Source organism: Falco biarmicus, chromosome 6 (assembly GCF_023638135.1).
Source record: "Falco biarmicus isolate bFalBia1 chromosome 6, bFalBia1.pri, whole genome shotgun sequence".
Classification (NCBI taxonomy): Eukaryota; Metazoa; Chordata; class Aves; order Falconiformes; family Falconidae; genus Falco; species Falco biarmicus.
This window is the reverse complement of record NC_079293.1, coordinates 34926643-34998731: the sequence shown is the minus strand read 5'-3', so window position 1 is coordinate 34998731 and position 72089 is coordinate 34926643. Positions and strand designations below refer to the sequence as shown.

General features: G+C 38.9%; 1 long non-coding RNA gene across 1 annotated transcript; it reads right to left on the bottom strand.

Annotated features, from left to right (window-relative positions):
* Nucleotides 1-22132: 22132 nt before the first annotated feature.
* LOC130151503 (uncharacterized) lies at nt 22133-46449 on the bottom strand. Its single transcript, XR_008822598.1, has 6 exons — nt 46395-46449; nt 39900-40020; nt 34473-34671; nt 28473-29201; nt 28293-28361; nt 22133-24636 (listed from the first exon to the last, which is right to left on the bottom strand). It is a non-coding gene; the product is annotated as an uncharacterized LOC130151503 (long non-coding RNA).
* Between the last annotated feature and the right edge of the window lie 25640 nt (nt 46450-72089).

Genomic DNA, 72089 nt, shown 5'->3' with positions numbered 1-72089 from the left:
CTGTGAGTCACAGATCGTTCCCCATCTCCCTGCAAGAAAGTGTCAGGAGCAGGAAGATTCTACCATTTTAAAAGTTTTTCCCAGTTCATTTGACAGTGATTATTTTTAATATGGCACCAATAAATCCATTCAGATTTGGAGCAATGTTCACATGAATAGACAAGAAAAATTTCAAAAATAACTTTTCTCCTGTAGATGTTCCAATAAACAGGGTCATGTTATGCTCAATAGTAATTATGAGATGACCCTATAAATTATTGTCCAGTGATTCATGTTATTCTATAGACTTTGGGTCATACACATCATTTCAAGCTGAAAGTGCTGCAAGGGATATATTAGGCTCTGGAGGAAACAGAGAAAGAATATAGTGTACACTTCATATTGGTATCATGGGAGACCTGGCTATGAGAAAGCACTTTCCAGCAAAATATACTGAAATTGCTGCAATGAACCTGAGCTGAAGTAGTAACTGGAGTGCATGTTTCCCTACTCACTTGAGAGAGGGAGGTTCTCAGCTTGTCAGCAGAAGCAATGACTAGACTTAAATGCCCATAAGTTCCTTGTCTGCTCAGTGCTAGAGAGAAGATTAAGTGTAATAACATTAACGTGGTTTTGCCTCACAACATGATTTATGATGGTGTGACACTGTACAATAAGAATCAATGTACTCCATTCTCTCATGAAACTTTCTTCAGTTTACCTGAAAACACTTTCTGTAGGAGGCAAATAGAACTTAATTTTAGAGGTGGGAAATAGGCATGAGCAACTAAAAGTTAATTATGTGTCCGATGACCATTTAGAAGCCCAGAAACCCAACTGGGACTATGTGGGTCAAGGCACACACTATGTCCTTTTGATTTCCTGAGACATTTTTGCTATACCAAAACTGTATCTCTTAGAGAAACCAGTGCATACCCATCAGCTCCTGAGGAAACCGGACAACCTCTGTCTGCTCAGTTGACTCTTAAAAAAACAAGTGTACCTCTCAATCAAAGCTGGCAGAAAAAGAAAGGAAACCCTTCACTAAAATGGAAAATCTAGTTTGCCTGTCTTCATTTGTTTGATTGTGGAGTTTGCTGATCCTATGATCTGCCTTTGCTTTTCATTAATAGTAAAGAGAAATGTGTTGTTCCAAGAAAATATGTTTCTGTTACCAAAGATGAACAGGTATCTCCACAGCTGACTCTCCACAAACACTGAGCACAACCAACCCTCCCTTGGCCTCCCAAACTCACAACATTGAAAACGAGCCTTTTTTCCATGTCAGTCCCATCTGGCTGGTCCCATCTGAGGGCTGTCCAGACACTGCTGGGAGGAACTGGCTGCAAATCAGGTCAACGGCTCTGGCAGGATCCTTTCACCCCAGCTGGTATCTTCTTGGCTATCTCACACATTATATCACATCATCAATGTGCTGGTGTCCAATATATGGCAGGGAAAGAGCTGCAACAGCATCTTCTTCTCAGGGCTTTCCCAGACACTGCCAGAGGCTTATACAGCAGGAAGGTGCATGTGCTTTATAGTTCATATGTATGAAGGATTATACATCTCATTTAGGTTGGTTTAAGGGCACGAACTCAGATCAGCTTTACTGCACAGATGTCCACATTGCTCACCGTGTGATGATGGAGGAATGGAAACATAATCTCCAAGTACTTTCAGAGGAGTCAGCCAGCCACCACAACAAGATGCTTGGGCACCAGTGACCTGCAACATAAAAGCACTTCTGCAGTGTCTGGAGGGCTGTACTTTTCCTTCTAGTTCCTTCAACAGCATTTTCTAGCAACCCATCTATCATGCTATCTGAGATTTCTTTCCTGTGCTCATCTCCACTTGTTATGCAGCAAGCAATGAACTGATGACTCTTGCCTGCCTACTGGCAGAGCCCTCAGCAGTCTGCAGGATGCATCGTGGTTAGTGGTTGCCTTCCAGAAACAAGAGCTGCTATGCTACTGTAATATTATTGCTTATATCCCAGTGTTACAGTTTCTGGAACACAAGGTGAGGAGAAACATGAAGTAATAACTTAATCAGAAAGAATGTGATTTGCTGCAATTCAGCAGCTGGGAGAAGTCTCACCATTGCCAGCCCTTGTTATTCAACTTACCAGATGTCCGCTGGAGATACAACACAGCGGAGAGGAAGCAGCCTGGGAGGTTCCTGGAGTGGTGGAAGATGGCAGCTCCCTGACCCAGCTGGTGAGGGAGCCAGCTAGGGAAGGTGCCCGCTGAGCCTGCTGTTTGCCAGCAGGGACGGGCGGGTGGGTGATGTGGTGGCTGGAGGCCGTCCTGGGCACAGCCGTCACGAAATCAAAAAGGTTTTGAGGCTCAGAGCAGTGAGGAGGGGGCTCAGCAGAACGGCTGCCTTGGGCTTCCAGGGGGCCAACGCTGGCCTGTTCAGGGGCCTGGCTGACAGAGCCCCTGGGGAGGCAGCCCTGGAGGGCCCAGGGCTCCAGGCAGGCCGGGCATTCCTCAGGAAGGAATTCTGAACGGCATGGGAGCAGCCCGTCACCATGGGCCAGCAGCAGGGGAGGAGGCCGGCCTGGCTGAGCAGGGAGCTTGGGCTGGAACTCGGGGAAAAGGAGAGTTTCCACCGCTGGAAGAAGGGGCAGGCAGCTCTGGGGGGCCACAAGGGTGTTGTGAGGTTGTGCAGGGAGAAAATTTGAAGGGCCAAGGGCCAACTAGAACTTACTCTAGCTATCACCATCAAAGACAATAAAAATTGTTCTTATAAATATATTAACAACGAATGGAGGGCTATATCCTTTACTGAATGTGGGGAGGAACAATAGTGACAAAGGCTGAGGAGCTTAATGACTTCTTTGCCTCCGTCTTTAATAGTAAGACCTGTCATCCTTGGGGTAGCCAGCCCCTGGAGCTGGAAGACAGGGACGATGAGCAGAATGAAGCCCCCATAATACAAGTGGGGTGGCCAGTGTTCCTCAGGGCTCAGTGTTGGTGCCAGTTGTGTTTAATGTCTTTCTCAATGATCTGAATGTGGGCATTGAGTGCACCCTCACTAAGTTTGCAGATGACATCAAGCTGGGGGGGCGGGGGGAGTGGAGAGCAGTCTTGATCTGCTTGAGGGTAGGAAGGCTCTGCAGTGGGACCTGGAAAGGCTGGACCCATGGGCCAAGGCCAGCTGTATGACATTCAACAGGGCTCAGTACCAGATCCTGCAGTTGGGTCACAACAACCCAACACAACACTACAGGCTGGGGGAAGAGTGGCTGGAAAGCTGCCTGGTGGGAAAGGACCTGGGGGTGCTGATTGATCGCCAGCTGAGCCTGAGCCAGCAGTGTGCCCAGGTGGCCAAGAGGGCCAACAGCTTCCTGGCTTGTGTCCAAAATTGTGGTCAGCAGGACAAGGGCAGTGATCTCCCCCCTCTACTCAGCACTGGTGAGGCCACACCTCGAATCCTGTGTTCAGGTTTGGGCCCCTCACTGCAAGAAAGACATTTTGGTGCTGGAGTGTGTCTAGAGAAGGGCAGCAAAGCTGGTGAAGGGTCTAGAGCACAAGTTTTATGAGGAGTGGCTGAGGGAACTGGGGTTGTTCAGCCTGGAGAGGACAAGGCTCAGGAGAGACCTTATTGCTCTCTACAACTACCTGAAAGGAGGCTGTAGGCAGGTGGGGGTCAGTCTCTCCTCCCAAGTAATAAGCAACAGGACTAGGGGAAATGGCCTCAAGCTGCACCACAGGAGGTTTAGATTTGTTACTAGGAAAAATTTCTTGAACAAGAAGAGTTTCTTCACCTTCTTCCAAAGGTCTTTTCCAACCTATATGATTCTATGGTACATAACTTCCAGAGAGATTTACTTTTTGCTCTTCAGAAGGTCAAGAAGTTTAGGGCACATGTGAGAGCTGCTGCAAAAAACAGGCGAAGGGTTATATAGTGCATCTTTCAGTGGGTGGTCTCACCAAATATTTTCGCACGGACCTTCAAGTTGGCCCAAAAATGGTTCCAAAATAAGGTCAAGCAAATGCATTGGAAACTACTGCTGACATCATTCAAGGAGTAAACAGCATCCAAACATTAAGACTGTGAAGTAAAATGTACCATATGTTACTGCTGTAACTGCACCAAGCTTTACCTCTGCAGCTTTATTAGTCCAAAAGACCCAGGCAACACGTGAAATGCTTTGACCGAAATGCACAGGTCAGTCAGACGATGGCACTACAGACCCAGGTCCACTGGCTGCCTTCTGCCCTCATTAAAACGGCTGCTCGGCGGTTCATTATTCTGTTTTCATTCTCCATCCCGGCTTTCCCCTGGTTACCTGGTTGGAAACTGTACCCCCTGATAATTCATACACTCGCACAGACAGCCCATGGCAAACGTTGCTAAGAGAGGGACTGCCACCTGTTAAGAATCCATGGTTTGGGGATGCAGTGAAGTGTGCTCCTTTCCCACACTAGTATTTTAAAAGGTTATAGATCATGTGTGCATAATAGGCAGAACATTAGGTCACTTGTCTCACTTACAACAATAATCCATTTTGATATGGGTCAGGTTGACACAATGGGTCCACCCATACCAGATCTATTGACGAAACTGATCCCTTTCCCCCAAACTAATGAAATTTTCAACTAATGGGTATTTAAGTTAATAAAGTGTGCCACACATCTGCTAGAAGCCATTTGTAAAATAAAGCACTGGAGTTCAATTTTGAGATCATTGACATAATGTTTGAGTGGCATCCCACAGGGACCCAGCATGGCACCAAATTAAGGAGAGTAACACAATAAACGTGTGAGAAATAACGCTAGTATATAAACAGTAAGTAGGAGCTTCTCTTTCTTTAAAGGAAGCGTAATACTACTTGGGGTTCATACCATCACTAATGAATTGAGCAAGACAAATCCTGATCTCCCCTCACAGCCAATGAGCATTTGGACAATGACTTCAATAGGACCAGGATTTAACCTGGGGAATTATTTTTAAGGAAATTGGCAACAAGCTGGTTCTTACAGCTAAAAAGTATCTTTTCACTGAACTTGTGCATGGCTAAAATTCTCCACTCCACTCTGTCCTTTCTTTTGTGGAGGAAATTGGAGGGAAAAAAACATTTCATCAGAGCCTGAGAGATTTATTTTTTAATTCCTGAAGGTACCTAGCTTGATACAATTCAAGCTAGATGTCTCTTAGCAGTAACAAAATTCTCCTTTTCTACTGCCCCTGGGGATTAGACACAGGCGTCATTCTAGAATATCAGCTGAATTTTAATAGTCCACCCTCCTATGCCATTGACGGCAAACCAAGGAGCAGCATGGAATATCAGTGACTTTTATTGGCTGGTTTATTATCTCCAGTGGCATCGCTTTTTTAAAAAAAGGTACTTTTCAAAATTTACTAATTTATTACAGTCGGCCAACATTTTTGCTTTAAGAACATTTTCAATTTAAAAATTATATTGAAAAATGGAAAACAAGAAAGTTTTGGTAGTATTATTCATAATAAATTTTCTCTTTAAAAAGGTAAACCAAACATCTGAAAAATATTCAACAGATTTTTTTGAAGAAAGAAAAATAACCTTACTTTTAGTAGTACTTCTGTCATATTTTGAAGAGGAAAACTAGAAAAAGTGCTACACTAGTACAACTAAAATTTGAATTCAAAAACAGTGAGAAGGACTTACAGCTCTATTTGCTAGTAACTTTTTCTCAGTTTATATAGAGGAGAGATATGTTGGTTTTATAAGATCGATCTTTAAATCTCCTCATTAACATATTCCTAAGGCAGTTTTTCAGTTAAATGGGCAGATGCCAGGTGATGTGGAAAGGTTGTACTGAAGAATCTGCAGAGTTTACGCCTTGACTTTGCCACAGATGAGTATTTACTGTCCCATTGCAGACAGGACAAAACCTGGTTGTAGACAAGAGCTCCAGGACTGCCTTTACTCTGCAGATCCCACACTACACCCCTTCAAAATGCTGTTAAACTGTGATTGTATTTACAACAAACATTGGAATTTCAATGTATAATTTTCCTAATAAAGCCCCACCATTTTTAACCTGTCTCATTCATACCCCACACAGATTAACATGCTTCTTTCTTCCCAATCAGTTATCCATTGTTTCAGCTTTTAGCTTTGGAAAACAGGAAACAAAAATCTAACCAAGTTCCTGGGCTGAGACTAAATCTGGCCTTAATCTAAATGTGGTGGAACCACACCATAACCACCCCACACCGGCACACGTTCCCTCTCATCCCTTAGCACATACATACGCTGTTCTGAGAATAATGTCTCCACAATATTTCTAAGCTTTCAAGTCCAGTTGTCTTTTACAGTAGATTGGGGGGGGGGGGTGGGGGGGGTGGGGGGGTGGAGGCAGGGAGGGTTGTGTACGGAGGCAGGGAATATTTAGGCAAGTGCAGAGGAAGATCCCACTCTAACATCACTGCTGTGAAGCGTTTTTTTCCAAGCTGGGTCACTCCAGGATACATTCAGACATTAATGCCATTTTCCAAAGCAGACCATTTCTGTATTCATCACCTTATATCATCCCCATATATTGGGAGCTTTCTGAGCGATTGCAGTGAGTTTTGAACCACAGCCTGCTTTTTTCAATAAAAATAATTCAACTTGAGTGGACTCAGGTGTCTGTTGTCTCTGCTGCATGGCTGCCCACAGCTGAGCGTGTGGGAGCGTGGACATGAAGTTTAACTTGGTCAGGGCAACATCCACGCTTTTGGGTCGCTCAGCTGCCAGCCTTACCTGTTGTACCCTGCTCTCAAATATCATCCTGTGGCTTTGCTCTCCAGGCTTGAGTGGTTGTCAGTGCAAAGTGCTGAATACTTGTTTACTGAACGCCTCAGCAACTGAATTTGGCAACTTTGAGCCATCTGGCTCTGTCCTCATGAACACTGCAGGCTCCTAGGGAGGGCCAGATCTGGAAGTCCCATTTAGTCCCATTTCACATTCAGACCTCCACAGACTTTTAACTGATCTATACCATTACAAATCAGAGGAGAAGCCACCCTACAGGTTGTAGTTCTGCACCCTCTACCAAGGTGTGACTTCAGCTGATGTCTTTGGGGATGAAACCGCTGTAACTAAGGATATGGTGAGACTGTCCTTTACCTATCTGGACTGATCCTGGCACCCAAGGCAATGGAAAGTAATCTCCCCTCCCAGGCTGCATAGTCAGCAGGGTAAGTTTTAGCAAAATCTTGAAATTGCCAAGTAGAGCTGATTAAAAAAAGAAATGAAACCTTCTCTATTTCAAATGTTTTCATTTTGAAGTATTTCTCTTTTCCATTTTCTTGATTCCTCCCCATGTTTTTAATTCAAAAAGCATTATGGGAATAGCCACCAACATTTTTCATTTATCAAATACAGGGGTTTTGACACATGATATATTTTAACATAAATTTCCTTATGCTTTCTATAAAAATGTATTTACATAATATTGGGCAGATCACAAATTATTTCCTGGACAAAATTCATGCCAAAAGTCTACTTGCCCATGCTATCTTTTTGGAGGCAAGAAATTGCCATCATATCTATTATCAAGTCTTCCTTTTTAGGGAAACACCTGCATAATCTGCACAGGGAAATCTGGCAGAACTCCACTTCAGCCTCCTAGTGTCTCAGTGTTACTGTTACAGCCTGAGGTTAAATTCTGCTGGCAACACACATTTATGTTCTGGAAGCAATTTTTTGTTAACACCTACGGAAGTTCTTAGCATCAAGTTACTTAACATGACAATTAATAGGAATCACCACAGTGCTGCTCTCTTTTATGCCAAATTCCTACCAAGAAACTGAAAAGGGAATTCGCTACATCAAATGAAGAGAAGAAACACTATCAAAGTATCGTTTGGAATGAGGAAAGAAGTGACAGACTCTATGAATCCTATTATAAATGTATTTGTGCTGTTGATTTTATGTGAGTAATGCCTAGGTGTTACATATGTTGTATATATGTCAGTGCATGTTTTAAAACAGAACGAAAAATCCTCTTTAGTCCCTCCTTTTTCCAAGATGGGGTAAGTTTTTGTGTATCTTCAGCTTTGACATGGTACCTAAACTCTCAATGCAGCTTTTCTTCTGCAAGGTCACATTTTTCCAATCAAAGAATATTTGCTATGAGCTTAGCAGAACCTTAAGTCCCTCCTAACAGAAAACGATGTTTTCAAGTTCAGCTCTCACCTCTCTGGACAAATGAAGTATGGACATCATACACCCAAAAAGCAAGATATTTTTCATTTGCACTTTTTGTCCCCTGCACATCAAATCAAATGCAGTTTCAGTGTGCTAGCTGCACAATACCGATAGCATATACTGCAGACCTCTGGAGCAGCGTTAATTACCGCACTGTAAGCATAAGGTGAAATCCTTCTGCAAACCCTTTCTGTGTCACCTTTGATTAAAAAGCTGCCTGAAATGACTGCACTTCCAAGTATGTGTCCACAATGTACTGCTGCACGGAGGCAAGAGAGGAATCCAGATGAAAGCCTTTTAAGGAAAAAAAATTCAGCCTTGAATTATCAGTCTGTTTATGGGCTAGCAGGCACAAGCAAATTGGAAGTGGGAAAGATGAGTTCAAGGGATCGGTAGCTGGACCTCATGAGGCAGTCATGGTCCTGATCCTCAAATACATCTTGGTACTTACATATCTTTTTTAATTTCCATCTCGGCATCAACGTAAGAAGACCAAATCTGTGCTCCAAAGAGCATTAATTCATAAATTTCCTAATTATACATGTATGTTTCTAAAGAGAACTAGAAATGTGTTTTTCTTAAGAGCAATCACAAATTTCTTAAAGAAGAGCAAAGGGACAGACACAATCTGCCACAGGGAAACTGGAATCAGATCGTGCAAGCAGCATCAGCAAACTCCATCTGTAATTGTTGTCTCCCTGGTGGGCCACACCGTCAAGCATCAACAAGGTTTGTCATGGTCTCTTTGCTCCATGGCGAATAAGGATATTCATCAAAAAGCTCCAGGTTCCCAGTTCTCACACATGGGTGGCTCCACTTGGGAGTGAAAGGATACAACTGTATTGGAAAATATCCACATTATAAATCCAGCAAAGGAAGGGATTTTGTAATAAACAGGGAATATCAGAGACAAATGAGAAATAAAAAAGTAAAGAGCCCCCTCCAGTGTCACCACATATGTGATTAATGAGACTTAAGGAATTTGCCAATAGACTCTCCAAGCAACTGAGTTTTGTTTCAATGGTATGCAGTCAGGTTGTATTTGTATTCAGAAATCCCAGCTGTACTCAATACCCAGGACTATTCCATATATGTGAAAAGAATTACATGCAACTCAGCTAAGAAAAAAAGGAATCACCATTCAAACATAGGATATTTTTAAGGCCAGGATATTGCTATGGGCATTTCTGCTGTCTAACAGTTTCTTCCCTACTTCTTTTAAGTGGCATGCAGGGAAATTAGAAAGAGCTGAAGTTATTAAAAAGTTATAAGTTTACAGTGGTCTTCAGAAAAGCTCAGTTTGGATGTCCAGAATGAAATTAATATTCTTTTTAAAAGAACACAATACAAATAAAATGTGATGGAAAGTGAAGATAATGAGGTTCTGTCTGCCTGACTTTTGTCTTGCTGTCTATCAAGCTCAGATGCTCAGCTTCTCCTTGAACCTGATCTCACTGTCAATGGAAAGAAGACACACTTTCCCCAGGTACTTTATTTTTCAGACTACTGGCTTCAGATCTGAAAAGTCCCCTGTGAATCTTGCATATTGGTCAACTTTCCATGTGTTGGAGGCCACACACTGGGTCTTTGAGTTTGTGACAGTAAGACTGAAGACTAATTGACTTTACATCTGTAGAAAACTTAAGGAGAGAAACCTGAATAAATATTTCAAGGGGTGGATAAAGTAGCATTTATACAATTCTGGTCCATTTCTAATACCCTGAGATCCCTGGCAGTTTCAGTGTGAAGCCAGAAGCAAACCAAAACTAAGCTCCTTTCCCATTCACAGTTGTTCTGTCTCTATTTAAAAACAGTATTTTAAAAAATTTAAACCATATGGTCTCTATAGATAATTTACATTTTTCTGCAATGAAAAATGTATCAATAGTTCCTTATTAACTGATAATATGATATGATGATAATATCTTAATAGTTGGATTAGAATTAATATATAATCTAGGAATAGTACCTAGCCTAAAAATCAAGAATTCACATCTCAGGACAATCCAGAAAGGGCTACGGTGGTTGTACACGGTTTGGATAGAATGTTCTACAAGGAAAGATTATGTTTAGTCTGGCAAAGATTCACTTGAAAAGTGGTTTAATGATAGTATACAAAACACAGACAACAGAAATCTGGACAAAAGAGAGAGGTATTAGAGAACCTAATTTCTTCAAATACTGTAAGATGATTAAAGTAAAAAAAAACAGCCAGATCTTATTCTAACAGACAACTGCTGGTCTTGTGTAGCCCTTTAGCCTTTTAAAAATAACCAGGAGAATTGCAGAACAATTAGTAGAACAAATATTTGTTCTTATGAAAAGCATATTGAATAGATTTGGAACACAGGATGCAAGTAATTATTAGAATCAAAATAGGCTAATGTTCTCCCGATGCTATTTGTAAAGCAATTTGAGTTTCATTATTAGAATGTGTATTTAACATATCATTTTGAATCTCATTACATGCTATTTGGACTAAACTTAATAGGATTATTATTTTTGGCATTCATGGTCATGCAATATCCATAAACAATGTTTCTGAACCCTTTAATACAAGAAACAGACATATGGTGTCAAGAAATGAGCAGAGCTTTCTGCATTTTTAACAGCACACTTATAACATGCTTTTCATTCCTGTATTTCTAAGAATATTTCTGAATGTGTCACTGTTGTCTTCTACAGATCAGAATAACCATAGGTTGATTTAAAACATTATATTATTTATTGCCCCCCATTATGGTTCATTCGGTGTATTTTCCTAGCACATTTCTGGACAATTACTTAATGCTTATAAGGTGATAGAGAAAAAAATGTTACCACTCATTTTTTTCTAAAAGTACAAGAAAAAGAAACAACATAAATCTTATTTCTCAGATACAAGAAGTCACATTGTCTCCTCCCTACATCTAGCACGTTTTCTAATACACACTGCAAAACCCCATGACTGTCAGTGGACTGCACTACAGTGTCTGCACAATGAGGCAACGTCAACAGAGATAACTGAGATCAACCCTGAGTAGCCCAAAGCCAGAACAAGGTGAAAGCTATCCTGGCCTTCAAATATGAAACCACTATGCAGGTAGCAACAAAGCTTAGGGTTCCACCTGTTTATCCACTGGGGAACATATCCATCACTTCTTCCAAGCTGGGGGACAGAAATGAGAGCTAGAGAGCAGGAGCCAGAACCAAGGAACCATTCCCTGTGCTTGCAGCTACCTGTGAGACCAAATGCAGGAGGAAAGCTGTGACAAAACAAACTCATACATGGAAAATGGGCATGGCTTCCATTTTAGGCTGGATGTCCATCAAGTGCTGGTGTTACATATGGTCAGTGAGCTTCAAGATGAGCATTTATGAATGGATATGTAGACATAAAATCATGGAATCACAGAATCACAGCATGGCCTTGTTCAGAAGGGACCTTTAAAGACCGTCTAGTCCAACCCCTCTGTCATGGACAGGTGCATCTTTCACCACACCAGGTAGCTTAAAGCCCCGTCCAGCCTGGCCTTCAACACTATAAGGGATGGGGCATCCACAGCTTCTCTGGGCAACCTGTTCCGGTGCCTCACCACCCTCATAAAAAAAATTTTTCCTTATGTCCAGTCTAAATCTACCCTCTTCCAGTGTAAAACCATTGTCCCTTGTCCTGCCACTACAGGCCTTGGTAAAAAAGTTTCACTCCATCTTTCCTGTAAACCCCTTTTATGTAATGAAAGGTTGCAATAAGGTCTCCCCAGGACTTCTCCAAAAGTTTAAAAGCTTACTTTCTCCATACCCCACCAATCTATGCTTACTCTCCATTGCCCATCCAATAGCAACTCTTTTGAGAAAGGCTGAAAAATCACTTCTATCACTTGCTTCTGCATCATGGCAGGTATCTAGTGCAGCCAGCTGGGAATCTGCCATGTTCCACCGGAGATGCCAAAGAAGAACACAGGACTTGGACAGAATAAAACTTTTGTAATATGCCAGCAAGAAATGTTTAGTGGTTTGATCCCTGTGAAGTCAGTCATGATTGCCCTGATAATTTGTGCTGAAGGGAGGGAATGAATCTTCTGACAGGATGTCAGATGGAGCCCTTTTTATGAGAGGTTGTATTTTTGCTTGTTTTATCCATATTATTTAACTCAGTGTGATGTCTGTGGCATCCACAAACATCTGTCAATGGATTTTGTGAGAGAGAAGGAAAGAAAAAAAAAACTGAATATGCACAAGAATATGGTGATTTTAACCATTAATATGGAGTCAGGAAGAAGGTCAGGAGAGCAACTGAAAACACCTCAGTAAAGAGTTGATGCTGCCTGACATAATGGATACCAACCCCATCCAAGTGATTTGCTTCTGAGGTTTTTTCCTTTAATCTTGCCTTGACTGAGTCTGTGTGCTAAATTACAAGCTCTTTGGGAGAGGGACTGTGCAAATGTTTAAGGAACACCTACTGCAAGAAGGTCACAATTATGACTTGGCAGCACGTAAGAAATAATGAAGAAGAATGAGAATTGGGCTCTTGAAGTGGCATTGTTCAACCTTCAGTATCCCACAAAGATACAATTGAAAGTAACTAAATAGTAGGCTTAGTCCCACAGGTCTGAAAGAATTCCTGAAAGAATTTCCATCCTCTTCAAAACAACAAAGGAAGCTGCCAGTCTGGCATGTAAGCATAGATTGGTGCCTGGTGGAAATAAATTCCTCGTCTGAGGCAAACATTTCAATTACATAGCAGGAAATCCTATAGCAAAGGAGTTTCTGCCACATTCAAGAAGATTATAAAGGCTCAATCTATGCCTTGTGCAGCAGAGAACATTGAGAACATTTCTCTGGCTTCTCTGAGCAAGAAAAAGGGCAATACTGTTCATTTATTGCCTTTCATCCTTAAACAGGTCCTGTGGAACGAGATTGTACTCAGGTATCAATGAAATGTAGTTCATGGTGAAACTACGTGCAAGTAAACAGGAAGCAGTGGGAAGAGATGCCATCACCTCTGAAATGACAGACAAGTCAGCCTGTAATTATACAACCAGAAACTGGCCAAGGATGCAAAGTTTAGTAATCTGTTGTTTCCCCCAGTTTGTTAATACATCCTCCAAGATCAAAGCTTTGCAACAAATGCTGTTTTCATCAGAAAATTTTAATTGCTTTATAACAAAATTTAAGCTTTTGTAATTTGGGGCAAGCTTTCAGTTCATTTCCAAAACTGTGTGTTATTTTAACTTCTTCTTGTATTCCAGCACAGTGAAAAACTGAAATATTAAGAATTACCACAGAACTATGTTGTTCTCAGCTCAAGCTTTTGTCTTACATCTGAGACGTCCCTTTCAGAACTGAATGCTAACTCATTCAGTAACTCATTGGATTAACGGGCTTCCTACTGAATTCTCATGTGATTTTGGTAAGTGCTTCATTATTTGAAAGAGTCCTTTTCCAACAGTTTTGGCATAAATTTGATCAACTAATTGAATATGACAGAAACCAAGGCAAAAAATAGATCATAGTTTCACAAGATTTATGGACAAAAGGAGAATACTGTGATGATCCTGTCTGACTCCCTGCAAATATGGGCTAGCATGGGAAAAAAGGACAAAGACACAACAAATGGGTCAAAGACAACAGTTTGCAGTGGCTTGCTTCTCTTTTTCAATTCAGCACGAAAACAGAAGAGATGTCAAAAAAGGCATCTGATCATTACTTGGGAAAAGCTGTAATCAAGCTTGTTACTAAATATGCATTTTTCCTCTGAATGTGAACAGGATAGTGCTCGTAAAAGGTGTTTCAATATGAAGTGCCTGTTTATGAACAGTTTCATACCACTGTGACTAAATCAATAGAAAATTAAGACCAGCAAAACTGGTGGAGCCCCATAGTGTAAAAGGAGATTTCCTGAGGTGTATATACTGCTGTTTATGCTGCATGGCATTTTAACCAGAGGTTGTTGTCTCTGTCGATTCAGCCAGTGGATGCCATAATGACAATAGGTCCACATGTACCCCAAATACCACTGTGTCCTGGCACTGCTAGTCTCACTAAGAGCTGTAGCACATTCATACCGTGAAGTTGGGAAAAGGTTTGCCACAATGTCAACGTGTCTTCACCTGATTTCTCAAGGCATCTTCTTAAAATTGCAAATGGACAAATGGTATATAGAAGAGAGGGGGACCAGGTTTATTCTGTATCTCTGCAAGTTGAGATTTTTAGCTGTACAGCTCTGTTCACAATCAAACTCTTTTTTCAGCTTTCAAGATGATAGTTTGGAGGAAGGAAGAGAAATGTAAATTTGGGGGAATATATCATGCAGTTAATGTTAATTTGAATGACCTAAGGGGAAGATGACTGAAAATAATAACAGCAGATACAAAGAAAGCATAACTGTTTATTCCAAGTAGAAAGGCTTTGGGATATTTATGAATATGATTTAAAATGGCTTTTATACTGTGCTTAAATACTTAGAACATTTGTTCTTAGAAACTTAAGAAGGCAAAACTTCATTAAAATGGATTTTGAAACAACATTCATATCACACAAAATGTATAAACTTTAATAACCTTTTCATGTCAAACCTATTTTTTAGAAGAAACCACTTAGAGTTATAAGAGTCTTCATGACAAGGGGTATACCTCTGCCTGAGAGAAAGCAATATCATGTCTACAGAACACTCTTGGCCTAAGCCAGTCTGCACTCTCTGCTTGGCCAAACCCTGCCATCGTTAGCACTTGAGAAGCAAGGAGGCATGTAGAGAGTCAAGGGTGTCTGAAGGTGCTGGATGGCTCAAGGCTGGTTCCCAGGGATGGATTGCAATAACAACATTGAACAGTCCCCACCGACAGGGAACACGGCTGAACCCCTTGGGTCAGCTTGGAAGGCAGGTGATGCTGTACTGAAGGTAAACACAGCCTGAACAACTCAGGCTCGCCCTCAGTAAAAAACAGCTAACATGCCCAGGAGCCTCAGTTTTATGTATGTTGGTAATACAGGAGAAAGCAAAAGCAAAAACCCTGAGACTGCCAAAAGGTATAAAATAGAAATCACAGTTTGCTGAGCAGTCAGGACTATTTTCACACTTTACCTTTTGTTACAGCAACCCACTCTTTACCATGTTTCACTAGATCATGAGAGGGTTTTCCCCACCAGGAGTGGGGGTTTTTCAGGCTAGATACTGCTCCAGCCTGGTCCACTGCACCCAAACCATCCTGCTGAACTCATGGGACACTGGACTCAATTGCACGGCCACAACTGGGCACCAAGTTCATATCATCTGGATCAGAAGTGACTATAGCCAGAAATAAAGGTGTACCCCACCAAAACTTTTTCCAGTCTTTACTGTCTTGCATCCGTCCCCAGGTTTATTATTTAATGACTGCTTGTAGCCATGAGCAAATATATTTGCTCATCTTATTCCTCATTTGAAATTCAAACACAAAGAGTATGTTCCCAGAAGACTTCATAAATAACAAGGGAGGTCAAGAAGTGAGTGCATCTGAAGACCTGCCTCCCTCCCCCATGGCGGGAAATGACCCCTTGCTGACTGTAAAGTTTAGAGAAACCTGCTTCTGCTACCCTGGGCTCTGCAGAGGGGTACCCTATTCATAACATAAGCCCAGCTTTTACAAGAACTGGCAAGACACTAGAGAGCCAGGGGGCCTTCAAAGTGGACACACTCTGTGCTTGCAGTTTACGTTGCCATTCAGAGAGAAAGAAACACAAGTCAGTCTTTTTCAAATGAAGCCACCAAATCACAGGGCCTGTGTTTTGTAAGCTTCCACAGACACTCGTGATTCCCCATAGGACTCATTTCTTGGTGGGGCTTTTTGAAAGGCACCCTTTGAGTGTTATATTTCATTTTCTGCTAGTGCAATATATGCTGGTGCTGTTTAATAGGCAGAAAACAGTGAAGTGTAACTTAAAGTTCTGCTTGCCATAGCTGAAATCTTACAAATTACAGAATTCAGTGGGTCACCTCTTCTTGTTTGAAGAGGATAATCTAGGATGTGTGGCAAGTTGCTGTTTTCTGATAATTTTGTGTTTTGGAGCCTTGGGTGGTTTTTTGTTAAACATGTATTATAGTCTATTAGAAGCTAGAACTGGGGAGCCTCTCAGAGCACTATTCTATAGATAAATAAAATATTTTGAAAAGTTTGGTTTGTTTATGTAAAATATTTATTTTGATAGAACGTTTGCTCATGTTTTTAAAAAGACAAAAATATATTTTAGTTCATAGCAAGGATTTGTAGTATTGGTTCAAAGAAGGCAGCTCCAGTTTGGTTGAGCTGGTATAATTCAGTCAAAGAGCTGTTCTAGAGTCTGGCATCAAATATCCAGAATGTCCATTTCACAGACTAGTCATGGAAGAACAGAACCTGTAAATAAGATGTCTCAAAGAGAATTTCTTATAAGCCAGTAAAAATGATCAAACCTATGAAGGAGTTTAGAAATTTTTTTGGAAGACAAGGAGGATAAAAACAAATCAGGGAAAAGTGGGTTTTCTTCACCAAGTGTGCCTCCTTACCTGATTCCTATTACTCAGACTCAGGTTCAAGCCATCTCGTTTCAGGCATTTAGTTCCAGCAACTGAGACAGAGGAGCCTACACAATCTTTATGTTCCTCCTGTGGCCAGTGGATGGAGGGAAGGTTCCAGAGCATGGTGCAGCTTCTGAATTGCTTCTTCTTGGAAGAACCTTTTTTCACTGATTGTTGGGGATCTAAAGGCTCCTAGTTGTTAAATGGCTCTGGACACACAGGATGGATCTAGATTGCAGAATTCAGTGAAGCATTTGAAATGCCAACCTTGTTTCAAAATCAAATAAGTAGAAATTGTTCTTGTAAGTTCTCAAAAACCTGTTAGCCTTTAAGCTCATGCAGACTTCACTAGAAAAGAAAAACAATTGAGAGCTCAAGCCTACACCCAGTAGCTTAACAAGTTATCATACGTGACAGTGTGACTGGTTATGTGTTGTTAATAACATTCCACCTCTCCACCAATGCACTGATGATAATGAGGATATACATGCATCAGGCATGAAAATGAAGGCATTCTTTCTCCTTCACATGACTTTCACCTTCCTTTCAATTTCACACTACAACTATATTCAGCTAGTAGCTACCTTGCAAATAGAGCTTAAACCAAATATTAAATATATCTTAAATATATATTAAATAAATATATATCATCCATCAAACAACTTAAATAAACCGCAGCTAGGTTGCCAGGTGACTACTATTCACATAGAGATGTATATATAATATAAGAAAGTCATGCCAACAATTTTTGATCTCTCAGACTGCATAGTAATGGTGATGAAAGACTATTTTGAATGTACAGTCAGTTCCTGATAGTTCATCAGCGTTCATGGATGGTAACCCTGCTGTATTGCTCGGGGGTTTTCTCTTTTTCCTGGAGTCTGATGGAGTGAGTATCTTATTGACATTTATGAGGCAACTTTTCTTTTACTTACTTAAAAGCTGTCTTCCATGCAGGATTGACCATGCCAAAATACACACCTGATTTATGTGGTGGATTTGTTGTAGTACAATTGCCACTACACATAATCAGAAATTATGCCAGAAACCCATTAATGTATCTAAGTCAGCATTCAGAGCTGTTTATTTAGATGTAGCCAAAGCCATGAGGTGTCTGGATAGATCGCAGCCTGGACAATGAGTTCAGCCATAACTCTGCAAAAGACAGACTCCTTCGTTGCTTCCAGGTGCTTGTCTACCACAGAAATTACTCAACACCTAAGCTGTCATTCAGTGGTGTTATGAAAATGTCCCAGTTTCTGTGGCCCTTGTCTGCAGAGTGTGGATGGCACCAGCCTAGTCCATCAAAGCGATGGAGTGAGATTTTCCACTGTGCTCATTTCACTGGACTGGTGTGTAATTGCATTCAGAGGAAAATAAATCTTGCTAGAATAATCATTTAGCTCAACAAGCTTTAATCCAGCAGAGCATGCTGGCATCACCTACTTATATAATAAATACATGCCTAATAAATAAATGTCTAAAGGATGCTTCATGGCAATAGAATCACATTAACAGGGGTCAGGGTTTTACATTAATGCCTATTAGAGCCTTCTCCAAAGCAGTAGGCTGCTTTTCAGGTCTACTGTGGAGGTTTTGCTTTCTTATACAAGGAAATGTGGCACACCTCAAGGGAAAAGAAAACAGATCACTTGATCATTCACAGTAGGCCTGCACACCACACTACTAATCATGAAGGACGCATGGAAATACACCAGGTAGAAGGCACCACAATGTAACCCAGCAGACCTTGCCCTGGAGTCGGCTCTGGGGACCAGGTCCTTCAGAGAATACTAAAACAGCAAGGGAAAAAAAAAAAGGCAGAAAGATTAATTAAATAAAGGGCATCCTTCCAAAAAAACTGTAACAACTCTGTGAAATGTGTTTTCAACACCACAATACTCCTTCTCTGTTTTGTTTCACAGCAAAACCATTACATGTAAGTGTTGCCTTTGAAACTCCAGAGAAAGACACTGATGAATGTTACACAGCAGACCAGAGGCTGCCAAAACCAACAGATTTCTGTTTAGAGACCCTATGAGTGAAATCCCTGTGAAGTAGCAGAGCTTGAAGAGTAATTAGCCACAACCATAACAAAACAGTGAGCTACTCACCACTCAAATCTCTATGACTTCTCTGTTGTTATGACTGACATTGATCTTATAGGTTGCTGAGAACGGACTGTCCAGGAAAAGACTTGTTTAACATAAAACCAGCCAAATGAATAAGATGCATAAAGCTCATTTGTTATGAGATACAAAAAATTTGTCAGCATTGGTGAGCACCATTTTACCTGTTCCCACCCTTTAAAGATTTAAGGCAAAATTAATCTAAATACAGTTCCACTCATTCTGGTGGAGACACCAGCAGGGGTAATGGTGGCCCAGCAGTAATCATTTCATTACCAAGGATTCACTCAAAAGCTTTTTTTTTTTGCATGCTCATTAACTGGGTAAAAGCAGCTTTCTCACCAATTTTTTTACACCTTGCTTAGGAGAATTTTTGCCAATATACTCCTATTTTTGCCCTGAGAAACAATCAACAGAAGTCCAGTCCAGACTGTCCATACAGTCCATCTGACATTTCACTGGCTGCACTATCTGTAGCTGCTGTATGCGCGATGGTGGAGCGGTAAAATGCCAATAGCTGGTTTACAGTGGTGATCCCACGTTGGCTGTGATCAGAAATGTTACACTTCCAATAAAGCGCACAAGAAAAACCTTATAAAACCTCATAAAACCCAGAACTACCTTTCTGGTTCTTCAAGGACAGAAACAGACAGATGAGAAGAACATGAAAAGAGAGATTTTCATAATATCATCACATACTAATAGTAATTAATCATTAGAAAGTAGGGGTTTCTTATTTCTGTGCTTCTGCCCTGTTTCATTGATTATTTTCTTTATAATGTTGTTTGTAAACTAATAAGCACCTGCTGTTCACTTTCCAAATAACTGATTGATCTAAAATAATACTAAAATAAAAATGTAATAAATCTGAAATTTAAACCCTATAGAAAAGTGAATTGAGTAAAATATGTCCACATTGAATAAAGTAATAGGGATCAAATGTTTTGATATGGCTGATCATCATTTTCCCTAACCTTCAGTAAATGAGAACCTCACAAAAGAACACTTAAATTTTTCAGAAACCCAGTGTGAGATTTCCTAACACCTATATGGAGACTTTACCAAAGGTATCTAAGACAAACACTTTAAGAATCATAAAAATAGCCAGATCTAGTTAAGTTGTCATAGACTTTTTATAGTGATGAAAATATAACAGCAGGGTAGTATTTTATTGAATTTAGTCTACTTTTTATTGTACATATTTCAGCCAATTGCCATTTTGACTATCCTGGCCACCCTTTTGAGAATTCAGTTTTTCTGTAATTTCAACACATCAAGAGAGCAAACTTGGAAAAATGCCTTTCCCACCAAAACTACCCACAAATTGCAGAATCAACACTGAACTATTTTGTAGTGATTATTCCAGTGACAGGATTTGAACTTAACATCCTCTGATCCAGGGGACTAAGATAATTTATTCACTCTTTATGAAAATAAAACCCAGCAATGTCCAAAGGAATTACCCTCTTCTGTAGGCTGAAACAATTATATATAAAATGGTTTCCTTGTCAGCCACAGGAACAGTAGTCTTTTTGACATCACCATTTTTTGTAATGCTGTCAAACATGGGTCTAAATGGAAATATTAGGATTCAGCATTATAGCCTCAGACTTGCTGATTCGGAAGTGTTAGTACTACTGTATGATTCCGTTAAAGCATCATCTTTCTGTCTGAACTGTTATTCTGTTTTATGTATCAGCTATTTGTCTATTGTGACTTCTGCCATAAAATGCATAAAAATCCATGTTTCAGAAAAGTCTGGTTTCAGGTCATTTTGAAGTGGAAAGAGACTTTGTGCACTATCTAAAGAAGTTTGCTACTTGATGTAGTTACATAAGTTTCTGTAATCAGACTGTGATAAATCCTGTCATTTTAGGACTGATCTTGACATTCCAAGGGTTTTCCATCGCAGATACATGTGGGGAGGCCCTTGTTCCCTTAAGCAATGTCTAGAGACTTTAGCCTAAAATTGGAAAAATCTGGAGCCCTAGCTATTGGCATAGGGTTTATCAGTGATAATAATTAGGGAAATTGCTGAGCACAGGTGTGTGACCTAGACAGCATGGTGGCAAAATAGCTCCTTCTCTTCCATGTTACAGCTCTTATTTTACCAATACAATGACTTTCTGTATTACATATTTCACTCCTCCTTAGCTTCAGAAAGTGTCTTGCTGCAAACAGTAAGTGCAGGAACTGGTGCCTTACTGCTGATAATCCCCTTTTTATCTGCCTTCATCCAGTAGCTGGGTTATCCCATTAATCTTCCTTGTGAGAGAGGAGCCATCCAACCTTCCAGCTCACAACTCATTTCCTCCAGATCCCAGAAGACCTCCAGTCCTTCCAGGAGCTTCTTCCTCCGATTTCTCTTGGTATTTTCTCATAGCAACTTTATCCTCATGTAGCATACTAGACAACAAGGAATAGTTCCAGCAGGACTTTAGAGAACAGCAGTAATGTTGCTGGGAAGAGACATGTTACTGCATTATTTAAAGACCTTTCTGAATCTCCACATTCAGTAAAGATGAATTTATGCTGGAAAGGAACTAGGTCTGTTTTTATAGGAAGATACAATCAGAACCTGTGCAATCTAGAACTTGTTGATCTAGCTGTAAAAAAGGAGCAAAGATGTAATTATTCTTTAAACCTATAGGAGTAACACAGGCATCAGTAAAATAAACCTGCTATCAGCTGAAGAAAATGTTGACAGAAGAATAAATGGATATAAACTCTCTATAAAAAAATTCAGGTAGCAAAATAAAAGCAATTAACTTCTTAATCTTTGGTGTGGAGCAATGTTAAAATGGGGAGAGTGGAATACAAGTAATTTCTACCTCGACTCAAGGGTTTCTAAATTTATCAACAGAGCTCGCTGATGGGCTCGCCTATGACAGCAGTGGGCTTGATGGTATCTCTTTCAATGCTTTTTCATACTCCACGCAGCTCCCCAAATTCTACAGTCATCACCCACCTCCTCCATGCAGCCTAGAAAGGACAGAGCTGATGACAAGAAAGAAGTCTCCCCATTTTTTCGTACTGTTTTGCCACCCACTTGTCATATGCCATTGCTGAGTACCTCTTCTCATTTGATATATTTTTTGGCTGTGTTTGCGGTAAATATGCCACGACCTCTTCTACAGAAATAGAGTTGAGGTGTGATTGTCACTGCTTTGTGTAACAACAGCTGACCCTGCCCTGTTACCAGAAAACAGGAAAACAGAAGCTTTCAAAAGGACAGAAAGGAGGCTTTATTACAGCTTAATTTTCTGTTAGCTAGGTAATTACATTTCCAAAATCTTTCTGAAACCTTTGGGTACTGCAGTTCTCAATTATTTAGCCAGAGGACCCTGGAAAGTGATAATTAGGTGTTAAACACCAGCCATGTTCCTGCAGATAGCCCTCCTGCCAGCCATTTAACACTTACTTTGGTGCTAAAGCTATGAATGATGTGTTTTTCAACAGCATTTAGGTGCTAATAAATTATCAAACAGTTTGAAAGCAAGGGCCTGCCTAGATGGGAGAGTTTCACTCGGGAAGCCATTGGTAGTGATGTCCCTGACCTGAAGCAACTGGAGCAACTGGAGACATCTCATCTAGGAAAAGGTGGGACAGGCTTGTTGGTGAAGTTGCTGGATTTCCACAGCAGCAGAGGCACCCCTGGACAAGTCAAGGGTGACTGTCCCATGCTTCCAAATGTTTCCTTTTGAAATGGAAAGCTAATTTATTTGTGGGATCAAATCTTGAGATCTACGTCTTCTGCGTCTAGAGTTTTATACTGCCAGACAGAGTTACTCCATGCAGATACAGTTGTCTAGACAGGTTAAATTCCATTTGTCCTCTTCTCTTGTTATTAAATGCTCCTTCAGTATGACTTACTCAAATCCTTTCTGAAGCAATACTTAAACCAGAAATGCTACCTACCAGCCAGTAAAAGGATGTCAAGTGTTATAATTCTTCTGGACTATGTAAATTACATTCTCCTCCTTAGCTTATAGCAAATAAATTTTTCACTAGAAATAATGTTTACGTGGACTTACAGTTTACATTCAGAGCACCAAAAGTATTTCAGCATCTAAACTCCTATCTGGCTGCAAGTGTTTTGGTACTAACAGAGTAGACATAAAGATGTCATGCCAACTGCTCCTCTGCACTAGATACACAAAGTCATGTCCCAGGACTTGAAATTACTTGCCAGCTTATGCTTCTTTGCCTATGTGCCTTGTACCTCGGTAGAATTTGCTGTGGAAGACGCAAGGCCTCTATAAGTGATCCACACTATGTGATACCAACATCTCTGGCAGGACTAGAAATGGGTTCATCTGGGCTAAAACATTATTATCAGTGGCTAGATAGATGAATATCCACATGCGCATACCTCACATACATTATCCCAACAAATGCTTGTTATGTTCTGAAGCTGTTTCTTCACTCAACAGTGGTATCAAACAGGGATCACCACAATGCAGCATTCACAGGAGGTAAAAACCTAACAGGAAGGAGATAAAGGCAAGATCCAAAGTGATACATAATATAGGCATGTCTAAAATAGCTATTTTTGCCTTAGGTGTTTCAGGGCATCCTGCCTGGCATTTACCTGCTCCTGCTGCCTCAGTAGCCTGCAGGCTTTGGCAGGTCCTGACCCTTACATGCCAGCCCCCTGTGAGTGCCCTGGGGTACTGGAACTGGCTGGGATGGAGGGGACTTTCTTCATAGCCACCTGTATGGTGCCATGCTTTGAAATGGTGGTTGAAACAGTGCTGATAAGACACCGGTGTTTTCATTATCTGTGAACAGAACTTGCACAGCATCAAAGTGTTCTCTCTTTCCCACTGTGCTCCCCAGCGTATAAGCTGGGGGTCCAGAAGAAACCGGGAGGGAACACAGCTGGGACAGCTAAGCCCAGCTGACCAGAGGGATATCCCATACCATATGGCATTGTGCTCATTAATAAAAGCTTAGGGAAAGGAGAAGGAATGGGAAGCAGACTTTTGTGGTTATGGCATTTGTCTACCCAAGTAACTGTTATGTGTGACAAAACCCTGCTTTCCTCAAAAAGGCTGAACATCTGCCTGCTGCTGGGAAATAGTGAACAAATTCCTCTTTTTGCTTTGCTTGGGCACACAGCTCTTGCTTTCCCTATTTAGCCATCATTCTCTACCTGCAAGCCTTTTTGCCATCTACTTTCTCTCCATCCTGCTGGGGGAGAGTGAGCGAGTGCATTGGCAGGCATTTGGCTGTTGGCCTGGGGCAACCCACCATGTGAAGACACCTGACAGCACTAGATATCTGTATTTAGGGATACAACTTGGTCACCTACTGTTCACCCCTCAAGAAAGTTTTGTGTCAGAGTAACAGCTATACAAAACCTGAAAGAGAGTAGAAAGAAATGGAAATGAAGCTTAACCACAAAAACTTAGCAAATACTCATTGTCCATTTTGTATGGTTACTCACAATGTGAAGAATACGATGGGATAGAGGCTTACATGTGCCTTCTATTCATGTGTTGCCTGAATCCAGCCCCATCCATGTCTGTTCCCTTCCTGGTATTGTGTTTGCTCTAAGCTCTTGACCATCTAACAGGGATAAAAAAAGAAGCTGTAACCAGCTCTCTTCACTCACAGCCATGAGAAGTGCTGGCCTTGAACTACTGAGTTTATTTGGGGATTCCATTTTAATGGCTAGCCAAAGGAGAATTGCTCACTTATCTTCTTCTGGAAGAATCTGAGCCAAATGCCATACAAATGTACATTTGTACTCTATAGCAGCATTGTCTTTGATAATCAAGGTTCTCTGCTGGCAACCAAACATCTCACACACTGCAAGTCTTCTGTGAAGAAATGAAAACAAACAGTTAAGAAAAAATCACTTTAGAAAAAAAAATTCAGCAAAACTGGACTAAATGGTTTAAAGCTCATCTTTCTCTGTAAATAAAGTGGTGAAGAGAATTAGATGTTTCAGTGAAGTGCTCAACTTCAGCAGAGGTACGGATGAATGAAACCAATGTATGCACAACGAGAAAATGTTGAGTAGGGAAATTGTTCTACAAATGCCTTTTTTCCTTTCTTCTTATCCCCCTTGTTACATGCATTCCTCAGGAAAAGTGCTGTTTTGTTATGGCAAAGGAATTTTGCAAGGATGAATGTTCACCTAACCTTAACAGAAGGAAATGCTTGAGGTACAATGTAACTTGTACCCTTGTATTGGAGCGGTCCAGTCAGTAGGTTTTGTGCAAAGGCACTGAATGATTCAGGATTTATACATTAGGACAAAGAAGAACCTTTTCTCATCCTCTATAAGTAAAGGTTTTAGAGTCCAGTACATGTATTCCCACTTATATTACAGGTATTTTATATCTGCTATGCCAATCCAAAAGACCTTGAAAGAAGTATAATGAGTGTCTTACAGCCTCTTTACATTGTCAGAATATTTCAAAGGTATTTTATAGAGTATTTTATAAGATAGAAGCTATGAATCCTCATTGCTATTAAGTTTTAAGAACAAGCACCTTCCAGGGATTACACAGCTAGAGCTGGTCTGGCCTCAAGGGAGAACAGATGGGATGCATTTTTTGTACAGAGAACATGCAGCAGCTGTGCTTGGGTTTATTTCGTATACCTGCACACACCTACAGTGCTACTTACAGAACAAGTGTTTCAAGAACTTGGAAAAGGAAGGTGGATGGCACCAGTGACACTTTCTGGTTTTCATTAGCAATCACTCTTTCTAATCACCTTGCTCTGAATCAGATACTATGGGAGGTATTTGCAGATTACTTGCAATTGACTTTCTATTGTTTAAAAAGGTGATAAAATGGATAAAATGGCTGGAATCATAACAAGTGAAACTGTCAGGAACTAGTTTTCTGCAACCCATTCACAAAAAATTTTGTTAACAACACATGGGGGACAGATAAAAAGTTTAAAAAGTATTTAAAGTTGTGGAGTAAAGGCATTCCTGCTGATTTTTCGTGGTGGAACAGGGTAGTACAGAAGAGGAACTCAGTGAAAAATGGCAGAGATGGCTACTGAAGTTGCTGATCTACTAGGTCAAAGGAAAAAAATGCCGATTTAACCTGAACAACGATCTGGACCTTGTATTTTGCACCTTTTCTGCACTTCCCACTATGAAAATAATGCCTAACACACTACCCAGACTGGAACTCTGCTTGTGGATTTAAGTTGCAAAGACATTTTGAATTATTTCAATCATTCAGGAAAAAAAACCTTTAAACGAAACCCTGTATCAGGTTTGGGGTTGAATGGTTGAATTCTAGGTTTTAGTCCAGAGGCTAAAAATAACAATAGAAAGCAGTGCCAATTTATGATAATTGTTGACAAGAAACCAATACCAAGAAAAGGTTGTTAAATTTTCATCTGTGAATATAATCACAACCTTCACAGGAAAAGGCACTGAGTAATATGGTCAATAGAGCTTTGGATTCAGCCCTGCTTTAGGCAGGGGATGGGACCAGATGACCGCCACGTCTGAATTCTTTTGTGATTCATTGCGTGATAAAATGTAATTTCTAAACTGCTGCTATTTATTTATTGCAATTGGGAAGAAAATTACGGACTTTGCTTGTTGATATTAGGGACAGAATTTGTGTGAGTGACTTCTGATTTTGGGTATCATCTTTTTCAAAACCTTTTAAGGGGCAGCTATCACCTGTATGAATGGTAAACCCAGCACTGTGAACCTGAGAGGTGCCCAAATCCCTGATGGTGACAGTGAGTCAACAAGTTAAAAGGTATCAATGGAGCTGCTGCAATTCTCCATGTATGCACTCTTCCTTGTTGCAAATACAGTGTAATTTAGCTTTAAATACTTTGTCCCTGACAGCCAAGTAGGATTACCCTGCCCTTTCTATGTGCTAACAGTCTGTTCACAGTCAGTGGGAGCACCTCAGATGTATTGTAGCTTGTCAACGAACAGTGACATGATGAACTATCTGAGCCTTCCTGTGCTTTTCTGAACTTTGACTACCTTCATTATTAGTCTCCTTTATTATTAATCTACTTAAGAAAGCAAGAAAGAGCAACTGAGTAATCACTGAAAGGTGATAAACTCCCAGAGCAGTTCTTCAGAAGGTCTAATGAAGCCAGAGCATCAGTCAGATTAGCAATTTGGCACATTGGTGGCTCCAGGGTGCAGTTCAGCCTCTCTTGAAATCTGTGAAAAGACTCTGGGAACTGGATGATGCCCTAAATGAACAAGGGCTGTTGTTCCACAGGTTGAGTGACTTTAAGTATTCCCAAAGGGTTTTTTTTAATTAGATTAGAATCAGTTCTTAAATCACTAAATTGTGTGGAAATTTCCCATTCCAGAAGTAAGCAAATATTCAAGAGTATATATATTTTACTTAGCAGCTACCACAGAAAAATATACAAAGTGGGAATCTGTTAAATACAAAACCTAACTGGATATAAAAATGTGTTCCCTTGACAGGTCTGTTTCTTTAATAGAGTTTCATTAAAGAGGACACCATTGGTTTTTTTGAAACATTGTGTGATTTAATATATAAAATATGCAGCCATTTAATATTTCTTAAAAGGTTCAGTTTTAAATTGTATTTTTATTTTTTATCAGTACAAGTTTCGTTCTAATAATTCTCTGTAAAAAGGCTTCACTGCTTCAGTGCTTGTAAAATGCTTTCTTTGATCAGGTTTATTACCTCCGAGTTAATTTGTATTTATCAATTTATCCAAACTAAAGATATAGTTCATTAAGAGTTGAATGGATTCTTGGGACCAGATTCTTATAAATCGTAAGTTTAGGGTCACAGTATTAGGGGCCAAAGGGGGTCAAAAGGGTGAAAGCTAAGAGGTATTTGCTGAGTTTTGTGAAGTATCATAGTTGCTTCATTCCTTTTGCCTAGTGGATTGGTAACAAGGACAGTAAAACTGGAGCAGGCTGTGGCACATTGAAAGGAAAGGAATTCCCTTAAAACAAAAAGAGTAAGATTCAGAAAAGCCAAGGTGTTTCAACCTCATGTCTACTATAGTCGCTCAATCCAAACTTGAGTAAAAAGAGGAACCTGAGATCTGAACACACAAGTAGTAACAGTATCTCCAGAAAAGCCAAAAAAAGTAGGTGAACGTGAAATGTTTCATGGTTTAGTCCAAGAGATGCTGCTCCTCTGCCAGACAGAAAGGATGCGAATCAGCCCTTTTTATGTTAAATATAGTTTACTATATATAGTGATTTATAAGTGTAAGGGAATTCACAAATATGGAAATATGTGTCTACTGTATAGATATAAATGCATTAGGCACATGCAATGCAAATGCATAGTTACAGGAACTAGAACTGAATAGAATAGTCCTGGAAGCCAGGAACAACTTCATTTTTGTTGTTATTCTGATTGATTCACCATTTAAAATAAACAGATAACATAAATCAGCCTAAGTGCTGCAGTTGTTTCTGCAGCTCTGTGCAGGCTGTCAGTTTACACATTAGCAAAAGGGTGTGAAGGACTGTATATACCTGGCACATCTTGGGGATGATGGAGAGGACACAATCCTGTATGTCTGGTTTAGAGATGCTCAGTCTCACCTGAGAAATAAATATTTGCAAGAAATGTAAATGCGCCTCTAACCTGAAAAATCTCTGCCGATATTCAGAGCAGAAGCAAGACAAACATTTCACACAGTCAGAACTACTTACGTCCGAATCAGCTTTTGTAGGACAGACCCTCCGTCCTTTGATTCAGGATTGAAGGTCTCCTCACCAGGATGCCTTAGCTCACACATCGGTAACGCAACTGATCCAGGCCTGACTTGAGTAATTTTGTATAGTGTTCTTTGAAGCATAACATGCAATGTGGTCACAGCAGTCTCTTCAGGTCTTGAAGGAGAAAAGCAGGAGGGTATATGCAATATCTTTCAGGATACTTGGATACAGGGCCTCTGAGTCAGACCTGTCCACTCACAAGGTGAAACAGTTTAAAATGCTATTGGAAGAAAATGGGACAGATTCACCCAATGCAATGTTGCAAATTTCTGAAGTTTGCCCAGTATCAAGCAAAGCTGCCAAATTTAAAAGGCTACCAATTTAAATTTAAGTTAGTTTATTAAATAACTTGGCAATATTTTAGACAACATACCTGCCCTCTTGTTTCTCTTTCTTTGTTCTGGGAGTTTAAGATCAGTTCGCTTCATTTGACCTTCAGCCTGTCTAAATTCCAAGTCACACTAATGGAAGGATGCTAATGTACTCCAGCTTGGACCTGGCTTGCCGAGAGATCTGGGGATCTTTCACAGAAATGGTTTGTTTCCCATACAAATGGAAAAGGCCGATTGTGGAAGGGGAAAATGAAACCACCACACCGCTTCCACACAGTGCTGTCAAATAAATTAATGTTCCTGTCCCAGAAGGTGAATTTGGTGTGCAGACCTGTGAAGGCAATTGAAGCCCGTTAAGGCAAACAGAGGGATGGCGGGGGAATTGTGACTTGCCTGCTAGGGGCCCTAACCAATTATTCTCCTCACTTTCCCACCAGTTCTCCACTGATGCCCTGGTACTTCTTAACAGTTGTGATGTTTTCAGCCTCTGCTTGCCTCATAGCATTAAATGGCTTGATGGCACTCTACGTAAGTTCCTTTGTGAAGAATTCAGGGTGCAATTTTCACACTGCAAGGAATATTATACATATAGCCTGGCATGCACACAGGCGTATGAGTATCTCAAACCACTCTTCCACACTCTCCTTCCTACATATATATATATATATATATAAAAAAAAAAAAAGCCAGTACAAGCATATGTCTACTGTATGTATGGCTTTAATGAGAAGAGGAGACAGCTATATCAGCCATGATATAGCTGGTAAAGGATGTCAATTTTTCTAGGCAGGGCAGCACTCAAGAGACTTGTTCATTGTAGCAGCAGAATGTCACAGCCTCTCTCATGTCATGCTGCGGAGCATGATGCTGCTTTTGCCCTCTACTTCTACCCTGACCAGCACTGCTAAACACAAATGGTACAAATGCTCCCATCAGTCCTACAAATACTCCATACTCATTTTTACCACATGTGGCATTGCAGCAACAACAGTTTGCATGCTTTGTAATCCCATGCTGTTTTAGTTCTAGTGTTAATCACTGATTCACTAATTTATTTAACAGAAGCAGAGTTTGGGTCCACGATGAGATCTGTTAAACTTCAGGAGCCCTAAAAACCCAGACAATGAATGAATAAATTTTGTCTTTACATACAAAATAGATTATGAAAATTTTTGGACCCACAACCTCGGTTATTTCCCTTGACTGACTCCACTCACCAACTTCTGTGTAGAAACAGTAAAGGAAGAAATCTTAAGCTCAGCTTGTGTTGGGGTACTTCAAGTATCTCAGCTAGATTCCTTTTGCCCTGTTGACAACACACAATTATTTTCTGATCATTTGACTAATCTGTACCATAGCAACAATAGCCCTTGAAGATGCCAAAAGCAGTGTTTCTGAGACTTATAAATATGGTGGGTTTTTTCTCATTATTGAGCTTCAAGCTTTGCGAAGACTGCCCTGCTATTAAAGGAGCAATAAGCCTCCATTAGCAACAGCGGAATTACACTGCTGGTTTTTCATTTGTATGCTTGTTCTGATGCTCTTAATGAACTCCTTGTTTCACTGTTAATCTGTTACATGGAAATGACACTACACATGCTATTTATATCAGTGACAGTGCTCAGAAGCAAAGTCAGCCACAGACAACTTCCACAGGAAAATACATTAAGGTTGTGCCATGGAATAGCAGCTACGCCATATTCAGGCTCTTTTTACACTGATTAATTCCAAATTTGTTTTAAATACATGCTGAGAAGACAACAGCAGAATTAGACCCTAATTCAGCAAAAATCTAAGCATGTAGTTATCTTGCACTGCACAAGTAACACGACTAAAGTAATGAGTAATTGTGGAATTTGCTTTGCTTTGATGAAACCATATCTGTGAAACAAAATCTAGTCTCCTGCACTAAGGGGAAGTAGTAAGCAGTTTTTACCCATAGAAGCTGAGTTATAAGATCTGGTCCTTTATCCTGCTCTGAGCTATAGTACGACTCCTAGCTTAACCACAAAGTGGAAGAACATCAAACCGCCCACCGAGAAGATGTTGGCAAAGCCCCAGCTGCTATCTTTAAACACAGTTTGTTTGAAAGTGGACAGTTTTCTGAGTTCACTTTTCTCCTATGCAAAATGGCATCTCCTCACTACTTGCTTCTACCATTTTCATGCAAACCTATGGTCCAGGACAACTAGATAGGGGCTTCTTTCAGGAAACATAGCAAAGACAAAAGTCAGCGATATCCCCCAATATGCCACCCATCATTTTCAGTGACCTTAGCTCTCACAAGTCATGAAAATGTTTTATGTTTGCCACCACATTATTTATTCTTTTTCTTTGCTACTTCTCTGCCTTCATCCCACGTTTGTCGTGTCTGGAGGGATCACTATCTCCTCGAGCCCATGTTTACACAAAGCTTGGAGGACACAACCATATTCAGTTCATAGCTCCTCCTCAGCCACTTAACTATTGACATTCAGGATAAAATCATAACAATGACACTTTGTAATCCACAGTAAGTGCCTAATCTCAAATAATAAACTGGGCTTCTTGTAGGTCAGTGGAAAGAAATAGATTTTAATACGTAACTGCCAAATGCCTGAGTGAAGGCACGAATTCTCCCACAGAACTTCTTAAACAGCTATGTAAAATCCAGACCTCATTGCAGAGGCCAAACTTATATTAACTTCAGTAGCGCCAAGATTTCGCCCTCAGTTTTAAGTTCCAGCAGGGTAAAAAGCCAACTCTGGAGAAAGTGATGGGACTGGGAAAAAGGAGAAATTAGAAAGTTGGGGATGCAGGAACAATTAAAATGAATAATGAATTTCAGCTGAGGTAGAACTGGGAAAAACTGTCAATACTGACAGTGCTAGTTCAGCTGGGATTGGATTCTACTTATTTTATGAAGAATACTTTAGCAGAACAATAGCAATTTAGCAGTGTCTCTTCTGAAAACCGTCTCCACGTTTGTCCAAAGACAAAGCCTGTCCTTCCTTTTCTTACATTCTCTTTTAACCTATTTATGTATTTTTACCTTCTATTCGCTAACACTTTTCCAAGTTGCTCAGCTTGGTTCTTCACTCTCTCCATAGTATGAAAGCTTTATTGTTCCCTGTGAATGCTCCATCACTTACCCCTTCCAGCTTCACGTTTTGGCACAAATGGCCTCTTTTGAGCTTCTGTGTGAAGACCACCTGCAGCAGACCTTGAAATGACTAACGTGGAGGCAGGCTGAGATCGGTTTAAACCTGAATTTCAAATGTACTCTACAACTCTTGCTGTTTCCTACTCCCCAAACCGACTTCATTTCCTACACCAACTGCTAAAGCAATAGTCACAAAAGAGGGAGCAGTAATTTACAGTAACTCTTCTTAATACATGAACATTAATTTTATTTATTGTACCAAGAACAAAATTTACTAGAGACAGTCCATGATTGGCATTTTGAAGGAAATATGGTAAATTACTCAAAGCTATGGCTATAGCTGCAGAGATTTATAAAACATTGCCTTCAATATTTAGAACATGATATATGACTAGTGCTGAGGTCATGTCCAGTGTTCATTTTGCTCATTTACTTTTTCAGGTGGAGTTGAAACAGTTGCCAATTTACAAAATTTAAATGGATTTTTTTGATAATAATACATTGAAAAGTAGATTTGTGAAGATAGATTCATGAAGAGTGCTACTTAATAGCTTGCACAAACTCAGAAACAACAAAATCTGTGATTTTTTTACTCTTGAAAAATACATTTTAAAAAAAAATCTATTAATGGTCTGATCCTGTGACAACTCAGTACTAGTCAAAGAACATATTACTTGACTAGTCTCATGCCTCGTAGAGAGTGCCAAAAAGGACTACTCACAGTATGTAAGCACTGTGGTTGATGATGTTTACAGGGTCAGTTATGATAGCTCAGTTCTCCAGGTATTCTCTTAGTCAACTAAGAAATACATTGAAATGAATTAAATTGCTCAGGATTAAGGCAACTGAATGCAGAATCAGCCCCAATAGGAAAATTTCTTATAGTTCATTGTGCAACTAAGCAGATAAGAATAAAGGTGCTGCTTTCAAACATCGAAGACACAGAACAGCAGACGCATGCACAAATGCACAAGCTGGGGAAATGAAATTAGCAAGTGGTGTCATTTGTTTTAGCATATGGTCACATCTGACAGGCATGAGCTTGTGTCTGATGTGTTTTCTTGTTGGTGCTGGAAAGAAGAAAAATGTGAAGTCATTCAGGAATGTTTCCGAATGTGATGCTCTCCTCTTTTCCCCTTTTTTTCTTTTTCTCTTCTTTCAGTAAAAACACTGGATATGTTTAAAATCCCTAAATCATACAAGGCATATTTTTAATATCTTGTACTAGGGATAACCTTTTTAATAGTACTGGAAATCCCTGTATACCATATCTAGATATATCCAGATGGATTGCTTCCATATGAAGACATTTTCTTTTGCCATTTTTCATTCTATTGTACATATCTGTAACGTATGCTTTTTATAATGAAGGGCTACTCTTAATAACCTTGTATTTATTTTATTTTATTTTTCTAGAAAGAGCAGATGTGATGAAGTGAATGAGAGCTATTGGTTTAATAAAGCACAGTCATCTTCCCTCAGATGTTACAATAAACCAGATTAGATAGAGTTCTAATGGAGAAAGCTCCAATGTTAACTTCTGCTGTTGATAAATGCTCTGAAATTTCATTTTCTCTGCTCTGTGTATCTTGCATACATGCCTGTGTTTAACTGTTTAGAATCTGGCAGTGCAACAACATGAAAGCAAAGAACTCCAGGATCTCAAAATAGCTCGTTATACAAATGGTGACTCCTACCTGATAGGGAGAACTGAAAGGTGACAAAACCTTCCCTCTCAATTAAATTCTTTTCATGAGAGTCTTTAGTACATTTCTGACTATAATGTCAGTCAAGCAATAACAGAAAACTCAGTGTCATTACGGAAAAAAGACATTAAAACCTTTTCAGAGGTGGAAAGAGGGGATATGCGAATATACTTCAAAGAGAGGGTCTTGTTTTCCTTTTATTCCCTCAGTATTTCCATGAAACCTAACGCAATGACATCACAACAAAACAAGGTTGCCAAGATATACTATACAAAAACATGTTTTCACATGGTTACATTTTCTGCAAATTATAGTTCTTGGAGTATAAATCAGAATAATTGTTTAAATCAGAGTGACTGTTGAAACAGATTTACAGAGATCAAATCAAAAATGTAATAATTCTTGTGGTTTCACTAATGCTCAGAGCACCAAATACTTCTGAAAATTTTGGTTGTCAGTTATATATAGTGTTTACATTAACATGCTGCTTGAACAGAGAAAATATATATTTTAAGATGAAAATGTGAATCCAGGGTTACAAGAATGTTTCTGAAACAGCTAAGTCATCTTGTTTCAAGTAAAACCAGATGTTTGCTTAAAGTGAAAGGCAATCATTTCTTTTAATTATGTTCACTGGTTAGGCCACCAGGAATATCCATATGTGCACACAATGATCCGATTAAAATCAAAGACCTTACGATGGAGAAAGCAATCAACAACTGAAAGACCACCAAATGACATGCAAGGCACTGACCTGGATTCTTCTACCTCCATTCGCTCATTTTCACTCAGCAAGTTGAACAGGAGAGACTGCTGGAGTCCACCACGTGCCCCGAGTGAGTCACGTCCCTGGGACCTGGAGATATCTTCAGGGGCAATGGCCTCCTAAACAGTTGCTCCAAATTGATGAACGTGGACTAGCCAAATTCCTCAACATTGCACAGGGTCAATAGCTGCAAGAAAGGTTCAGCATGCAGTAAGGAAACAGCGGCATCGCGCTTCTTTGCTCATTTCAGCCTTTAGGATGTGTGATAATGTAGTGAGCTGGTGGAAGACAGAAAAATACAGAAACTCATAAAGTGTTTTGCATGAATACTTCCCCAGAAGAGAAGTGGATGGGTAAATAGATCAAACAAGTGGATTTTCATGTCCTCCTGAAATCATGCCTCTAGCTACCATGTGACTTTGCTCAGCAGAAACTGTAAGCACAAAACATCAGCCAGAGGCTTCTTAAATACCCCAAACCCTAACATCTCTTCCTGTCCCGGATGGTTCACATGCACGTACCACGTGAATTTTTATTGGTGACTGTTTGCTTTGAAGCTTTACAACACTCTTCATAGTTTGAAATTTCTGTTCAAAACTGTGTTGCTCATGAATACAAGGATCTTAGTCCTCTTGTGAAGAAATACCAAGAGCCCTGCCCTGTGGGAGGAGATGCACCCTCTGCTGGTTTACAGAACAATAAACCATTTCTGGGAACCGGCACCTAACTCTGGTAGGACCTCTTCAGCTCCTCTGTGATCCCACCAGCAGATAGGTACAGCCCTAGAAGCACCTATTTCAATGACAACTATGTATTGTGCATCAAAAATCATGCATTTGATGTACTTAATATATAATATACACATAATATTCACATAAACACACGTGCACATAAGAACCAAATATGCATGTAATACATTGCAGATGGATATAAAATAACATCATATCCTCTGATTTCTTTATAATATTCTTTCTGGAGCTGAACATTTTCTTCAGGAGTACATGGCCAGTTAATTACTTTGTCTGTACATAGTTTTCATTTGGTAGTAACTCAGGTTGAAGGTACAGGACCCTTTTTTCCAGTGGCACACATCCAGTGAGCCTACTTTTACCTTTTTCTGAAGGATACTCAATTTTCTGGCAGTCTTTTATGTCAAACAGTTCCTTCACTAGAAAAGAAAGAAAAAAAAAAAAAGAGGGAAAGAACACTTTGCTTCAGTAAAAGATGTTCTCTGTCCACAGGCATTTATCAGAAAAGCTGGCATTTTCAGGTCAGACTGAATATATAATCAGGTAATAAAATGTCTTTACAAAAAAATGGATAAAATGTGGCTCCAGTGAAGCCATTCAGATTTTTAACCCTAATTTCAATGAGCCCAAGAAACATCCCTTTCTGTTTTTCCATGCTACTTCTGTCATGGTGGAGTAGTTTATTTTACATATATGGTTTCTGTGCTACTGGTGTTCTCTCCTGTTTGTGCATGAGCTGGGCTCGGCTGCTGTATTGTTCTGCTTTTGTTTTCTAGTCCACTCTTTCCAGCAATGACCCTGACTGAAGGAAAGAGCCTTTCCTTCCATCCTCACTGCTCTGCAAGACAACCTTTCCCTCACCCAAACATAAATCTTAGAGTAAGTTCAGCCTCTACAGTGTCCTTTGATAAACATGTGTATGTATATTTAGGCATCCATCTCCATGACAATCCTATTTTGGTCCTGTGAGTCCTGTGGCTGTGTACAGCCTTTTAAATGTTCCTCTTTCACATGGCTTTACTTAACTGTCAGCATTCTCACAGGGCCCTTTGTGCATTGCATCCAGTCCCTTAAAGCTCCTCTCACTGTTTTGACTAATAAGCAGATCCATTAAAACTTTGGGCCAGGATATTTAGAGGGAAAAAAATCATGCAGACCCTGCACATTTAGCAACAGACACTTGATCTTTGCTGATTAGCTTGTAGATGATGTTGCCAGCAATATCTTCTCCAAGGCATACTCCTGTCTTGAAATATAACATCTTCACCAGTTTTCAACATGAGACAGGAACCAAAACTAGTTAGCATCGCAGTGGATGACCTCCAAGTACCTCTGGCACTGCTCGATGGAAAGTAGATTGGCATTAATGCTGATACAGAAGAGAAGCAGGCAGGCTAATTTGTAACCCAGAAGGATCCCAAAATATGTCCAAAATATTATTTATGACTAAAAATCATAAAATGGAGTTAAGACAGATTTTATTGTTTACTTATCCAAGTCATAAAATATACAAGCACAGCAAATATAAACAACTGCAAAACAAGCTGAGCAAAGGCAAGCTTTCAGCTAGCTTAATCATCTCTAAATTCTAAATATTATTTCATGACAGATGGCTGCTGGAGTCCGTGAAGGACTATACCAAATCCTGTTCCCTGTTCCATGCAGACCACCCCTACTGAGGACACTTCCATCCAACAGTATTATCACATATTCTGCCTTGAAACAGAAAATTTCATTTCCTCATCACGATTTTGTCAGTCTTATGCTGGAAAAGGGCCTACTGCCCACCTTTCCCTGGACCATCTTTTGCAGATGGATTGTTCTTTTTCATCATCTTTGAAGGAACAGTTAAGAACTCTCCCTTCCTTGCTATGCCGGTCTGGGTGAGTTTCTCTAGTCTAGTTTTTATACTCTTTCCATCAATAAATTTTAAACAGTTACCAGAAGTATGTTAAGTGATACAAGCAATATCTTTTACATATACTGTGAGTTCCTGCTCATTCTTTTTTATTATTCTCCTTTTGCATACTGCTTCGGAAGCAGTACATACTTCCCTCCGTACATACTTCTTTCCATACCACACCACTGAGTATCCTACTGCTTATCTGAGAGTGGCTCAGGAAAAGGACATAAAATTAGAAGATAACATATAAAGGGGTCACAAAGTATATAAATAAAACATTTAATATAGCTATGTGCCCTCACAGGGGCCATATATTCACCATGACAGACACGTGCATATTTGTTTTAAATCCTCCAGTGACGAGGACTCTACAGTCTCCCCAGACAATTTGTTCCATTCCTTGACTGTGGCTTTTTTTTCTCCTAATATATAGCAAAATTGTCCCTTGCTGCAAGTTAAACTGGTTACCTCTTGTTCTATGCATCATGGCTGTGAAGAGCCGATTATTCCATTTTCCTGCATTTTAAAGACTCCTAAAAAAACAAAAACCTTTTTTTGAAGTGCCCTGACTATATAGGCTGGATTCAGCATATCTGGAATGACTTAATTAACAGAATTAATACCATATAACTTACCTGATCAATCTGAACCAACCACCTGATTTCAAACTAGACTGAAAAAAACATTTCTAGAACTTGCAGACAAATTGTATTTCGGATGGAAACTTAATTGTAAAATATCAGAAGTTTGCAAAATGAATCCATTTCTATAACTACTTTGTGAACTTGGAAAAAGTGAGACTTAAATGAGAAAAGTCCAGTATTTGTCTTTTCCTCTCCCACTTCTCATTTTATTTAGCCAGAAAATGAACTCAGTGTTCAACAAAAGCATGTTTTATATCAAATAATATCCAATTACTAATTTGTTAAATAAAGATTAACAATTAAGCAGGCTGAAGTGCAATCACTATTATAGTTTACAGATAAGAGAAAAGCATTTGAAAGGATCTTAAGTGAACTACAAAAGCATGGACTAATCTTAGGAACAAATGAAAATCCATAATCCTGCTTAGGCCATGGTCTGCTGGTAATGCATTTGCAATTAAAGTACTGCATGATTTATGGAAGTCAAAAAGGAAATTACTCAAAAACATCTACAGCGAATGCTTGTAACTAGCTCCCACTCTCCCAAAGGACAGGACTTTAACCATTGCCATGGCTCAACTGAGAAGATCTTTGACTTGTTTTGCAAAATGTTTGCTTGACTTCTTCAACTTCATCAGTTAAATGTGCTTAGCCCAGTAACATAACAGGCACGCAAAGTTATGCAAGACTTGTAATTACAATATCAATCCTTATAAGATATTTTGTAGCAAATGGAGGAGTCTATTTTTATTCTATTTTCATATTCCTTAAGAAAAATGTTCAGACTAATTATTTCCCATTAACATCTAGAACTCAGCACACCAATAAATATAACTATGATCTCTTTTAATTTTTTAAATTTTAGACTATTTCAGTCTTTTCTAGCTATTAAAAGATCCACTCAGGATGTAAATATTAATGAAATTATAAAATTGAAAACTTTTTTCACAAAGAATCAAAATTCAAATGTTGTTTTAATTTTAAACCTTTACAATATACTGCTTTTACCATGTTTTTTAAAAGCCAACATTGTTTAAAGTTGCCACATGAAAACATATTGATAGCATTTTGATGGAATATGTAGGTTATAATAGAAAAGAAATCACAAGACCTTAAGCAAAATGTTTGTGAGTTTTCTCTAGCCATGATAACCCACCAGAAATCCTGATGGGACAAAATGTAGTAATGTAAGGTAAGAAAAAAACCAACTTGCAATCATGAATACAGGTTGCTCTCAACTTGTTTATCCTGCTTTAATCATAATATTTATTTATTTTTTTTAGGAAAGCTTGGGATTATCTACTATTTTGTTGGTATCGAGGAACAAGACATGGTTCAAGGCATATGTCAATGCAAGCGCCTCACTCATGCATATTCACCTGTACTTTTTGGTCCCCACTGTAGAAGTCCATTCTGGAGATACAAGTAGCAAAGCTGATTCACAACACTGGCAGCATTATTCTTAGCCTGAGAGGTGGAACTGATTTCACAAGTGAAAAAATAACACTGGCCTTGGGAAAAAAAATGCAAGCAAAAACATTGGATTCTATGACACTTCCTGAGCTTAAAAAATGACAAGTCATTCTCCACTGAGTCTTTTCCTGCTTATTGGTAAGCTTATTAGTACTTTTTTTCAATACAAGACCTTGAAGAAATGTCCCAGATTTTCTGGGAAACAACTTTCTGGTAGAATTACCACATCCAGTTGACTGGTGTTTTTTCACATTTACTTTGTCCCCCAACAAGTCTGTCTGTTTGGAGTAAATCAGAAACACCACTTTATTTTAAAGGAAACAAAGGAGAAATCCCATTTTCTTTTGTATATCATGTATTTATCTCTTAAGTGCTCTCAGATATACAATTTAAATTTTGTAAAAAAAATAAAGTTGCACTTTTTTCATTTTAAGCTCAGAAAACTCAACATGTAGAACTAAAATCACCACTAAGCCCAGTCCTAGGAGAAGTAATATGCAGCGGGTTTATATTATCTGTCCAACTCTATTTATGGAAGAAAATTCACATTTATACAATTGAGTTAGAAATTGGCATTGTATATTTTATAAGTTTCAGAAGACTGAAAATGAGGATTTGAAGACAAAAGTATTAGAACATTTCTCACCAAAGGATTTCTGAAGGATGCATGTTCAGCTGAATGTCTGTGTACAGCATTTCTTGTCTAACCAACGTACATGGAGCCTTTTGTCAAGTTTTTTCAGGCCCTCTGAAATTCTTATGATTTCCTGAAAGGTAAACGTTTGTTTCCAAAAAGAAGTAGCTGAATTGCAACAAACTCACTGTTTGCAGAAATCAAATTGTAAAGTTACATAGTAGATAACGTATACTTCTGGATGAAAGCTTTTCCCATGACTTCTGCTCTTCTGTGATGTCTTTTCAGGTGAGTTACACTTACGATCAAAAAAATAGATAAAAAAATCTGTTGTAATCTTACATATTACAAGTTCAGAGTACTCCAATTTCTAAACTTTAAACACAGAAATTTGTTGTATATTTTGAAAGAAATACAAGCAGTTCTTTGTCATCAAAAGGATGTCTCCATTATCTTAATTTTCATCTTTCCTGACTTGTACAGTTAGTCTAACAACCAATTAATACACAAAGGTAATTTTTAACCACTTGAAACCAGCTTAGAAGCTTTTCCTTTGCAGAAAATATACCAGTTTATGCTGTACAAGCACGTCAATTTATGGTAGTTCATATAGTACTTTCTATGTAATTAAATTGACAAAATTTTTCCTCTGTGAAATTTCAAAAATTTTTTTGAAAAAAATTTCAAGGATCTTTTGGAACATGAGGGAAAAAAAATCGTTTTATTATCTATCTCTCCTTTTAGGCCCAGGATTTTTCTCTACAATGCATTTTTGTTGTATTGTGCAATTGATAAAATGTGCAACTTGATGGAAACAATATTCTTTCTCATTTTGCACCATGTACATATAAACTGGCATTTCACAAAATTACCAGTCTGTGAATGGCAATAGAGTGTCAAAGTTTAATTATTTTTTTTTAATTTCACATTTTCCAGTATTTTTAAGTGTTTTGAAAATATTACATAGACTCTGAGTCTTCCATTATAGTAGTAGTAAATGTTTATCTGAAATTTCTGGGTATCTCTGTGGTTTGAGGCATACATGACTGTATGAAAAACTAGGCCCTTCCCAACCAAATCTGCAGATGTCCTCACTACTGAAAGAGAAGCACATTACTGGGATTACAAGAAGATTTTATCCTACCAGGATGCTCTGCTAGCTTTCTGTAAGTCCCATGAGTGTGTACGACTCTGTCACAAGAAGATCTACAAGAGTGACCTTGGATAACAGCATAACACAACTCTATTGCTTCCACAACACTGGGGACGGGGCATTTCTTAATAATAAAAGTTTCAGAGGGGTTCTCCTTAAATGTTATGCTGGAATAATTGTTACTGTCCGTTTCGTTTCATGCTTTCTTAGATCTAGCAGCCCAATATGCACACCTGATTCACTTTGGTGTAGACCACTTTATAAAAGCCTTACAGCAATTGTTACTGATACATACAACATCACCTCCCCTTTCCTTCTGGAAAGAGCAGCCTCTTTCTTTCAGGAACTCACTGATAACACATTATGACCCACACAGTGACCCTGATATTATATCCCCAGCAGATATTTAAACCCATGAAAATCCATTTAATAATACTTAGATGCAAACTTCAGTTATTATCCCTCCTTCTGCTCTTTACTTCCAGTCCTATGTGGTCTTTGGGCTGAGAATCTGTGAGCCAAGCAGATGGTTTTAGCCTTTTAGATAAATGTATGGGATAAAATAATTGTTAAATATTGAAGTAATGAGTATATAAGTAAATAAAGCTGCAATTATTTTAGACAGAATAATTCTGGAAATATATCTTTTGATATTTCAGAGACACTGGAATTAATGTCTGCATAAAGTATGGGAATAAATCTAGTATCCTTTGATTTGAAAGTATCTTGCAGCATTGAGTATTTACAAATGGTTAAACCCCAAGACTTCATCTTCCTTCTGAAAAAAGGACTTAATTTCAGGTGAGTTCTTCAGAAACTGTTTTTCACTCCTTGGTGCTCTTCTTTGACTCCATCTCATTGTTCCTCATAGATCTTTGCACTGTGGACATCAAAATAAGGCTACAGGATGGTTTGTACCAAATTTGAGGAGCTATTAATGACTGTATGCTTCCCTATTAATATGTTCAAATATCATGTTCAACTTTGTATCCATTAGTCCACAAGGAGTGCTTGCAGATGTTTATCCACCATGTTTTTTCACCCTTTTTAAAAATACCACCTTCTTTCTCACCTGTTTGATAATGCATCTCTGCTTAAAATTATTTATTGGGACCTATTGCTTAGGTAGATTACATCTATTTAGTATGTTAATATGTTATATTGATTCCAGGCCCTTTCCATTTTAGAACATCCACATAAAAACACATTAGGACATGAAAAATGTTAGAAAGAACACCCACAAAAATCAAAATATATAATGCTGACCTTTTATCATCAGTGTAATACATTGCTGTAATGTTATTGCTACATTGAAGTATTTTGACATCTACTTTCATAAGCAAATGCTGGTTGTCTTGAATTAAATTCTTCAAATTTATTATGAATCAGGTGGACTAATATATATTCCATGCTTTTGTCTGAAATCAGCATCTCCCTGATAATCCTGTAATCTCCAGCATTACCGTATTTATTCCTTTTAGATATATAGGCTCAGCACTATCTTTCTTCCAACTGTCTGGCATTTCCAAAGTCTTGAAATACTCACTGAAAATGAACATTATTGCTTCTGAAGTCTTCCTTGGGCAGCTATTTTAAAACTCCCAAATGGAAAATATCTGGATCTAATGCTGATCATTATTGAAGAACTTTGATTATTACTAGATAATAATATTTTTATGTAAGGTAAATGTATTATCTACTTTTTTTTTTTAATTCAGAACAAAAATAGTCATTAAACACAAATTACTTTTAATGCATTGTTATGTACTGTTCTAAAAATGGATCAATAACATTTGCTTTTTGTTCCCAAAAATGTTCTTTCTTCATATTGCCCTTAACACTTGCAGCCAGATTTCCTCTTCACAGTCTCAGTTTTCTACAGCTTCCAACATAAAAAAACTCGACCAAATCCACATTATAAATTGTTTTCTTGCTACACCTGTTATAGATATAGATATTGTTACTGTTGCTTTCATTGGTAAGCATTTTGGTTCTTTTAAACAAGCTTTTTAGTTGTGGGATTACACTGTTTAGGGTTTGAAGTAAACAGTTTTTAACTACCATTCACATTTTTCTGATTCAATTTTTCCTCCCAGATGATTTGATTCATAATTGTTTTCAGCTTTGTGAAACCGATCTTTTTAAAGCACAAAGGATATGCACACACACACACACATGCTGCAGACATCAATACGTGTGTGTGTGTGTGTGTATTTAGGAGTGCGTGCGGGTGTGTATCTGTATGTGTATTGTACAGCCATGCACAGATGGTTAGGATTTTATTATGTTTATACAAAGCAACTATAATCAAGTCACAAACACTTGAGCTGAACCACAAGTACTCGGAAATTCTTCTACTAACTTGATGTCTAACATGGTTGTCTTGTGCTGTATGCAACAGTTTCTGACTTAGACAGTCAACATGTACAATATTTTGAAATTCTTGGGACATTCAGTACTGGCTACATGCAACCACCAGCCAACATTTCCCAGCCTCCTGAAGTCCCCCAAAAGAAATCCGTCATCCTTTCCCTAGGCTATCAGTATTGATGCTGGTTATTTGATTTGGTTCTAATGACCAATACTGACAGTAATTTAGAAATAAAACAAGATCACAATATGAATAGCAGCTTAGCAGAATATAAATGTAATATACAGATCTTTCTGTTATTGAATTACAATCTAATCAATACTAAATAATGGTGAGAAAAATAGTGAGAAAATATTGATGACGCAGAGATTCAGAAGTTCAAATAAGCACGTGATTTCCACGGGCAGAGAGACCAAAAAGCCAATCTGATCAAAATCAACCAAAAGTTACACACTCTGGGGTGTCAGATAGAATAATTTCATTTTAGAAACATCTAACATGCAGATAGGTATCATTTAGCATTAGTGGTATCTGATTTTCCTGTATGTAGTGGAATAAAAGGTTTTGGTTTTTATGAACTTCTAAGAAAAGGGTTGGGCTCACTGGTACTGTTAATTACAACATTGTTTCTACAGCCATACATAAGGGTACCTCATCACTTACCCAAGATCTGTTTTGAAACCCAGGGAGAGTTTGCATTGCCTAAGCAAAAGGATTGAATGTGATTTTAGGCACTGAGCTGTGTCCTACCTAGCCTCCAGCTCCCTCTGCAGAAGGGAGCAGAGTTTCCTGAAGTCCTGAGACCTATCTCCCAGCTCCACTCAGGTATCTTGGATACTTTGAGGCACTTCAAATACCCCTGGGCACCCAGGTTTAGGCAACAGAATCCCACTTGTACCCTTTAACTTCAGGTTGGGTGGACAGGATTTCTTTCTTAACATGTTGGCTAAGAATTTGCATGGTAAAATGTAAATTTCACATTTAAACATTTAAGCTCTTTTAATTTGTGTTCACTCTCCTTTGTTATTGATATGATCATGTATTTTATACACTTCAAATTAGTGCCATGTGTGAATTCATATCTTAATCTGTACTGTACTGACCCTCATTTCCTTACCAGTTTTTGTGTTTCCAATTTTAAGTAAAATTTAGATCTTAGTGTTTCTGATGCAAAAATTTGCATCATTCTCAGTTCATTTCTGGCGGCAGGGGTGTCAGCATTTCTAGCCTTCCTGCCTTCCCTTCTGTCAGCCTAGTGGGTCCTAACTGGGGTTACTGTGAAGTTCCCAAGAATTTCACAAGTTCTCCTGCAGTGATATGTGTCTGACATACATCCCTCTTTCTCCATCAAAGGTAATCAAATGCTTCACTAAAATACAAGAGCCTTGCAAAGACTGGAAGTGGGTTGGACAAGAGATTTCAGCTCCCATCCCATGCAAGAGCAGGATGTTTTCTGCTTTGCCTACACGGAGACCTGACAATCAGAGAGGACCTTCAGCAATGGCTCTTCCAGACTCTCTTCCTGCTTGTGCTTGGATCACGAGCACAGGAGCCCTTTTCCTGGAGCTATGGATCATGATGCTTTCAATTTGACAAAGCTGATTTATCTATCTCATTTGGTTGCCTGGTGATCAGTTCTTTCTTGAATAATAAATAATGAGTACTGACAAATAATTATAATAATAAGTAATAAATTATCCAAAATATATCACAACCTCTTTAATGCCTAATCGTCAAAATACTTTTCAACCCATGGTTAGTCTCTGCAGTATAACTTATAACTAGTAGTCATCCTCCCCAAACAGGAATCTTTTCACGTTGCAGAGCCAAGAAGGGGAACTGAGGACCACAACTGCCCATTAGAGGAACCACATGCATGTCAGATGTGCTTTTACCCCACTATGATTCTGAAATAAAATGTTTATGTAAAGGATCATATCTTTATAGCTGTCATTTAAAGGACCATGTTCTCATAGATGTTAGTTTGCTCAGAGGCAAATTTAGCCATGTTAAACATACAGTTGCAGCATAGTCTTCTTGGTGAGGGGCCAGGTAAAAATTAGTACATCAATTTAAATATGCTGTCTTGGGATCACTCAATAGTAATCAGAAAAAGATGAAGGAATCTCCAGGGCAGTTTCATTTCACTCATTTCAGGGTGGAATTAAAAAGCTTTCTGATGTGTCTATTTCCCTACAGGGAGCATGTAGCTGTACATGTCAGACACTCAGCATTTAGACACCTGAAGTTAACTTTTCAAAACTCCATATTAAAGTGAGAAATCCCTTTTTCTATATATCATTATTAATGACCATTAAAAAAAAAATATCTAGCCTCTGCTTTTGTAAAGAGCTTGATTTACAACAGCCCTTAGGACATTATCTACTAATTATGCTGACAGATTAATCAAGTAGTTGTTAGCTAAATTTATGGCACATCATATCATATCTCCAATGTTACGAGTATGAAGAAAACTATAATGTAGTATGCCTTAATCTTCTATTTGAACAGAGTTCTCATTTGGGTTCTCTTGATGGTCTAATTTTTAAAAAAACCAAATAATAAACCAGGATGTATTTACCATAATGATTGTGTAGCAGCTCACACGGCGGTTAAAATCAATGCTCTCATTAAATGAGTCAAAGATCAAGCTACTATATATAAGCATGCAAACGTAATCATGACAGGTACAGTATACGATCTTAAACAGACTTGTGTTGGTTGGGTCAGTGTATACACTGGTGTCTTGAAACACACCTAGAGCTTCTGGGAGCTGCTGATACACAAGTAGAACTTGTTTCCATCAGTAGTACCAGAGCAAGGACACTCAGTCAGCTAATATCTCCATGGGGAACTACCACACCTTTCTTGAAAGCAAAACTGTCTGAAGGCTCTCAGTCTCTGCAGCTGAACTTTTTCAAAACACAAAACATTAAACTGGAAAAAGAAGTTAAATAATAACCGAGTCCAAAATAAATCTTACCTTAAACCCACTGTAGCCTAACGTGGCAAGTTCTTTCCTCCCATCTTGCTCTCTAACTGTTCAGCAATTTCCTGGTTTGAATAAACCCTACCCCCTTCTCTGCAAAAGGCTCCTTCTTTCTTAAACTTGCCTGTGTATTTGTTTCCTGCTCTTCTTTGCAGTCACCACTGTGCCCTAAACATACAGGCTTGCCTGCCCCATCTTGTACAGCAGAATGTCTCCCCGGCAAGCACCCCAACTGATCTCCACGGAACACCAATTCCGCTCTCCCTTGGGAAGTTTTTACCTGACACACATTGCAGCAACCTAAGCAAAGCAAATGGGCTGCCCTCCTAGCAGAGCAAAATGTTAACATGTGGAATAAAATTGGAGCAAGCAAGTTTTGGTAGTGCAACACTAGCACGCGCAAGTTGTGAAAGAGGCAGTGCTGCGCTGCACCTGAGGTGCCACGGGACACTCTCAGCAGCCTCTTTTCTCCTGTAAGCAGAATTCATAATTACATTTCCACTGTTAAGCTGTTCATAACACAGTGCTCCCCTCTCATTAAATACTAGCTTGCTCCTCGTCTTCTTGGAAGGACAGGTGAGCACTGTATGTGATGCAAAGATAGAAACTGGCCGCAGAATGACAGGCTATGTGCCTAGATCTAAACATCTGCACCTATAATCCTCTGCCTTTCTCTGTTTCATCTCCCACAGGTGCCTTAGGCCTTATTTCTTGCTTCGTGTTCACTATCACTGTCTCTCCATAGTGTTTCTCTGTATATGTCGATACTGTGATAGAGTGAGGATGGCTACTGTGTTCTAGAGTGGCATTCCCCTTAAAGGACTGATCAGAAATTCAAAAAGTCAATAGAAACTCTTGTTGGATAACACATTTCTGCTTATTTTCTAAAAAGAGAGTACCACATTACAAAAGCATGGAATAAGTGACTGCTCCAAGTGTGCTCCATCCTAGTCTTTAAGGATATTTGAATAGCTGTGAAAATGGATATCCTTCTCAGGGATCTAAACTGAAGGGTAGTTATCAATCATGGTGTTGCCACTGAATGACTCTGTGATCCTGTGCACCTCATATCACTCTCTAGGCCTGTTACAACCAAACAACATGCCAACCAACCTTCCTTCCTTCTTTCTTTCTTTCCTTCCTTCCTTCTTTTTCTTACCTTTTTTTTCTCTTTTCTTTTCTTTTTTCTTTTCTTTTCTTTTCTTTCTTTTTCTTTTCTTTTTTCTTTTCTTTTCTTTTTTCTTTCCTTTTCTTTTCTTTTCTTTTTTCTTTTCTTTTCTTTTCTTTTCTTTTCTTTTCTTTTCTTTTCTTTTCTTTTCTTTTCTTTTCTTTTCTTTTCTTTTCTTTCTTTTCTTTTCTTTTCTTTTCTTTTTTCTTTTCTTTTCTTCTCTTTTCATTTTATTTTATTTCATTTTATTTCATTTTATTTCATTTCATTTTATTTTCTCTATGTGCTTATCTATACATCTGGGGTTTGATTTGCATTTGAGCAATACTTGGTACCTTTTGGCCCTGATGTTGCATGAGGCTCCTATGAGCTACTGTAGTAGTATCATCCTAATCATCCTCAACCATGCATGCTGGGTTTTGATTGCATGTCCCAAAATATGCCAGAACATCAGTGTGGGCTCTGTGAAAGGAGTTAAACATGGCCCTGACACACATGAACATTACTCCCCCTGAAATCTCTGGGAGTTATGTGTACATCTGAGGGCAGAGTTTGGACCATAAAGTTTAAGTACAAGCATCTGGGCACAATTTTCTCCAGTGAGCAGGATTCCAAGTTTCTGCAACATCTGCTGTGGGAACTATAAGTACTTTATATTAATGTTTTACACTATGTTAGCTATAATCACCTTTTTAATGGGAAAAAATGCAGTCATTTCCACCTGGTGATTCCAGTGATGCAGACACCTGTCTGCTAGGAATTGGACTGAGACCATCGATGTATTTTATACAGCAATTGAAGGGCTATGAGATGGTAATGGCCTTAGGTTATAATCTGCAAGTGACCCATGCGTGCTGGGTGTTTTCCAGCAGACATTATTTTCAGGTAAATTCTTGTTTCTCTGTAGGGATTCAGCTAGTTCTGTCCCTTCATATTTTTGCAGACTGTTTGGGTAAGAGATAACAAATGCATTCACATGTAGGAAAGGAAAGAAACCTTTAGTAGTGCTGTTTGTACAGAAAGCAGAATAATGTTGTAGAATCACTATTATTCTTTTAATCGGTTTCCTACTTATGTATGTAAATACATAGCTACTAATAACAGTTTAATGTTTTCCAATACCGTCAGCAGTCCTTTTAGATGTAGTTTCTTGATGCTTGTTGTCAACCATCTCATTACACACGTGATCCTGATTAAGGAGAAGCATTTGACTCATTTTATACTTCAAGCTGATTTTTCGTATCTATCTAATCAAGGTAACAGTGCAAAAAGCATAGTCCACAGCTCACACTCAGGTGTTTGTTGCCATTTGTAGACTATTACTGATATTTGAGTCAGTCAGATTAAAAGAAGCTGGAATAAATCTGCACTGTCACTATTTTACTGCAGTTGTAAAATGTCATTATAATAAAAGATAAACTGTAGTTGAACTATAGATGAAGCTATAAAGAGCTAGGTATGTACCCAGATACATTTTAAATAAAAATAAATCCTGCAGGAATCTTTCTATTGGAGGAGGAATATTTTACCTCTCCTGCTCCTATGCTTACTTCTGTTTCAAAACTGTCTAAAAGACATTATTTTCAGCTGCATTTTTTAATTGGTTCTCACTGCTTGGCCTGTGGAAAATGAGTTGAAGAAAAAGTAAAATTTAGTGGTAAACTTTTCCCATAGTTTCCCATCTTTTTCTGTGATACGCTGTTGATAACCAGCATACCATTCCCTGTGAAAAGGAAGAATATATTTTGGAAAACTGATGGACATTCAGTCTATTTCAGTACAAAAGTAAATTAAGACCTAGAGCCCTGTCTGACACAGTACCAGGCCATACCCTGGTCTGGTGTCAGCATCAAGAGAAGGGGTTTCTGAACTTACAAAGACAGCTGTATGGACATATATATACATGTATACATGATAATACATGTATTATAGATATAAGCAGAATGTGTAAGATGGAATGTGTACATAAATCCCAGCATCCTGTTAAAAAGCCATGCAGGAGTCTTTTTACCACCAGTGAAGGAGAAACCACTGAGCAACTTTCATCTCCCCTCAACGAATCTCAGTATGAACCACCGGGAGATAAAATCAACCTCCCACAGAAGAATGGTGCACAAGAGTGCACCATGTGTCTGAAAAAACCTAGGGAGAAACTCTTCTCTTCCTCTGCAGTTCTAACTTTCAGGTCACAGCACCTCAGCGCAGTTTTGCCTCCTTGGATGAACATGAATTAAGTATCGGAGTATTTTAATCATTACTGTGTGTTTGCTAAGTTGTAAAGCCAAGTGACAGAAGTACATTTAATATTTGCCTCTGAGTCAAGGGTTAGTAGGCAAGGTACCAATATAGCTGAAAAAGGTGAGCTTGCTAAAGCCAACTTAAAGTCAATATGGGAGTATAATTTTCCTCTACTTGTCATTTTCTTCCCACTGATTCCAGTTCCAAGCATTGAGATGGACTGATGAATGCATGTTTTTATTGTATAAGCAGGTAGGGAAGTCACAGACAAAAAAATCTGCAGAACCTTTATTTTTACCATACTTAAGTTGTTGCTAAGGACTAGGTTTTCTTCCATGCAAAATAAAATGAAATTAAATAGATTAAAATTCTCTGGCTTAAACTGCATGTTATTAACACTGGCTAAGAAAAGTTTTAATTTTCTGGCACCTTCAAGCAGCATGCCTTCAAAAGGAAAATTTAATAACTTGCTTCTTACCACAAGAATGGACCATAAGTGGTATTGCCAGTCAACAGCTTTAAGCTCTTCAGTTGTCTGGATGTGAATGGTCTACGAGAATCATTCTGGATCCACCAATGTTATGGGAACCGTCCACTTCCACTTGGCTTGGGAAGTGTGAATTCTTATTTTGCAAAGAGCCTAGGGATCTTGCCAAAGCTAATATTCTGGGGTCCATATGTGTTAAATGATCGGCAATCCTGGAACACAGCATCAGGGAGTCAAATGGGGGAAGCCTCTCAGAGACACTTCAGCTAAAGAAAGGAAAGGAATTTGGATTTTTTCAAGAATAACTTTAAAGCAGAGAAAAGGCCAAGAACAGATCATTTGAATTTTGGAAAAATTTAAGACAAGAAAATTTTTGTCCAGGGTATGTGCATCACAAGCTGTTGTGGGGGGTGTTTTTTACAGCAATTTTCTGCATTGCTCTAAGGGACATGCGGTTTCCTTAACATTGACTGTGTAAAATGGAATATCACTGCACTCAGGATCATGACCTCTGAGACCACAATAATATGCATTTTTTACTAAACCTTTTCTACATCCATTGGAATAACTATATGCCAGCTAGTGCAAGAATCCTGACAGCGATAATGCACCAAATATTTACAGGTAGTAGTTCCCACTCATTACATATCAAGAATGCAAATCATTGTTGTGCACTTTCTAATGTTTTACCAGAATCTGGCTAGCACTAAAAAAAAAAAAAAACCCACACCTCTATTTTTTTTCTCGTGTGCCCACCAAAGCTCTATGTGTTATCTCATACATAATTCTAGGGCTTATATTTGGCAATAAATATTCCTTCACTCTTTCTGAAGTGATGCTCCCATTGACATGAATACATGCAGTTTCTAATCTTTCTTAAACAGATAGTCTAAAATATCTTTGAGATATTAATATAGCTAGCTTCATAGAAGTGGCCAAAATTAGGAGAAATTAATCCAGCCTACAGCACACATATAACACCTCTGACGAATATCCTCAAAATACCACTTCAATGATTCCATCTCATTTACATAACAGTTAATTTAATCACACGTAATACTATGCAGATTGTTTTCAGTGAACCTTGATAACTATATCCACTATAGTGACCACTTCTTTTCTGGCTTCTGGGAAAGGTGAATTGTTCTTAGTAACACACTAACAAACATCAAAATGGTCTTTGGGATCATTCCACAAAATCATTTTGATCTCTCTTTGTTTAGCGTATGCACTGTAGTACATTGCCCTATCACTCTGCTAAATGAAATTCCCATGTAACATCATTAATCTTTAGATAAATAAAACTGGTAAACATGAAACAGTACACATACAGAATATCTAAAAAATTCTGATCAGAATATACTGGACTTTGACACTCCTTCAATATATGTTTGATAGTTCAGTGCTAGAAAAAAAACAATTAGCGTTGAAGTTACAGTTTGTTTGATCTGTGGTGACTGTTTAGAGTGGAAAGTAAATATCCCAGTGGTTCTTGATGACTTCAGCTTTCTTAACAACTGATGTCCTCGGTGAGCATACAATGGCATTTGCTTAGCAAGGTTTGACATACGTCATTCTTTTAAAATGTATGACTTCATCAAACAAAATCACTTCTTAGTTAACTGCTTCTCCAGAAGTGAAGACTACTTCTACTAAGGAAACAGTGGGTGGTTTTTAAGAGAAGTTGATGTAAACTTGGTAACAAGAGGAAGGGCCGGCAAGCAGATGGTCCTCTGACTTCTCATTTCAGAGCTACTGTAGCGGGTGTTGAAAAGCCTTCCACCCTCCTGATGTAAAAATGTGGGGAAACCAGCCCTTTAGGAAAACCACAAAAGAGTAATGACTGTATATTCTGTCATCTGTAAGTGGGAAATGTTAAAAAATGCAATTCCTTTCATGGAACTGATTAATATTTCAAACAAATGTGTACCGCACAAAGGAGATGTGGCTATTCACAGTGGCTATAAATTACTGAAAATTACTCTGGAGAAAGGTCTGGGAAATGAACACCACTTTTCAGAAGGGCCAGGATGTCGACATGAAAATAGTTTGTATTTACATTCTAGCATTTTCATAACATCAGATCAAGCCACCTCAGAGTAAGTGGTGTTCTTCCAATGTTGTTGGATTGTGGCCTTTTGTGTTTTCCTTGGAGGCCTTCCTGCCACTCACCACAGTACAAGTGCATGTACAAACACACACAGAGAGTGAGGCAAACACAAAAGCACACTGCATCCAGTTGTTAAAGAACATGTAGAATTGTCTGTCATGTAACAGCTATGAATATGCAAATTTAAAAAATGAATTGCAGTTAATTCCTTTCTTCCTTCTGTTTTTATATTGACTTGGGAAAAGGGGAAGAATGCAAAGAGATTGTCGAAAGAAAGAATATAGTCAGAGCTATAACCCAAAGAGGAGTTCTCCCTCACTGAATTTTTTCAAGTCTAAAAACCAAACAAGATTCTAAATTTCTCCTTTCTTCTGCAAAGCACTGCTTTTATGGTCATCACTCCCCTCTCTGAGGTCTAACATACACTCATGAGGTCAGCTGGCTGGAGGGAAGACACAGTTCCTTCATTTTATTGACTCCATAAATAGTCAAATAAGAATGATTGTGCCTAAGTTTCAAGGAACAGCTAGTTCACACCAGACAGGCTCAGTGGATTAACAACATAAATCACATCCTTTAGTATTTTTCATCAGTATTTCTATGGTTAATCTTGTAATTTGAGCATCTATCTCTACCATATTGAATATCTGAATAGGAAGCATGCTGTTCACCTAACAGTCTAAATGACTGACACCAATTTTACTAAAATTCTTTTAAATTGATTACAAGTTGATGAGTATTCTGCACTTACTCTAATCACTGGGTTTCACTTACTTGCGCTCACCAAATTTTCAGAAATAATCTCAGATTTTGAAAGGGTCTAGTTTTGCATACCCAATTTGAAAACTCATCTTCTGTTTTCTGGACATGCTGATGTATTTGCTGCTTTTGTTATCTGCAGTTGAGTTACAGCTGACTGAGGCCGCAACAACAAGTTCTAATTTTTTTAAGATTAAATTAATTAAATTAATTTAAATTAATCTAAGGCATCAAAAATTAGTAGTCACGTCTGATTTTTTTTAGAAATGAGCACTATACTCCTTAGAATAAGTACTTTACTTTTCTCTACAGAGAAGAATAGAGCTCACAAACTCAAAATAAGGACGCATTGGAATTGTCTTTTCTTAGTATGAATCATTAGTATTTTATATAAAAAGAGTGGGATTACACATATGTAGATATATCTGGTGTACATAAAGGGGGGAAAGTCCAAAAACGGAACAAAATGTATGACTTTCTGTACTTAGAAACCTCAAATCTGTGAGGGAGAAGAAGCTAAGTTTCCATTAGATTGATCTCCTGGTTCTAATCATAGACTCATAGAACAATTTAGGTTGGAAAGAACCTCCAGAGATCTATAATGCAACTCCCTATGGAAATTAGGGTCAACTTAGATCAGGCTGCTCAGGCTCTTGTCCAGTCAAACTTTAAGTATCTCCAAGGATGGAGGTTCCAGAGATTTTCTGGACAACTTGTCCAAGTATTTCACTACCTTTATGGTGAAAAAATCTTTCTTAATATGTAGTTGGAATTTCCTGTGGTTTTCACCTCAGAGCATAATCACTGAGCATCTCTGAGAAAAGTCTGGCCCTCCTTTCTCTGTACCATCCCATTAAGTAGCTGCAGGCAGCAGAAAGACCCTGGTTCCCCTTCACTGGACTGGCTCCAGTATGTCCATGTCTGTCTTGTACTGGGGAGGCTAAAACTGGGTGCAGTAATTTGGATGTGGTGACACAAATGCCAGCTAGAAGGGAATAATCACTAAGTTAACAGATATTCTGTCTTTTTAGCAAGACTGTTCAGAGAAGAACAAAGAAGTTATAAGAAACTGACTTCAAGCAAAGCATTGATTATTAAAGTCAGCTGAAGAATGAATATGATAGTAGGGTAAAACTGTCTGGGGAAATTCTATCTAGCCCAGAACCGTGTGAACAAGAATAGGGGTGATTGCATGCCAATGCTTGAGCTGATGTTCTGGATCTCTTTGGCCTGCTAATCTAGCCAAAGAATCCTGTGGAGTATCTCAAGAATCCTTTTCCCTACCTTCTCCAGGTGTTTAAATCCAGAAACACTTAGTAACAGTGTCATGAAGACCTCAAAATAAAAATCAAAATCTGTGTCCCACAAATAAGCAACTTCTGTCCTTCTGCCAGGAAGAGTAAATAAATAAATCAATAAATAAACCAGGCAATGTTCCAAAGATCTACAAATCAGTATTTTATTAGCCAAAGCAGAAAAATGTGTTTCAGTGATGCAAAGAGTGTATTAGTAACAGTCCTTATCTTTCATCAGAGAACAGCTAGCTGGAGCGTCCCTAAAGGAAAGAGAGGCATCTATGTGACGGCCAAAGTGCAAAACATCTTCAGATTTACAAGGGAAAAGAAAGCATCTTTAATGCCAGTTTGGACCTAACCAGCAATCTGTGAAGTTGCATCACCTACTTCCTGCACAATGCACCACTTGCCATAAGAACAGATGTACTGGGTCAGATCAAAGGTCTGTCTGGTCCAAAATCTTTCCTCTGCCAGTGGCCAGTAGCAAAAACGTAATTAAATGGGAATACGTGAAAAATCAAATGCAGGGATCTGAACAGCCATGAACTTTGAAATCCATCTCCTCAGTCAGGTCTTAAATTATTGAAAGAGTTTCTATCCCTAAAACAGGTCCAGTGAAATCCCCTCCCACCGTTGCAAACTCCATTTGAAGGCACTGAATTTGGTGTGTGCCAGTGGGTGTGAATGGAAAGAGGCAGGAAGTGAAGAGATGCATTCCACAGCTTGAACTCTATGGTTTGTAATAAACATTGCTTTTAAAACATCGTGGAACAGGCCCAAGAGAGTTGAATTGTTCTGCTGCTTGTTTCAATAAACTATTAAAGACTTATACATACTTGCACACTCTCTCACTCCATGTTTTCATTTTCTGACCAGCTGGATAAATGTGGACAACATGGTAAATATTTCTGTTTTTTAAAAAAGCTCCATACCTCAAGGATGTGCATTTATAGGAGTATTTGAATTCTTCATGACATAATACAAACTCTCCTGTCAAAGGATGGACTTGATGCAAAGGCCAATTTTTAACTGGAAACACCCTTGGTTTTTTGCAGCAGAATGCCACACACTGTGTGTGGGAAGACTCTTGTCCAAGTCAGCCTTGAAGGGATTACCAAAATATGAATGCTGCTCCTACAGAACTGCACCTGAAAATGCTCTGATCACTTGTATAGTTGTGGATTATTTTGATTAAAAAGACATGTAGGCATCCATCCTAACCAGGATAACCAGGGTACACAGCAGAAACAGCAAGCCGGAGGTACATAGATTCTTCCAAACTGGTGTTTCTGGTGCTCTTATTTATATTATAACCATCATTGCAGAGTTTTACTTTCAAAGATCACACCCATAAATCAAATCCAAGTGTGCTCAATTTGTGCACTGCTGCCAGTAACAAATATCAGTCTTAACTCCAGGCATGAATTGTCTTCTCAGAATAAACCAACAAAATTCTCCTATTTCAGACTCAGCTATGACTGCAATGTTTTGCACCTGCAGCAATAAAGAGGCCCAAGAAAGACATTTTCCCCTGAGAAAGCAGCTCCCACTATGGCAAAGGGGGGGAAGATCTGTTCACACAAATGAGTGAAGAGTAGGCATGGGCAGGGACAGGTCTCTGACTCCCCTTAACTCAAACAGCCCAAACAGGTTGGTCACAAGATCAACAAGGGCATGTAAGAGTCCATTTTTTTCACAGAAAGAGGTAACACCTCTTTCTTCTGAGCAGGATTGAGCTTTCAGTCTCCTAATTGCCATGTATACACATATCTCTGTGTGTCAGTGCGTACATCTGTAAGGATGGCATTCGTTCATGGTCCAGAAGATGCCTTAGCATTGAGGTTTTAATTCTTTGCGTATCAAAAGGCATCTTCCAACAACTTCCCCTCTCACTGTTTCCATTCTCCTGCAGCTTTCAGGCCTAGACCAACCAGACACTGGAAAGCATTTCAACAAAATGTTTACTAATGCAAAAAAAAAAATAAATAGCAGGAAGCCTTGCATTTTTGTGTAATGCCCATGAACTCAAATCAACGAAAATTTCAGTTCCTCTATAAAGGTTTCAGCCAGCTCTGAGCAATATATAGCTGATACTTCCTTTACTCCAGGAAGCACTGAGAAGCAACAAAGGTTTTGGTCCAAACTATTACATTAATAGAGCAACAACAGAGCACTGTGCCATCCAGCCAACTTTTAAAGGTCCACTCATTGCCACACCTGGCAAGGCAATTTGCACTGATGCTGCTTACATTACAAAGGCAGAAAACTCAGGAGTCACCAGGGGTAAACTTCAGAGCTGACAGGCAAAGGAGAGGGACTTCTGCTCTACAGGTCTAACCAAAGCACTGATGGTTCAGAGTCTCTAGAAGTTTACTTCCCCCCACATTTTTTTAATTTTCAGTAGAAGCTGAAGTTTTTCAGCTCTGTCCTTAACCACTCCATAAAAACAGTGGGGGATCGACTCAGCTTAACTTACATGAAGGGAACAGTGCTAGCTTTCCAACTGGCAGTGTCTCTCCTTTGCTTGCCGAAGCCAAGCGCGCTGCCAGCAAGCCCCAGGTGTGCGCCACATGAGCAGGTGAAGAAAATAAAAAATGTTTATGTGCATTGCGATGACAGTTCTGAGTCCATATAAAGCATAATACATGACAAGGAGTGTGGATATCCCAAGATACTAACATTCCTCATGTGCACAAACAGGCAGAAATCCAAAGGCACTATGCCTTCATCTTCTTGGAAAATTCATTGGACTGTTGCTCTTTCGCATGGATTTTAATTTTATTTTTTAAAAAGTTTATTTGTTTTCTCTGCTAAACTTTTTTTTTCTTTAATACATTTTAAGTTTTCTCAAAATAAGCAGCAAGGAATTGCTTTACGAGAAGACAGGATCTCATACTGCATTTACACAACTGCATCAATTTAAATGAGATCAGAATCAACCACAGACAGGTCCTTTCAAAACCATTAATTAAACCAGCCTTTGAAACCAAAGTTTAAATTGGAACTGTCCCTGTGATGAAACCCTCCATGCTTATTAGCTCATACAAGAAAGATCTAACGCACAGCTTCCTTTGAGACAGTATATGACATTCCAGCAATTTGTAGGAAGTGTCCCAAGTTGATAGTCTATTGATTAACAAAGCCAAGTGAATTTTATGATAAAAAAGGAACCTTCTTGCCCTGTGTTTGCATGACAGGAGGCAAGAGGGTTTTTTCTTTAAAAAATTGTTGATTATATTTGTTGGATATCTTGAACAAAACCTCTTCTCTCGGGCAAATGGGAATTTATATCATATGAACATCAACATCTATCTACTAATGCACATGCTATCAAATTAAAAGGAGTGATTTTAAAAATATATGGTAGATATGGCAGAAATACAATAAACAGCAGACCAGACCACCAGTCTCTTTGGTACTTATATAACTCTATGAACAGTGAGAGAAAAAGAGATAAAGATGCTTTACATGTGACATGAAGAGATGCAGTCTCATATATGAAACCTCAGGATATTTTATATACCAAACTATTTCAGTTTGCTACATGCTGAAACTTTCTGTTAAGGTTAACATAAGAAAAACACAAATGCATTACCCAGCTAATTCAGATTCTAAAATGGGGCTTTGGAGTTGAAGATAATGTTTGTTGTTAAGTACAGAAGAATCTTGCTTTTCTTTTATCTTAATGTATATTGTGAGAAGTTAAGAGTATCCAAAATAGTTATACGCTTGCTTGATTCAATGCCTGTTTCCAGTATGCTTGTTGGCATGGCGGGGGGGGTGAGGGGTGGGGGTGGGGGTGAATGTGTGTGAGCAAAAGCAAGAGAGTCCGTGAAAGAGCGTGTGCATGGATATGCTTTTATCTAAGCAGGGACATAATTTTCAACCACAAGAATGGGATCATACTAGGTTTAAGTTGAACAACGGAAAACAAAACTGGCCTCTTAAGATTTTATTACCATCTTCATTTTTAAAAAATGGAATATCCTTTAAATTGTAATCTACAAAGCAAATGGAGTATTTATATCTAGGACTGTATCTGTTTTAAAAACATGAAACAGCCCTACAGTTCAGATTGGGAGGTAGAGAGCTGGTGGCTTCCAACCAAATGAGTTACTAGCTACGTTCTGTTTCCTGAACATGCACTGGCTGCTCTGCTCTGTGGATTGTTACCAGCTTCAGCATTTTTTAAATATTTCCCATTACCCTTTATTTGATATTTTATGCTTCCCCTCATAAACCCTTTAAGCGGATTAATTGTGCCTGTGATGTTTGTTTGTAAGTACAGCTGCTCTTCCTTCCAGTTTGTTTTACAATTGTGATGTCTCAAAGATATCCTCGTAAAACTGACGGGTGGATCTGCAAACAACCAGAGTTTTATCAGAAAAGAAATCCAGACTAAAGTTATTGGAGAAAACATTTGAGTAATACTCAATGTTATGAAAAAAAACCCAAAACAACCACAAAAAAACCCAACAACAAAACAAAACAAAAAACTGCCAAACCACAATAAAACCAACCACAAAAGAAAATTTTTTAAAAATCCTTCATCTACATGTTTATTATATATATTATTATATAACTTCAGCTACATATTTATTATATATACATAAATACTACTAATCCTGTAGTTTATTTTGCTCAGAATATACACATACACAGTTCTGATAAAGTAGGGTATCTTAGAACAAATAATAAATCCAACTTCAAGAGTCTAAGAGTAATACCAATTGGTTCAAGGGCTGTCATGCTGTACCTCCACAAGTGCTATATTTCAGGATTCTTTTGGTTATTAGTTGGAAAGGATGGGTGAGGTTTCAGACCAAAGCAATTGCTAACTATAAAACCAGATCAAATAAAGGCTGAAAGTTTGAAAGAGCACCTTTAAAGCCCATTTGTGAGATACACTGTTCAGCTGTTAAATGTCTTGTAAGTTTTCCAAGAACTTTGGTGAGCTTTCTTCATAAAATCTATATTATTTTCATTGAAGATTAATGATAGGCTTATTAAAAAATCAAAAACTTGGAGAGGTTTTCTGTGATTATGAGCAAGGGTCATCACACTACATTACTTTGGAATGTTTTTATAAGCTTTGTCAGTAGAATTACACTTTAAAAATTCTATAGAACAACTTTTTCAAGCCTGTTTTTCATTTTTAAAGGATATAATCTTTTTTTTTCCTCCTTCATTTACAAGTACATGCACAATAGCAAAACACCGCTCTCAGTTCCATCCATGCAGCTTTATTGCATATAATTTCATTATCATTTGTAACTGAGAAATCCTGGTCAAACCAACATGGCTACACAGCATGAGACAGGGAGGACTTTGCCTGTAGACTACCACAGGCCTGCACATCGCAAATGAAGGCACAGCACGTACGGCAAGAAAACGGAACCTGATCCTCCATTTCGTGGCACGGAGATGGGCTGCTGCCCTGTATTGGTCTGACCCAAAGCAGGATAAAGGGTGCAGAGTCCCATGTGGTTGTCAGAGTGGATTTGTGTTTCAGGATGGAAAATTTTCCTAAAACAAACAAGAAACCCTTTGGGGATAATACAGGTAGTAAAGGATGCCACAGGAAGAAACCAACATGAAACAGGGAACAAATAGTCTGCCTGCCCCTTGACAGGCCACCAGAGTGCAGTGCTTTCTGCACCTGCTGCAGTACTTCGCTTTCTGTTCCTGCGAAGTAAGAAATGGCATTGACTACTGTCATGTGGTAGAGTCAAGCAACAAATCAAACAAATAGAAATGCCCAGGATGGGGGACTGGTCAGCAATCTGACTTCTCCTTGTTCCCTGCCTCCATGATGAGGAGAGGACTACTCTGCCTTTCACCTGGCAGCTGTTGACTCTGTCTAAATCAGAATCAGAAAGTGTTTTAGGTAAAAGCGTAAGCCAAGTTTTCCACGATGCTCAATTTGAGATACTCCAAATGCAGCTGAAAGCTGCTTTTGACAAAAGTCAGCTCCTCTAAGACTCTAAGATACATTAAAAAAAAAAAAATGGGCACTCAGAATGTACCTAGCTATCTAGAAGTCTTGGTTGCAGTGGCCTGGGTTCATGCCACGCTGGGGCACGTGAACCACTGTGAACGGGATTGGTTTTGCCTTCGTCCATCAGTCAGTACCGACAGATATCTGCAGAAAGCAGTTCAGAGCAATTCAGATGCTAAAGGAGATCAAATTACTGAGGGTGGTGCCTATGTCTCCCATAATCAGAATGAGAACAAACTGTGGCTTTGATCCTAACTAGGCACCTTAACTTGGTTACCTAAATCCAGGCCTCTGTGTTTAAATATCTTTCTTTAAATTTATGTAACGTAAGTAATCACCTGTAACGGTATGCATATTTTTAAACAACTTCTTAAAGTGCAAAGTTATCAGTCATTGCTAGGGAGCGCAAGATTTGACAGAGAGAAAGAATATAATTTAAAATAAAGACTTCTATCAAATTTACCTGGAGGAAAATTAGGACTGAAATTGTAGAAGCGCATTGGATCATTTTGGGCAATCCCTATAGGCAATGCTGTCAGGATACCACCTTCCCACCTTCTGTTGCTAAGTATAGAAACTTAAAAGTCAAGGAAGAAGTGCAAACAATGCAAAACCTTTTTCTACCAAAAAGACCCGGCAATGCTGGAATCTGTTCCCTCTCTGAGAAAACTCTATAGTCATCAAGATGCCCCTGCAAACAGCCTTTCCCAGTTTGTCAAAATCAAGGAAAGGAAAGGCATTAAATATATTTGAAAGAGGAAAACTGCAGATGTAAACTGTGGTTATGTACAGCCCGTGTTGTTTTAGAGGATGCAAAACTTTAGTTAGCTTAATATTCAACCTTATCTATTAGATTAACATTTCTGACCATACCCCTGCACTGTTACACCTGTACTTATTCGAGGATCTCTCTCCCCCAGTATGAGGAACTGTGTGCACTTTTCATTCTTTACCTTTCCCTATCCATGTTGCCTTTCGTCCTCCCCACATAACTGAGTTTCCCCTCTCTTCCTCAAGCCAAGTCGTTTGTGTGTGTGCTCCCATGTTCCTCCTCTCCTCCAAACTAAACACTATGATGCTCAGCTCCATCTGACCCAGGAGCCTCCCTGCCCCTTTTCTGGCCCATAGCAACCACACAGTGGAAGCTGGAAATAAAATCATCTCCATTTCACAGCTGTTTTTTCAGTCTCTTGATTCTGTTCCTTAGCCATTAGGTATTTTGCAGCAAAGACAGCATGGAACAACTTTAAAAATGCCCAGTACCTGCTCATTTTTTATGTGAAATCAGTAACATTCTGTCTATTTACACCAAGTAAATTCCTTGACATTTTTTAATTCATTAGGTACAGCATTTACACATCAGCATATGAGAGACAGAACCAGAACAATTACATCAGCTAAAGGAGCAACACCTTATGAATGTTAAACCGCAATTCACATACAATTACTTGCATACCAGGCCTAGAGATACAAATCATATTTGCTGTCTTTTATGAAGCATGGCTCAAAAAAATTGACACATCTTATTCTAACAACTCTAAATGCCGCTACATTTAGAGTTTTTGTAGAGAAACAAAAATGCCGCTACTTCTACAACAGATATATTGAACTGTAAAAAGGAAGGTCACAGATTTCCTTACACTGCCAAACTAAAGAGTGCCTGGGCATCTGCCTAGCACCAGAACGTGGTTGTTTGCACCATCACTCTATCAGATGGCCCCTGACGTAGCTTTGATCACACTCCTCCAAAACCATTTCCAAGCACACTTTGGGCATTAGCATGGGTCAGGGACTGTTGCCCTTAAGTAGTAGTTTTACTATGATGTCCTGCTTTGGACAGTGACAAAGGTGAAGAGTGTGGATGTGAGCTAGGCCATCCCAGCTGGTCTCAGTGATAGGAAAGAGATGCCAGCTGCATTTGATTTCCCAATTAAAGGCATGGCCACAAAGGACCAGTGACAGACAGATAAAACCCTCCAGACACCTGAAATATGCAACCAGTTGTTCACTTTCAAGTCCAAAATCTACACCTCTGACCAAAATTTCAGTATTATGTTGCTTCCCAAACTCAAAACACCAAATAAAACCTGAGATAAACTCTCATGCTTTGGCTAGTCTTCTGATTACCTGTTAAAAATTATGCCACACAATTCTCTGTCAGAATGGCTATTGCTATGCATGCATATTTCTTAACACTTATATGCTGACATGCAGTCATGTTCAATCTGCAGATGTTTTTCCTGTCTCCATCACTGTTGAGTTAGGAGAAAACTACTGACAGGTTCCTGGAGACTGAAAAAGGCAGGTCATTGTCAGTTCTGTGCAAGAGGTGCTGGGGTCCTATACCTTCGAAGCCACCCTTGTGTTCTTCCCCTTGGTGACACGAATTCCTGCAGAAGTGACAATAGCCTGTGGTCATCATGCCAATTTAGTCATTATGGTGGTGCACTTGGAAAGGTAGAAGGCACCAGTCTATGATTAACCCTAGTCACATAATGCAGCAACCATTCTGAGTTACTACCAACCTAAGCCAGATTTGAACTGCTGACCAAGAAGTGAAAGGCTTTGTATCTTATTACCAATATCCTAAATCATCCAGCCTCCCCTGCAAATATATTTTTTGGATTGTTATGTAGGAACAATAATAGAATACCCCATAAACAGGTTCTTTAGATATTTAAACATGTCAGGTTGTACTTTCTACATTTTCAGATAATTGTGGAGTAAATATTTGTTAAATGAAGTATTTTACATCTGTCTTGGACCAAAGCGATCTTTCTGTCAGTAATACCACTGAACACTTGTAAAAGTATGCCGGCCATTACAGAGTTATGCACTCTTGGCAAATACCGTCTTTGAACTCATGTTACTGTGCTGCCAATAAAAAATATGTTCTTTTTTATCAGCTGGATGTCTTTCAATTATACAATCATTGTCTGACAGAAAAGCAGTTGAAATAGATTTCTAAAAATCCTTTTTTTAAATTTCACACCAGTTGGCAAAAGGTTAATGTTTGTTTGCCTAAATCTCAAAGAGACATTTGGTGTAGTTCAACAGTACAGAGAAAATACTGTATAAAGATCAAAAGGAAAAAAAGCATGTACACTTTCCTATGAAAGACAACACATGGTCCTTGCAAAAGGAAATGCTTCATTTCTTTTCCATACATCAGAGCTAGTCCTTCACTTCATCATTATGTTCATCTGCAAAGTGAATGCTGCTGGAGCTGGAGGCCTGGGCTGACCAATGTTTCCATAACCCTTTTTAATCCTATAGAACACCAAAAGCAAACATCTAAAAAGCAACTGTACTCATAACCCTAGTCTGCTAGAATAAAATAGCGGGTTCAATCTAAACTGCCATTACACAGACACTCATGTACGCAGCCTAATTCAGAGCACATTTAAAATTGCTAAATTATCTTCCCCGTCACTGTAATCACTGAAACTCAGTGAAATTACTTTTCAAGGAGGTAACAGCATTCAAAACACCACCCACCACCTATTCAGAAGCACACCTGATAGCATGGATACACTTTGTGAACCACCATGCTACCATACTTTATCCATTCCAACACAACCTCCCACATACCTGATATCTGCACAAACTTTACTTCATCCATAGGTTTACAACTGACAAACTACACTTCTAATACCAAAGATGTGCCAGTGTGTCCCCAACTCTGAAATACATGCAGCTCCACTATTTTTTACAAGCAATGCTAATTTTTTTGTTTGCAATCTGAAATTTAGTTTAAGCTATGTCCCTCCTATGAAGAAAGGATATGCTTTTAATTGTCATCTTTGTAATCACCCTCTTTGTCTACTCTTCTTTCTGTGTGCAATTACTAGTAATTGCCTACCTGACATGTGATTGCACTGATGTGGAATGCGCTTGATTACCCTTTATTGTAAGTTTGTTTTTAATGAGGAAATTTCTCTTTCTTTTTGTGAGTTGTTCCTCTTTGCACTGCCCAGGAGTACCAAGGAAGTCTTTTCTCTACCACATGTACTGTCCTACTTACCTTTTGCACTGTATCACTTGAAAATTTTCCCTTACCACATGCAAGGTCCTACCTCATTTCTTCTTCCCAACCCATACTACTTAGCCAATAGCTTTACATTACCCACCTGCCTCAGTGCTGTTCAGGCTCCTCTTTTCTCCTTGCACCCTCCTCTGTACAACTACTATAATTACCTTCTCAGTGATCCAATTGGTAGAAGGTGTGAAAACACCTCAGGTCCTTCTGCAAACTGAGCCCATTTGTGCTAGATAGATTTGTTAGTCAAATCAGATACTTCCCCCTTCCTTTCAGTATTGTTCTCAGACTGGACACGTGCATAACTTTCCCACATGGTGTCTATTTTTCACCTTACCTTTGAGCTCCAATGTACTGTTTCTTTTTCAGTGTATACAGACAGTTAAGTAGGCTGCAGTGGGCTCATGGGAAATACTAAATCCAAAATACCAACAAGCTCTCACATGTTAATCTTGATGAAGAGGGAGTAAGGGAAAGCTTTGCTGATGGGCTGCTCTATCCACTTGTTAACCTATCCCAGAAAGAATTACTTACGGGTGCTGCAGTCTTCTGTCTCCTGGGAAGGTGATGCTGTTTCAAGGGTAGAGAAGGTAGAGAGAAAGAGGAAAGAAAGTCTCCAGAAGCCCAAGACAGCCACTATTCTTCCTGCTTCTGCTGTGATGCATGGGAAAAATATACTTCTTTCTTCATCTCACTGTCTTTTGCTTATGGCATCATTCCCTAGAGAAAGGAACAGGTACTTGACCCACCTAAAGGTGTGGAAGAAGAAGATGCTATAGCTGAAGTAGATTCTGAAGGAAGGATGGGTAGAAGGAATAGGCTGAATATACTTGGTATTGCTAAGAGACATGTAAGTTAAAAGACTATATGATCAAACCTGTTTCACACAAATATTTGAATTCACTGAAGGCTGAAGCACATATCCTTTATGTCTTTAGACTTGTCTTCAGACAACTCTGATATCAACATTTCTAATCCTGACTGAGTATTTTTGTGGTTCTGACTCAGGTTTTATAATCCTCTGGACTCGGGTACCTCTTTGTATGAGAGAGATCTGAAAGTGTCACAAACATTTTGTAACAGATGTATCATGTGACACCTCACAGATAGCAGCAGATACTGCAAAAATCAGCATTTACAGAGAGCTATTCCATCCACCTAAGATCCAAGTCCTCCTTTGAATATGTCTGTCTGTTTCTATTGCATATAACAGAAACTGTAGGTCAAATGGAAACTGCAAGGCAACGTTTGGCAACTGGATTGCTAAATTAAGCAAAACAGTAAAATGCCTGTAATTAAACAAGATGAAGCTGGACCCTAGCATAACAGTCATCTATGAATAACCATTAATTCCACTTACCTAAGATACCCATATTACCTCTGACCCTGCCTGTTTCACTGTCTTGTACAGACATAATATAGATTATTACACTTATATTTGAAATATTAATCTTAAATTGTCCTGTTGACAAGAGAAATAGACTCTTTCAGAGAATGATTCACTTAACTTAGAGGTCTGTTTTGGTAATTGCATCCTGAAGTGTCTGTTCCTCTCCACTGACTATACGAGGAATTTTGATGATTTGCTCAGACTTGTCTGCATTATAGCTACCTACATTTAGCTATATGAATGCTGTCCGAGGTATCTACAGCCTTTAACAGAGGCTTGTGGAATTTAAAAAGCCAGAATCATATCACTTGATCCTCCTCAAATAACACACTGCAGCTCTACCAATAAATCTACCATAAAGGGCCCAGCTCCAAACTTTTCCTCATTCTTATAACTTCTTCCTAACTAAAAAACTTTTCCATCCTTGTAATATACTTGTCATGAATCACTGGAGAGCCTACCTTTCTTGTTTCTTTTATGGCATTTGCTGTGAGGCAGGCTCCTTGATAGTACAGCCCTCTGTTCTGCGTAGCTCAGTGGTCCAAATGGGCGCAGTGGTCACCTAAATAATTAGACCAAACAATTAATGATTAGGCATATTTATTCTACAATAACTCAGGACAAAATCTCTAATACACTGTGGAAACAGAATAAGTATCAAATTGTGTTCTGATCCATTATGTCTTCCACAGGCGCTTTCCATACTTGGCTATGATGGAAAGATACAAATGCAAAGCATAAACCTGCCAGGGTGTTGGGCATCCAGTGAGGTTTTATAGCTAATGATAACTGCAGACATTCTGCATCCATCAAGACTAACTTCATAGGAAACGTGCTTGATCGGTATCTGTATAACCTGTGAGCACATGGCCATCAGGTTCCAGGGGTACAGAATCTCCACAAGAAATTGCCTTTCCAAGAAACAGACAGTAGAAATGCTACTGCAAGTTTTTTACTTCCATTGTTTTGAATAGTGAATTGACCCGAATAAATTTAACATTAATGAGATATACAATCTGTGGAATGGGGTTTCTTTTCCCATTATTGTTGGAAGAGTTTCATTATATTCTGGTTTGCAATGTCAAGCCTCAAATAAAGGCAAAATGTGCCAATTTTTGAATGAAAAGTATTGATTATGAGAAACAATTCAGGTGATTTTTTAAAAGTATTTTACTAATAAAAGGAAAGGAGAGAAAAAGTCAAGTAAATGGACATTTTTTTAACATTGATATACTTCTGGCTATTCACCAACTTTAATAATCTAACCTCTGTTTAAATTAAAATATCGTGTCAGCTTTTAATACAAGCCCTACATGAGTTGCAAATTCACAATACGTGTTAAGTCTAAAAAAATGATCATCTATCATTGCACCATTTCAGCAGTGGCAGCTGGGTGTTTTTAAAAGGTTCCTATGAACACAGATCTTAGTTTAAATGTAATATTATGTTATATTACTCACACTTGAACTGACCTTCATAAATATCAAATCCTTACAGTTATAAGACCTGACATTTAATACTTTCCTGCAGACTAAGCGGGACCATGTTACATTATAAGGTCACTTGTCATTTGCAGCTTTTAGAGAAACTCATCATTTTAATGAAGACACTAACTCAGACATATACAATAATGAAATTGTGGACAAACGTACTTCAGATTGGCTCAAGGGTGCATATTCTCACTGCACCATACAGCACTGAAAGACTTTAAAAATGCCTTGCTAGTTCACTGCCCACCTGTATTAACAAGCAGCATATGCTTTGCATTGTTACCATAGGAAATGACTTCTTAAGTGGTCCTAGTGAACACTGAAGGGTTAACCCTTCCTGCTCTCCTGGGATGAAACTAACAGGCTTCCCCAAAGGGCTGCTGTTCCCCAAGCAGTAAGGAAGGAAGCTGCTCTTGCTTATTTAACCATTTAGCCAAGCAACTGGGCAAAACATCAGACTGATCCAAGAATGTGTTGTACCCATAAGCCTGAATTATGCCACTTGAAGAGCTTCACGGAGCCACCTACACCCTAGGCTCCTTCTAGAGTGAATGGCGAGTTAGAGGCATCTCTGGGCAGCAATTCAACCCAGCTGAGTGGAACACCTTGAACGAAAGACTGAAAGTTCTAGAAAAAGCAAAAGCAAAACATGGTTAATTTCAATGCATGCACTTTTTACCTTACTTTGACCCCAGACCTGTTGCAATGCCTATAATATTCAGGTCCATGTGACAACAGTGGAAGAAAGAGAGAATGTTTTCTGCCTTGAGTGCTCCTGCATATCTTCCTCATTTAAACTCATGACCAGGTTTCTGATCCTGTATTTGCTTTTGCTTTTGTATTTGTGGGAGAAAATAGTGCAATACCCAGAACAGTTATGTTATGTTGTAGGTAATGAAGGATATGATAGAACCACAAATACAAATATCTAACATGCCAGAATTAGAAATGTCATGTCAGATTGCCTCTAACTTTGAGCTGCCCTTCCACAGCAGATATTACAACTTTTGTGAAACTTTCTACTATTCACTGGCCTTTTTATATATCAACTTTCAAACAATGTCAACCTTCACTCAGAAAAAAGCCCCCCAAAAAACTCAAAACAAAGCTACTAAATAAATGTATGGCATGAGAAGAAAAAAAAGAGAGGAATAGGCGATTAATATTTTTCAAAGAATTTTCTTTGCTTTTCAGACTTTCATCGATAACCAATAACACAAGTGGAATGGATAACAAAACAGAGCATAAAGATGTCAAAGATGTGTCTCCTGCATGAAAGCAATATCACTCTTTTCACAAGAACATGGCCTGTATACTAATAGGACTTCCAGATGTGCTTAAATTGGTGATAGAAAACCTTAAATCAGTCCAGACATGGAGTCACATCAATGTGCAGACATGATAATTCTTTCATATGGTGATCAAAGTGATCATTATCATTTGAATAACGTAGAGCACCCAGTCCAACAGATACTTTTAGAAACAGCTTGGACCCACATGTAGCCCATTGACTTTGTGCACCTGAATGACTTCCTAAATAAGGATGCCAGTCATCCTGGGATCACTCTAAAGTGAGTGGAGAGAAAGAAGTGCCTCTAAGCTACTTCTATACATGGAGCCAGGGTATGAACACATTTACTGCAGCTTGACTATGCAAATTATTAAGCTGCTAGTCCAAGCACTGTGCTAACCCAGATCAGCTTGTACTCTCCCAAACAATTTGAGAATTGCTACAAGTCAAGGACCTTTCGCGATGGGCAGTTTCAGCATGGCCATCTTGTTTTGGACAATAAGAGAATTTAGTAAGAAGAATATTATTAAAGAGTACCCGCTGACCTAAAGGCCAAAGAGGGAACCTTGCAAATAGCTTACTAGTACACATAGTCCTAAGAGGGAAGTTCAGATAGGATGCTTGCTGAATTGTTCCCTGGAATTGTCTAACTCCCTATCAGAGAAGCCTATACCAATCACTATCCTAACTTAAGGGCTTTGGATAAGTAATATAAGAATGCCACTGACAAACAATGAAAATATAGTCTATAATAAGGTCTAATACATCTGGCAGCTGTCATCTTCCAGAACTGGGACAGAAAACTGGGAGGGATTTGAGGCATGGAATCCATTTCACAACATCTTCTAACGGCAGTCCTGAAATTGCCAAGAGAAATCTCAGGGAAGATCCTTTTTCCAGTGTCTTTATTTTCCCACTTAAAGAGATACCTTTTGTGAATCTCACTCTGAGATGCCTATCATTCATCTTTACATATTTCAACAACTTTGGCACACATCCCAACATTTTGAATACCACTTCTATATATAACTTTGAAACATCACAACACTGGGCAATATAATGACTCCTTCCCTTTTTGGATCTGATCCTCAGTATCCAACAGCAAGAAATCAGGTAAGGGCAATTTATGACCTAATGGCATGGTTTGACCAGAAACCCAGCTGGGACAACTGATTGATTCCTTTCTCATGACCTTCCTTTCCCATAGGAAAATGGGAATAGGAGCTAACTGAATTCATCAACTGAAGCCCACGTTCCCCCACTTGTCTAAACCTCCAAGGGAAGCTGCTCAGGAAAGGAAAAGGTGCATGTTGCCTTTTCTTCAAGGGTGACATAACACTGAAGACAGGGTGCACCAACTGTGAAAGCCCTAGGAGTTTGTGGTTAGTGTTATCCCTCAACACTTCATTCTTAGTGATATACCAGGCGTGATCTAGCCCTCAGTGTGCTGTACTGTGCAGCGTTTCAATAATGAGGAGAGATCGCATGTTTCAAGTCCTATAGGTGATTGACACCTGTGTAATTTTATACTGCTGCCAATAAAGCAAGCAAGTCCTGTGTCTGAAGCAGTTTTCAGATGAATGTGTATATGGCTACTTAGTCAGGAAACCATATCCAGAAAGGTTGGATATGTAATAAATTCTGAATGTTTTATGTTGTACATTAAAAAAAATATTATTCCAGATAAAAAAATGGTTTGATCTTCAAGTACTCACCAGATTCTAAACGGAGGTAACCTGTATCATTTATATGAACAATATCAGTGCATTGAAACAGAAGACAAACATGTAAATTGATGCTGCGGTGTTTACTGCAGTATTTATTACAACAAACCTAAGGTTCTCATTCTCACCTAGCAGTTATATTTCCCTTAAATTTGAAAAGACCCATTAGAAACCCAACTCAAAATAAAAACAATCAAAATAGTCAAAGGAACTGAAATAAGATGCCTTAGGTTGGAATAATTATACATTATAGCTTCCATTGAAGACTTCCTGGTAACTCTTCAGTTAATTCCATTTCTCACAGTCTTCCACTATTATTTATCTGAAAGTGAAAGCTTTGGGAAAATAAAGCAATTCAGTGTTTATATGATTAAAATCTGCTGTACTTTACCATCAGCATTTACAAGCCTCTATGCATTGTGCCAGACATTAAATCTCAATTATACTCATAGGCAGGTCAAAGAAGAACAGGGAGCTCCCAGAAGTGGTAAGACTCCTGCCCCCCCGCCCCCCCCCCCCCAAAAAAAAAAAACCCAACCAAAAAACAAACCACCAAAAAAACCCAAGAAATCAAGGACTGAAGAAGAGGAAGCAGGATGGTTGTGATAAAACATATAATGACCATACAATGGGTATGGCTCTCATCAGTAATACTGTGTTGGGTTTTTTTAACAATCAGTCAAGGAAGAGCAGCAATGAATGCATAACTAAAACTTTTAATTCCTTCAGCTTTTGCATTTCAAGCCCACTGTCTGCTATTGCTAATAATCATTAAACGAATCATCAGACTCTAAAGATGAACAAAATTTCTTCTTTTGGCTGCAACTGAAAACCAAATATGGGTATAGCCCAATGATAACTTAATGATAGTCCTACTTACAAAACTATCTTCATCAGCAAGACTCTGCCTAGCAGTGATAACCTTGAGTTACTTAAAACATCATCTGCAGGATAACAGAATGATATTTGTACTTAAACGTAACTGTTTTTTCTGGATCATTGTGTTAAAACATACAAAATGGTCTTTGAGCATGCTTAACCCTGCGTATCCTACCCTCTCTTGCTTTCCTCTTTAAGTAGTGGTGCTGTGAGGTGATGTGAGATCTTGCATTTCCATTCACAGCAGAGGACTCTGTGGAGTGCTCTGACTTGTGACCCTTATCCTTGCCACACATCCTTGCTTAGGAGCATGATCACATTGGGTAGCCTGCTGTGCGCCACACTGGGATTTACAGTAGTACAGACTAAATATTATCCATTTAAACTTATACCTAGAGATTCCAAGCAAGCAAAGCTGGAGACATTTCCTTCTCAGCTCCTAATACCAGAATGAACTACACATATATATATATATAAGCATATATATATACAGACATTAAATGTATGTATATATATACACACATACACACACACACACACACTGTATTGTCAATCCCCCCTTTATGGTCTACACTGGTGGCAGTGTTTTCTGTTTCTAATTGCCATGGCCTTTATGATACTGTACTTAATGAATTATGCTCCTCAGGAGGAGGTCAGTGAAAGAATTAAGCTAAAAACCCCTAACAGTGTTTTTGGCCAGGAGCCAGCTCTTTCGAGGTTGTGTTTCTGCATGAGGTCTACCACAGCTGGAGCGAAACGACTTGCAGGTGGCTCAGTGGGCAACAGATCACACAGTACTGCTCTGTCCGCCCCTCGACAGC